This window comes from Mixophyes fleayi, chromosome 1 (assembly GCF_038048845.1).
Source record: "Mixophyes fleayi isolate aMixFle1 chromosome 1, aMixFle1.hap1, whole genome shotgun sequence".
NCBI lineage: Eukaryota > Metazoa > Chordata > Amphibia > Anura > Limnodynastidae > Mixophyes > Mixophyes fleayi.
The window spans coordinates 129,145,084-129,217,172 of record NC_134402.1 but is presented as its reverse complement, the minus strand read 5'-3'; the positions used below and the strand labels follow the sequence as shown (position 1 = coordinate 129,217,172).

The window sequence follows — 72,089 nt, the reverse complement described above, 5'->3', positions numbered from 1 at the left end:
TTGGTGTACTTCCTAATTTTAATAAAAAGCTCATAAATCAGTGAAAGATGTTAACAAACACAAACTATTTGTCAGGCGCCGTCCGCACGGCCGCCTGACTGCCTGACCGCGCGTCTGGTTGCTATGCAACCAGACGCATCACTTCCGGATCCCCCCTGCCATCCATCTCCTAGCAGTATGACGCGCCCCGTTGCTAGGCAACGGGACGCTATGTGATTCCCGGCGGCAGGCATGACAGCGCTGCAGCGCTGATGCTGATTGGATCCCCACACTATTTAAACCTCTTCCTGTCCTCTAATCAGTGCCAGAGTATCAGGTCTTCCTGTCTCCAGCGTTTGTGTGTACCAGTTGCTGTATTGTTCCTGACATTCCTCGTGCTGCTTGTGACCCTTTTAACCCGGACCGTTTGACCACCCCTATCTGGATTCTGCCTTTGTACTGCGCTCCCTGAAAGTTACCGACTCGGCTTGCCTCACCATTCTTCTGGATTTCCCTTTGCACCTCCTCTACCTGAATGTTGCTGAACCGGCCTGTCTGACACCCCCTTGTATCTCGCTGTGGACTCTAGGAAGGACCGCGACCTGCGTGTCCCTGCAGCGGAGTCCATACTTCCTTGCGGGGGTTCCTGGTGAATACCAGGGGCACGTTAGACTCCGCGCCTTCCTCTGAGTTGCGCCAACAACAGCAGGTACCCACTATCAGTCATACACCCACTATCAGTCGTGACAGTATACTCTGGCCATGACAACGGAGGGGTCTGGTGAACCGTCTGCTCATGACCTACTCCTGCATTTGGCTCAACGAGTGGAGCAACAAGAAGCAGCCCAAGCGCATCTTCTACAATGTGTCCAAGGGATTGCTACCCGCTTCGATACATTTCAGAATGCTGCACCCGCTACACCAGCCATAACCTCTGCGGCATCCACAGCATCCAGTGTGGTTACGGTCTCTACAGCGGCCTCCGGTGTACGCATCCCGACACCCGAAAAGTTTAAAGGTGATCCCAAGAAGTGCAGGGGCTTTCTGAACCAATGTGCCATCCAATTTGAGTGCAACCCAGGGGCCTTTTCTTCAGAACGCACCAAAGTAGCTTTTCTCATCTCCCTCCTCAGTGGTCAAGCCCTTGCCTGGGCCTCACCTTTATGGGAACAAGGGGGTCCACTTCTTAATAACTCCAACTCTTTCATTGAAGCTTTCAGGAAAGTCTTCGATGATCCCGGAAGAGTTGCTTCTGCAGCTACCAGCTTGTTAAACCTCCGCCAAGGTGACCTGTCCGTGGGGCAATACGCAGTTCAATTTCGAACCCTGGCTTCCGAGTTAAAATGGAATAACGAAGCACTGGTGGCAACCTTTTGGCAAGGTCTGGTGGACCGGATTAAGGATGAGTTAATTTCCAGAGAACTCCCGGCTGAGTTAGATTCTCTCATCTCCATGTGCATCAAGGTGGATTTGCGCTACCAAGAGCGCACGCAGGAACGCTCTCCTGGCAAACGGTTCATACCACGGCTAGCACCCCAGTTCCAAAATCCCATCCTGCCAGTGGACGAACCAATGCAAGTAGGACGCTCTAAATTATCCCTTGAAGAGAGGGAGAGACGCTTCAAACAACGCCTGTGTCTGTATTGTGGAGATCCGGGACACCTGCTAAGAGTTTGTCCCAAGAAACCGGGAAACTCTTCCTCCTAAACGGTGGCGGGGAGGCCGTTTTAGGAGAATCCACAGTTGCTCCCTATTCTAAAGAAAATTCCCCAGAATTTCAGATGGCTGTCATCCTGAGCACCCCCAAGGGTACCTTTTCCACCACGGCCTTTGTGGACTCCGGCTCCTCCGGGAACTTCATTTCGGCGGATCTAGCTTCGCAGCTCCAAATACCTCTAAACCCATTGCCCCAACCGTTATCTCTGACGGCAGTCGACGGAAGTCGTGTCACTCACGGCTCCATCTCCTCCATGACTTCTCCTGTTCGGTTGAGGGTAGGAGTACTTCATAGCGAAATGATCCAACTTTTGGTGTTGCCGAGGTCCATTAATCCCCTCATCTTGGGGCTACCGTGGCTGAGAAAACATTCTCCTCAGATGGATTGGGACCACGCTCAAGTTATGTCGTGGGGTTTAGGATGTCGCTTTGAATGTCTGTCTAGAGTCTTGCCTCCAAAATGTCAAGTAATGGCTCATTCCGAGCTAACCCACCTTCCTGAGGCCTATATGGAATTCCAAGATGTATTCAGTAAAGTGGAAGCGGAGATCTTGCCTCCTCATCGTCCCTGGGATTGCGCTATTGTTTTATCTCCTGACCAACCCATCCCCAAAGGGAGGACCTACCCTTTATCTCGTCCAGAGACGTCAGCCATGTCTCAATATATTTCAGAAAACCTGAAACGGGGATTTATCCGCAAATCTACTTCCCCAGCGGGTGCAGGGTTTTTTTTTGTTAAGAAGAAGGATGGGTCTCTTCGGCCTTGTATTGATTATCGTCCTCTCAACCGCATCACTGTCAAAAATCGATATCCACTACCTCTCATCTCCGACCTCTTTGACAAACTCAGTGGATCTCAAATCTTTTCCAAACTAGATCTCCGTGGGGCCTATAATTTGATTCGCATCAAAGAAGGAGACGAATGGAAAACGGCCTTTAACACCAGAGATGGACATTTCGAGTACCTGGTGATGCCCTTCGGCCTCTGCAACGCCCCAGCCATCTTCCAAACCTTTGTTAACGATATCTTTCATGACCTGTTATACACTTCTGTGGTAGTGTATTTAGACAATATATTAATATTTTCTAAAGATCTGAAGACTCATCGGGAACAAGTAAAGGAGGTCTTACGTAGACTCCGGAAACATCACCTCTACTGCAAGCTGGAAAAATGTGTGTTTGAGATTAGCCAGGTACCTTTTCTTGGTTTCATCGTGTCGGGTCAAGGTCTTTGTATGGATCCCACCAAGGTGTCAGCTATTCTGGACTGGCCTCAGCCACAAGGCCTTAAAGCTATTCAAAGGTTCATCGGCTTTGCAAACTATTATCGCCAATTTATTCAGGGATTCTCCACCATTATAGCCCCCATTACAGCTTTAACCAGGAAGACTGCCAACCCCAGGGTTTGGTCCTCGGAGGCCATGTCTGCCTTCATAACGTTAAAGAAAGCATTTTCTTCAGCCCCAGTTCTGTCCCAGCCAGATCAAGAACGACCTTTCTTCTTAGAGGTAGATGCATCCTCGGTAGGCATTGGGGCGGTGCTTTTTCAAGAGTCTCCGGCTGGCTCACACAACCCGTGTGGGTTTTTCTCCAGACGATTTCTTCCAAGTGAATGTAATTATGGAATAGGGGACAAGGAGTTACTGGCCATCAAGGCGGCTCTGGAGGAGTGGCGACATCTGTTGGAGGGGGCTATATTTCCTGTTACTGTGTTTACCGACCATCGGAACCTAGTGTTCATTCAAGAGGCTCGTTGCCTTAATCCTCGGCAAGCCCGCTGGGCATCCTTCTTTGCTCGATTTAACATGAAGCTCACATTCTGCCCGGGAGCCAAGAATGGACGTGCCGATGCATTATCTCGCTCATTTGACGATTCCGATCGTTTAAGACCGTTGGTTCCTCAGCATATTATTGATCCTTCTAATATCGTAGCCCTTACTAGGACCAAAACGTCCTCTCCTCCTCCAGGCCGGTCATTCGTGGAACCCCATCTCCGGTTCAAGACCCTGCAGTGGGCTCATTCATCCCGCATTGCCGGCCATGCTGGAATAAAGAAGACAACATCGCTGCTTTGCCGACGCTTCTGGTGGCCTAATGTACGTGCCGATGTTGAGAGATTTATTGCTTCCTGCACTACTTGTGCTCAACACAAAACTTGTAGAAGAGTTCCGGCAGGCCTTCTTCGTCCACTCCCTATCCCCGATGCTCCTTGGGAAAGTGTGGCCATGGATTTTATCACAGACCTACCCCTCAGTGCAGGGTTTACCACTATCTGGGTGGTTATTGATCGATTTTCGAAGATGGCACATTTTATTCCTCTAACTGGACTGCCCACGGCCAGTCGTCTGGCAGATATCTTTATCAAGGAGATATTCAGACTACATGGTTGCCCGAAGGAGATCATTTCGGACCGCGGAGTCCAATTCACATCCCAGTTTTAGAGAACCTTTTGTAAGAGATTGAACATAGAATTGAAATTCTCTTCGGGATACCATCCGCAAACCAACGGACAGACGGAGCGAATCAATCAGGATCTCGAGACATTCCTCCGCTGTTTTACCTCCGACAACCAGAATAAATGGTCTCAATTCCTTCCTTGGGCGGAGTTCTCCCATAATCAACACATTCATGAGTCTACTGGATTCTCCCCTTTCTTTATTGTATACGGAAGTCATCCTGTGTTTCCGGATCCTTTTCCAGTGTCCTCTTCACCGGTTCCAGCCGTAGATACTCTTTATCGGGAGTTTTCTCTCATTTGGGCTAAGACTAAGACGGCTTTACTCAAGGCTACTCAGCATCACAAAATCTTTGCAGATCGTCTTCGGAGGGCCACTCCTCTCTTAAAGGTGGGAGACCAAGTATGGCTATCCACCCGGGACCTAAGACTAAAGGTTCCTTCTATGAAGATGGCTCCTCGATTTATTGGCCCGTACACCATCATGCAAGTCATTAATCCTGTATGCTTTAAATTAAAACTTCCTCCTTCTCTGAGATGTCATAATACTTTTCATGTCTCATTACTACGACCAGTGGTACTCAATAAATTCTATCGACCTCCCGGTCGTCCCCCACCAATACAAACCTCTTCTGGAACTGAATTCGAAGTCAGTCGGATCTTGGCCTCTCGCATTCTTCGTGGCAAACAGCAATTTCTTGTCCATTGGAAAGGATTTGGCCCAGAGGAGAGATCATGGGTGGACAAGCAGGACCTTCACGCTCCTAGAATTCTCAAAAAGTTCCTTCAAACAGGAGGAAGAAGAGGAGGGTATACTGTCAGGCGCCGTCCGCACGGCCGCCTGACTGCCTGACCGCGCGTCTGGTTGCTATGCAGCCAGACGCATCACTTCCGGATCCCCCCTGCCATCCATCTCCTAGCAGTATGACGCGCCCCGTTGCTAGGCAACGGGACGCTATGTGATTCCCGGCGGCAGGCATGACAGCGCTGCAGCGCTGATGCTGATTGGATCCCCACACTATTTAAACCTCTTCCTGTCCTCTAATCAGTGCCAGAGTATCAGGTCTTCCTGTCTCCAGCGTTTGTGTGTACCAGTTGCTGTATTGTTCCTGACATTCCTCGTGCTGCTTGTGACCCTTTTGACCCGGACCGTTTGACCACCCCTATCTGGATTCTGCCTTTGTACTGCGCTCCCTGAAAGTTACCGACTCGGCTTGCCTCACCATTCTTCTGGATTTCCCTTTGTACCTCCTCTACCTGAACGTTGCTGAACCGGCCTGTCTGACACCCCCTTGTATCTCGCTGTGGACTCTAGGAAAGACCGCGACCTGCGTGTCCCTGCAGCGGAGTCCATACTTCCTTGCGGGGGTTCCTGGTGAATACCAGGGGCACGTTAGACTCCGCGCCTTCCTCTGAGTTGCGCCAACAACAGCAGGTACCCACTATCAGTCATACACCCACTATCAGTCGTGACACTATTATCTTGTTCTGGTCACAATAATCAATACATGACCTTGATGCTTGGATCCCCTAGAAAAGTTGTAATTTTACATAAAGCAGAGAGTGTTGTACCCTGTCCAATGGTATTTTAGACAGGAAGACTTTTATGACTAGTGAAGACACAGAATTTCAGTCAAATACAGAGATCAAGAGAGTTTCAAACAGACAAACCAAAACAACAATAAAAACACCCATCCAAAACAGGAAGCTACCGAGCAGGGTTCAGCATCTTATAAAAAAAAAAAACATAAACGTTACACAACATAGCAAATATAATAAGCAAACAGTTCTCATACACATGTAAGCACAATGCATGAAATGAGAAAAAGTTAATCAAAATAATCTGTTGATGCTAACTTTTTAGGGGAACAAGATAACAGAGTTATTTGTAGACTTTTTAAGGTCTATGCAGATCGGGCACCTACGGGAGCAACCGGCATCCTCGTCATCATCGAATATATGTGTGTGGCACATCAGTATCGGGACCAGCGGGACCATACTTTATTGAATTTCTGGAGGTGGTCCCTATTTCTATATGTAAAGCATTCATGCCAGTGTTGTTAATCATAGACACCCATTCCTGGAAATGTGATGGCTGGTCCACCATCCATAGCTACTTTAACCAAAGAGGTAAGATTAAACACATATTTAAATTTGCTGCTTTAAAACCACTCAAACATATTTTAGCATTTGGGAAGGGACCTCAACCTCAGATCCACAAATTAACTCCCAAACAGAGGTCCGGAGGCTAAGTATTGGAGAACACTTCCAGAGCATGTGAATAAAAGAGCCAGTGGGGTTACCACATCTAGGGCACTCTGCCAGGTTTTTTATAAACTTCTGAAACAGGTGGAGTGAAATACACACTCAACATAGTTGTGGATTTGTTGAAATCTGACACTAAAGGATTGCATTTGTTCTACCTAAAGCTGGGTACACACTACACTGTTTTCGTCCAATAATCGGCTCAAATAGCCGACATACGACCGCTCGTTCAAAAGTCGGGTCAGTGTGTGCAGTGACACGATCGTCGAAAGTCTGCCCAAATGGACGATTATCGCCTCATTTGGTTTGTCGTACCGTTTAATATTTTCATTCCAATCTCGTTTCCCCTGTGTAGTGTGTATAAACTTCTGACAGATCCACAACAGTGAGTACGAAATTACAGTCATTGCTCACGACAACATGGCTGTAAAAAGTCGCTAAAGGGACGTCCGCTCTTCCCTTTATCATCCTAAACAAGGCTAGTGTGTATGCAGTCCATGGACCGAGTGATCGGACCATCGATCGCATGTAAAATCTCTCGGCATAAAAAGTTGGTCGAAATTTCTGTAGTGTGTACCCAGCTTAAGCACTTGGTCCAACTCCTCATCTGATTAGACATCCAAATCTACCTCCCACCTACTCCTCAAGGAGGCCATCAGATAATACTAGTGGGAGAAGAAATGCATAGCTAATTGAGATCTATTTGCAAAATACAAGTGTCTGTATAAAAATCTTGAGTGAGGAGTTGCTAATCCTAGGTTTGCTTTTACGTAAAATTAGACCACAGCACATGGTGCATCGGCATATACCGAAAGAAAAGAGCATTGGGCAAAGAGAATTCAAGTTTTAATTGATCAAATAATTTTAGATAGCACTATAAATATTTCAATATAAATGTGTCCAAGGAAATACCTAGCCCATGCCATATGGTGCTACCTTTAAGTTTAGCAAACTGAGGAAATTTTTGTTAGAACAAAGTGTGTTGTCTGGATCAATGTTCAGCCAACCAAGGAGCTTGTGCACATTTTTACAAATCATAATTGCCTGTTGATGATTGTATGGGCTCTTCCTAGAATTTTATTCTGCAAGCAAAAATTGCAAGTGAGTGAACTCAGACCCTGTCTGCTCATCCAGAAAGCCCACCAAGATCCCATCAAGGGGGTTTACCAAACACTTTTCTAGGTAAGCCAGCTGAGAAGCACAGTAATAAAATTTAAAGAATGGGAGTACAAGACCCTCAGAGGATTTGGAGCGGCACAGAGTAGAGATCTTAACTTGTTCCCGCACACCTGAGAGGAGACAGGATGGTATATATACTGTGACCTGCTGGATGAGTATTTAAGTGAGGTAACTCTCCCCTTTACAGTATGCAACACTTTTTTTCAGGTTCAGGTTTTAATTTTAACATTATCTATTACCAGGTCTCTATTAACAGCAACATATTCAGAGCTGTTGGCAGTACTCCAAATCCCAAGATATTGGGATATTGCACTGAAATTTGTAGTCCATTGAAAGGAATGCCAGAAAGCCTCCTTCTCTGTAATTTCCCAATCAACAGAAATATATTGGATTTGCTCCAGTTAATCTTGCGTACATATCAAATTAATTTATGTTCCAAAGGAGATTATTATCTAGTGAAACCCATTGCCTGTGTAATGTTTGACATATTCTGTGTGTAGGATAACTGAAATGTTCTAATTCAAAAGTTCCTCTCTAGCATGGTGAGTCATGCAGTTACCACACATATCGGATTTGGTATATTGGGTATGCCCTTCAAAGAGCAGCCTGCGTCTAGCCTTGTCAAACAGATGGTCAACACAGTCCTTCTGGGAGTGTAGCCACTCAATGATGGGACCTTAGATAACTAACTTTCTAAGGGGGAAATGCAATTTGGCACGAAGTGTCTCTGGAACATCCATGGAGTCACCTAACATTGATGTTCTGGCTGGAATCTCCACTCATTTTTCCTCACACCCCATAGATGTATTCGAAAAATGAGCATAGATTCCTTCCATAATTGCCGGCAATGTGTGCAGCACGAAATCCGTACGCCACATCGCCTGCAATTGAATCACCCTCTAAATCACAATAATTTTTTTACAAAGTGGTCTCCTCCCTTCTGTAATTTTTTTCTTCCCAACCATTCTGGTAATAAAGGAACCCCTAAAAAAACACTTGAAAGTGTCCCAGAGAAAGCCAGGGCTATCTTTCCCAGCATTATCCCCAAGATAACCATCCCAAGAAGCAATCAAATCACTCCCTGTGCACATCAGGTTCAGCCAGAAGGGATTTAGCTACATAAAGCACAGTCCCTTATCAGGAGATCGGTCAAGAATTAGTGACACTGATGAGTGGTCAGAAATGCCCCTGTACAGATATTCCAGATCTGCCAGCCAGATTACGTGACTAAAGGATGAAAAAAATGTGTGAGAAGGTGTGGTGTGGGGCAGAATGGCATGAAAATTCTGCAGCTACCTTTGCCAATGTGGTGCCATCTGGTACCACTTAACTCAGTATCTTCCCTCCACCTGTCCAGAGTCACATACATAAAATTAATAAAATTATTAAAAACCCCTAAGCAAACCACAGGAGTGTCTTGGGACATGGCCATAAAGGTGGAACAATATCTCACTATTATCAAGGGGAGGAATGTAAATTCTGGGATCATGAGTGGCTGTGAATCCACGGTCGAAGTCGTATAATTGGATGAACGAAAGTATATTGGTTAACATTGTTTTGCCGTGCGATTGCGATTCGTACGCCACGTAACTCCGATCCGTACGCCACCTAACACAGCGCGTGGTGCGATCGCACGGTAAAATACGCACGTACACACTCGCATTACAACATTTACTTATTTATATAATTCATATTCATGCTAGTCCGTTACACTGTAATTTATGAGCAGATAGTATTTGGTTTATTATTAGTTTATATAAATATGATTATATGTACACTTCAGTGATATTTAAGGTTCAGCTTATAGGAAAGGTGTCATGTCTAATATCATATTAATCCCCTTTACATCAGCAGCTGTTCGGTGCATTCGGCGAAGAGATCGCACATTGCATACTCTAGTTATTGATGTTAGGGAATAAACCTTTAATATGATATTAACTGTCAAATGCTGATGGACTGATTGTGATTGGAGTTTGGCGGGAAGAACAGAGCAGTTTGGCGTGAAGAACAGAGCAGTTTGGCGGGAAGAACAGAGCTCATCCCCTGCAGAGACCCCCACCTTTGGATTCCTTAGATTGAATCAGCCTATGATGGGTAACCCCCTGGACCCTCCTGATGCCTGGACCAATAGAAGCAAGCTACACCACCTGCATTGTTTCACTGTATCTCTGTTTGCATATAAGCAGTAGCTCTCATGTAGTGTTCAGTCTACTCTGACCACAATTATCTGAACAGATATACTTTTCACTGGGACCCGTGGAAGTGCAGCAATTGCAGCAGTATGTATTTATCTTTTGGTATTGGCTGTACTGTACTGTATTATATTACAATCATGTATTGAATTGTTAACTTGTTACATCTGCTAAAATAAATCACTTTGTGCGTTAGAAGCACAATACAATCGCTTGGGCAATGCTTATTTGAAAACGATAAAATTACTTTAATATTACATTGCCCTTTATAAATATAAATCTATCATATGGGTCAGACTGCACCAGCACGAGGTTAAACATTTTATTTTTCTTAATTAGAATAGCTACAACTCTGGATCTCGGGGAGTGAGTAGAATGATGTGTCCAGCAGACCAATTATTTTTTTTAGTTCAAGGACCCATGATTAGATTAATAAAAATCTAAGGATTTGTAAGAACATTAATTGGAGATACCGTTTATGTCATGTATTTTTCTTGTAAGTATTTTTAACATCAAAGTACTTTGTCTGATGTTCACTATTAAATGTAAATTCCGGGACTCCGATTGGAGACATCCGGTTTAAATAGGTTTCCGTTCAGTGTGTTAATCTAATCTCCCTGAGAAAGACCGCAGCAGAGCGGTTGAACCGCGTTGGAGGCTCTAGATTAACTTATTAACGTTTTGGAATATACCGTGTTACATCTTTGAAACCTTATCCATGCACATGGAATGAGATCAGATACCTTTTCAGCTATTAGATCCATTACATGCACTTTTGGTTTGGATTTCTGGTAGGAGTATCCCCTCATACTTTATTGTGATTTTATTTGTGGACATATGTTTTTTTATATACATGCCCTATTTTTTATACATGCCCTATATTTTATGGGATACATTAAAAAATTTATTTTAACAATATCACGCTAGATCATTTTATTTTCTATTTCTATGACCATTAATGTCCTCATTGGCTAAGTGAAGGAAAATCAACAAAAAATAGAGATCTATCGGACTATCCATGACTGCACGTTGATTATCTTATCAGAAGGGAGAGGAAGGAGGAAAAGAATGCTTTAAAGGCTTATGATCTGAAAGTTTCTGGTAGGAACCCATTTCACACTTATATTCTGCAGTGATGGTGAGGTGTAAGTCACATATGAAGATTACACTCGTTCAATAATCACTCGATTTTCAACATCTAGGAGGACTGTATATTATCAATATTTTGGACTATTGAAATTTTGTGTCAATTTATCATTTTGACCATTTGAAATATGCTCTTGAGACCTTTGAGAATGATTTAGCGCTGAATATCTTGTATCTTGTTATTACATAAACTAAACAATGCTACTCTCTATCAGCATATTGTAAATAGGTTTTGGTTTCACTTTGGATTTCTGATAATGTCATTAGAGCACAAATGTGAATTGAATCAGTTCTAAACTAAACAGCCCAAATGTGTTGTTTTGACTCCAATTTTTGCTCCGTACATCATGCCCTACACATCTTAATTTAACTTACAGGGATTTAAGGATAGGCTAACAGAAGATAATTTACAATTTATTTATATACTGGAAATCCTAAGTAGAACTACATATGATTCACCTTTCATAAATGATTTAGGATGTTTCAGTGCACGTTAGAAATTCAAATTCTGTTTTTAAGAAGCAATTTTAAAAATTAACACAACAAAATGTTAGTACAGTCATTCAATTAAATGTAAAAGTGTGTTTTGATTTATTCTTATTGTTCACATAAGCTGAATTGTTCAGGTCATTCACATGCTGAATGTATATGAGGTGAAATTTAGGAAACAAGTCTAATAAAAGATCAAAATGTGCACAAAACTATGCATAAAGAAAATATTAAATATTTTTATTAAATAAGAGAAGGAAGGCAACAATTAATCATTTATAGGAAATAAATCTAGTTGTGATATGTTTGAACCAGTTTTAGATACTTTTTTTCCCATCTAAGGCAAAGCTTCATTTTCATGACATTCAGACATATGTCCCCATATTTGAGATAAGCCTCCTGCAGGCATTGCACTATTTAAGTAAAAATGATAAATTAAATTAAAAGTGCTAGGGGAACAATGTAATCTCTTTTCAAGGACATCACATGGAGCTCAACTTCAAAATAGGTCACATTAAAGTGAATTACACCTTTAATAGCAGTATGCATATTTTCCTATTCGGAATTCAGTTGAAATCCATAATTGTTAAGTCTCTTAGCTAGTTGAAAAGCATACTGACTCACTGATCTTTTGAAGTCAATAAAATCTGATGTAGAGAATACTACAAGTCATTCAGCATGCTGTTTTTGAGTTTTAAGCCTGTAAAAAATGCTCTAAAAAACCAAATTTCCCTGAGGGGTTTCATAGTCAGATTTTCTAGTCTACTTCACAGATAGAAATTTTTTCATAACATCAGATTTTTTTTAACAAAGTTAAATAAATATTAGTTTAAGAAGTTTTATTGCTTTTACAATAGCACAGGTATTGTGTTTTGTGAGATTACTTATTAATGTATGATTGTTAACCAGAGTTTGCCAAAAGAAAGTCATGAAAGACAATAGAAGTCACAAAAAATGACTAGACAGGCAACGTTCCTTATATAGATAATATGTGCCTCCTATGGAAGATTCTTCTTCCATAGGAGGCACATATTATCTATATAAGGAACGTTGGCTGTCTATTTATCGTTGGGATCAAGCCTTTTGATTTCTTCTGGACTATGCATGCATTTTAATATTATATCTGGATCCAGAGCTCATATGGTTGTGTGACACCCGTTTTTTATTTAGTTTTTTATTTTATGGGGTATTGTTTTGTTTATATTAATTTATATTTCCTTCAATGTTTTTATCTCTATGTGGTTTATTAAATTCTGTATATGGATTGAATTATCATAGTAATATATGTGGATGGTTGTTTCTCTCCAGCGCCATTATCCTTTTCTATTTCTGTATTGTCAGGGTACCAATAGATCCTTAATGGGCAGCAGGGGAGTCAACTTCTTAGATACCTACGAGATCATGAGAATTATTGTTTTATTTATTTCCTAATTTATTATTGTTACAACTAGTGAACCATCATTGAGATTTTAGTTTGGTATTTATATATATTTTTGCAACTCATACATTATCCACATTTTTTATATTTCTATATATAACAGTTTGGTTTATTTATTACTGAATCATTCATCATCCCTACTAGCGCCAAACTTAACTCCTTTGTGGGTTATTAGTAGGTATATGTATAGAAATAAACAGGTAAAGAAACTATTTAGTGTATTGGAGAGCTTTATAAATTCACTTCCACTGGATATCAAAGTTCTAGAAATGTTTTAATCTTGTGGATTGGTATAAAATATTTTTGAGTAATGATATACCTATAGAACTATAGATATGTGGGAAAATGGGGAACCACATCGGATCACTGACATATGTTAAAATAAATAAAATATGCAAGGAATCTCTACTGTTATATTTATTTGACTTATGTCTGACATTATGTATAAAATAATTTTTATTGTTTAGATGTCTTATTTATTGTTTTTTCGTTTTTGGTACATAAGGATATTATTCACTGTTTTTAAACTATTTGTATGTATTATATATTTTGAGTTCAATAAAATATGAAATGGAAAAAAAAGTAAAAAAAAAAAAAATGACGTTATATATTTAAAATATCTTTCTGAATAACTTATTTTCTTTGAATTAATAATTAAATATGGAAAGAATTCTACCATAAGTTATTAGCTTTGAAAGAGAATAATGGGAAATAAAATAACCAGTATGAGGTTCCTCTGAATAAAATAAATAAAATTACATTATTAAGTTTCGACACTATAAGCGGTATTTTTAACAAGACCATGTCCATATAAAAGTAATGTGTAGTTAGTTTCATACTCATTCATCCTGATTGTTAGAAATGAGAAACATCTCTCAGTGTCTATGTAGATTCCTACACAGTTCTGCCTATTTAACAGTTTTACTTGTGCACTCACATTGATAAGAATATACTTTATTCTTATACAGCCATAAAAAAATTCTGTTATAAATGCCTCTTATTTACTCAAGTACTGCATAGGTTACATATTAAAAAAATATACTTTATCCTTATACAGCCGAAACATTTTCTATCTTAAAAACACAATATTCTCACTCTAAAATCACAATTCATGTTTCACTACTGATGATAGAAATTTATGTGAAAAAAATGCCCACATCTTCAAGCAGTATATGTGCTGATGGGGAACAGGGCAACGACAATGATAATTTGACATGAACAAAATAATGAAGATTATTTGTCATTTTACCCAAATTGTTAAATGCCTCTTTTAGTCAAATAAATAAAGCAGTTTCTTTAGTTCCAAATGTTAAATGTTCAAAATATGATCAGAAGGATACTGAGATATTCCATTAAATTAAGTCCTCTACTCAGCTCCTCTCTGATCCTCAGTCAGGCTGATTATATTCTCCGGAGACATCTTTCTATCTATCTATCTAGGTCTGGACCGAGTGCCTGTCTTGTAGATTCCAGTCCTCTTAGGACAAACTACTTTTCTGTTTCCAACTGGTTTTGTCTCAACTATTCTGCTTCTTGAAGGGCACATACAAGCCTCAAAATGGGTCCTCTCTTGAGCTTCTTACTGAGCCATTTGTTCATCTCCTAGCGGAGTCTTCTGCTGCCTGAGCTCTGTACTGAGCTGCAGATTGGTGTGGAAACACACTTTATTAATAATGGTGAGGTGGATCCAAGATTCCAGGGCATGAACATATTGCAAACAAAGGTCACGTAGCCTACAAACATCACAATATAAATTTATCCATATAAATATTCCAGAAGAGGTTGAAGAATGAAACATGTAGGGTAGCTTCATATACAACAGTTTTTTTCTCTTTCCATCTAGGAGTGGAATAGCTGACAAGCTGGAGATTGCTGGACTGTTTCCTACTGACTTCCCAGGTATGCCGGCAAACTTTATTTTTATGTATAAGTTTTTAACCATTGCTTTATTAAAATTACATTTAATACTGCACTGAATATTTCATATTTCAAGGCTACTTCCTGGAAGCTCTAATTGGTTAACACTGAAGCTTAGTGACATACACTTTTGTGTCACTGTTTAACTTCCAGGCATATACTTTAATTTGTGTTGTCAATTGGTGACCCTCTTCCTCTTCTTTTTATTCCTCAATGCAGTCAGTTGCTTAATTTGAAAGTAGCATTGATTGAATTAGTTTGTTATTTTTGTGATAATTGATGCTTAGTTCTCTATTTTCATACATCAGTCATCACACAATCTCAAGAAGAAATTATGTAAAATAAAATGGCCAATCTGGAGGCTTTTCAAATCTTTGTGGAACTATAATTTTAATAATATTAGTATGGAAGTTAGTAAATTCTAGCTTAGGAAACTTATATGCTAAACAACACTAAGATGCATTCAAGCACATACTTTCAAAAGCTCATTCATTTTTTTAATAAATCAATCTACAGTCCTGGGGGTAAATGTATTAACTTCTGATTTTTTCATGTCACCGCTATTCGGCGAGTGTGCAGTGAAAATTTAAAGCAGCAATAGCTTTAAAGGCAAAATAATGCCTTTAAAGCCATTGCTGCTTTAAATTTTCACTGCAAACTCGCCGAATAGCGTTGCCTTCAGAAAATCAGGAGTTATTACATTTACCCCCAAATTTCTATAAGCAGTATATGGTACTATATTTACTCAATTTATCATAAACCAATTATTTCTCTTTATGGTAGGCAGGGGAGGGCTGGCAGATTCCAGCCCGGGGGGCAAGCACACAGCAGGGGCCCATCCTTAAAGGGTGATTTTTGGTACAATATATATTTATCTATATAAAAAGAGACTATTGTAGTGTTGCTTTATCCATATATATATTTTTTTATGCCCCCCAGAGCTGGATTAAGGCTCTGGGGGGCCTGGGCACTTTAGACAGGGTAACCCCCTATGATGTAACATGGTTATCATTTTAGACAAGTACACAGGCAATACTGTGTGCACTACTGTTAGGTGCACAAAGTTCTGCCTTCTCAAGCAGTACACGGTGTAGCAGGACATACCTCCCAACTGTCCTAAGCGAGACAGTCATCCAAATTTGGGACTGTCCCACCAGATTCAGGACAGTTGGCAGACTGTCCTGCTCTCTCCTACCTGTTCTTGTCACTGTAACCACTTGTGGCTGCTGGTGTCTATAGGTCATTTGCTGGTTGTCTGGATCCTGAAATATTGGAGGCCCTATTTGGAAAAAAAATGGGTACATTAAATTTAGAAAGCTCCAACCAGTCTCAGTGTTAAATCAATAGAACTCATGTTTTATAATTAGGCCTCCCTCCAGCCACAACATTAAAATAATGATATTTACATTTGCTAAATAGATCTCTTTCTTTCCAACCAACCTGACATTAGATAAGCAAACACATTTAATATATACACCTATTATCCCTCCCTCCAAACAGCCCCAGCAATAATTTAAATAGCATTTACATTTAACAAATATAACCATTTCCCACAACAATCACAGGCATTAAATAAAACATAATCACAAATCAATAAATAGATCTAAGTTTCCACAAACAGCCCACAATCAATAAATAGTTCCCAAAACACACCAGCATTAAATTAAAAGTCCAATTACTCCATCTTAAATTCATAGGACCCACTATTAAATTAAATAGCCCCACCATCACCCCACAAATAAAATTGCACCCAATAATTAGCCCCCCTTGCACTCCTCGATTAAATTAATAGCCTACCCCCACATTATATTAGGACCCCCTCCCTCTCACACACACATACATACATATACTGGCCCCCTCTCACACATACATACATACATACATACATACATATACTAGCCCCCTCTCATACACACATACATACATTCATATACTGGCCTCTTCTCACACATACATACATACATACATACATATATACATACATACATACATACATACATATACTGGCCCCTTCTCATACATACATACATACATACATACATACATACATATACTGGCCCCTTCTCACACATACATTAATAAATACATACATACATACATATACTGGCCCCTTCTCACACAGACATACAGACATACATATACTGGCCCCTTCTCACACAGACATAAAGACATACATATACTGGCCCCTTCTCACACAGACATACATACATAGATATACTGGCCCCTTCTCATACAGACATACCCCCAGGCCCTAATAGCAGTCTGACTGAGCTGCCCCCTGTCCCCCGGGCCAGCCCGCTCCTGCATATACTGGCCCCTTCTCATACAGACATACATATGCTGGCCCCTTCTCATACAGACATACATATTCTGGCCCCTTCTCATACAGACATACATATGCTGGCCCCTTCTCATACAGACATACATATGCTGGCCCCTTCTCATACAGACATACATATACTGGCCCCTTCTCCCTCCCCCTCCGCGGCGCTCACCTGGTTCATCAGCTCGATGTCTTCATCTCTTCGTCCCATGTGACACTTGAAGGGATGGAGACCCGCGCAGCTTGACTGGAGGAGGTGGCTGGCCGGGGGGAGTGGCCACAGTTGTTACTTAAGCACTATTCCTTTATCAAGGTAAGTGATTGCTTGCCCATGTTTTGGTTACTTTTATTAGTTGACATATTTTTATATTTTAATATACTGTTGGTTCCATATTGTGGTATTATAGTAATGGCAATGTTATTTTTTTTATTATGAAACGTGTTCAAATTAGTTTCTAGTGCTCATTCTTTTTAACATGTTGCTGTCTGTGAATAGATTTAGGTTCAATAATAACAGACACAAATCGTAACTTAGTTATACCTACATTATTGAAAAGAATCACAAATATATAAATAAATGTATTGCCAAGTTTAATTTCTTGTCCTAGCAAGTCCTCACCTGCTTGGTTTTGACCATAATATCCCTATCCCACCCAATGTGGGATGTCCTCTTTTTCTCATTGCAGAGCTGGATGAATGACCTTTTGCTCACCATAGGGCCACCATCCATGACTGACCACAGTACTTTCCACCTCCCTGAGTGGACACTCATCTACAGACAAGACAGCTCATCACTTAGGATAGGTCGGCAGTTTTTGCTCTGATCCACTGGCTAAGGTCAAAAGGACCCAATTGCCTGGTTCTTGTCTTTAAAGACCCTTCCACCCTCCTCCAAAAAATCAAGTAAAAAGCAGCGCTGAGCATGTAATATTAGAGAGGTTATATGTATTAAAACCTCATACAAACCATGACAGACTGCATACAGATCGGCCAGGATAAAATTAAAAATACATAATTTATTAACTCAATGATAGGCCATATATACAGATCATAAAATATGACATCCAATCTAAATCTAACGTTAGGCACAAGTTTGTAATGATGTGTTGATCCAAAGCAAGATTCCTTTGAAAAGGCTGTATATTAAACCATATAAGCGTGATGAGGAAAGTTCCACGTATGAGTAATCTTGAATCGCTTCGATAATAGGAATTATATGAAAAGATGAATCAACTCACTTGCTCCAATGTAGTCAGCAATAGTCACGGTTATGACCACATGTATATAACGCCATCTGAGTAACTACAGCACAAGTATGGTTTTATGTGGTTAGCGGTGTCTTGGTTGAGAGCTTCCTGTGTATGACTCCGTCCAGGGGCTAAGAGCAACACCGTCAGGGGATTGCACCTGGAAGCGCGAAAACACGTCACCGCAACTCCTGTGATTGGCCACAATGTTAAAAGTCCACAATAGGCTTGTACATATGCTGATAAATTAGGAGCAAATTCCAACAGTGGTGAAATATGATCTCGCCTGTGTTACCCACTGTAGGAAAGTCCAATATGTCGCCAGAGAGCCACTTCCAATAGTTATATAAAGGAAAAAAGTAGTGCCAAGTAAAAACGTCTTAAATGGCAATTTACCATATAAATGATGCCAAGCAGTTATTCCAGTAAAATAAATTTTTGACGTATTTCATCTGATATAACCAGACTTTATCACTTTATTTTAAGACAGGATAAAAATCTCTCTATTCAAGCATTACTTAAATAGAGCAGGGAGTTTCAGCAATTATCAATCAATCACGTTCAGTGAAAACCACTGATACAATATCAATGGGGTAGATTCGGAGGTACCGACACAGAGAGTAATAAGAATTAATTCAAAGCCAATAATATATGAGAAGAGAAAGATATATGCATATTTAAACAAAACTAACTAATAACCACATAAATAACATTAATACTAATACATTATAGTAATGACCTAGAAAAATAATAAATCAAATATATAGATAAAGAAGGAATGTAGCCTCTCTACCTCCCTAAAACTCAATATAAATATAAAAATAATTGTAAAGAAAAATTATTGTATCAAATTAATTAAAGAATAACAACAGTGTAATAACTGTACATACATTCAGAATAGCTAAAGATTCCAAATGCACCTCAGAATGAAAATATTCTCATACCTATACAATACCAAGCCCCCCCATACAGTCTTATTGACATAGATGTCAGTTTTCAAAGAAATCCAGAGCTTCATTTAATCCATCTTGGATAAGAGTTTGTAATTTGAAGATCCAAAATGTTTCTGTCTCACATAGTTTTCTATATCTGTCTCCACCCCTAGATGTTTTTTCAATACACTCAATCCCCATTAGTTGTAAACCCACCGGATCTTGGCTATGTATTAAAGAGAAATGTTTAGGTAGACTATGGATTTATAGACTTAAAATTATATTGCGTCTATAATCTCTAAAACGCATTTTTAGAGGCCTAGTTGTTTTGCCTATATATTGGTGTCCACAAAGGCACTGTAATGCATATACCACATAATTTGACTCGCAATTTATAAATTGTTATATTGGGAATCTATCTCCCAAAATTTTCAAAACAATTTCATTACCTTAAGTCACCATAAATGTACAGGTCATACAAACATTCTTATTACATCTATAGCAGCCAGGAGTGTTTTATTGGGAGCCAACTTTGAACATTTAATACCCCTGAGTCACCAGATTTAAAGTAACCGAGAGCTAAAAAAAACTCTTCAATTTTTTATTTCTCTGAAAAATTATTTTGGGTTTGTCATCAAATAAGGGTCCAACACTACATCTTGTTTCAATATTTCATAATTCTTAATGATCATTTTTTTGACACACAATGATTTGGTATTATATTTAGATATAAATAGAGGTGGATCCTCTTGATTACTCCCAACCAAGGGATATATAATTTTTGTAGCATGTTTTTTTATGTTTACTTAATTTGTAAATAACTATTTATTGATAGTTCATTTATGCTTAGGCCATATTAATTTTAGGCTACAATATGATCTTTGAACAAAATATTTGATTTGAAATATAATCTGGAATTTTTTGATCATATAGTAATAATAATAATAATAATAATAATAATAATAATAATAATAATAATGAGATAGATTGATTGACAAGCTTTAGATTCACCTGCCTTATTTAGGGAAGGATTGAATAGAGAGCGCAATACTGTCTTTAAAAAAGTCTGTCTGTTACAAATGAAACTCGTCAGTCACTTGTTCTTTAACTGTTATTGACACCATTATTATACACATCCTGGGTCTAGGATCCAATTGTAGAATACTGAGTCCCTATATGATCCTCTGTTTGCATCTATGGAATTATTCGAATCTGACAGCACCACTGTGATTGAGGGGGAATAAGTGTGCCATTTCATTCCTAAGAGCAAGTTCCAAGACGGCTGCTATTTCAGAGCACCTGGATGGAGACCTGCATGAGGTGATTTAGCTCTATACCATCATATCGAAAGGATCATGTTGCTCCGTGTGGAACCTTTTACCCCAGGGGGCTGCTGTACTTAAAGACTCTATTAGAGTTTTACATAGGACAATACAACCAGACTTCGCTAAGTATATTTAAACCTCTTAATTTGTTGCAATTGCTGTGACTTTTAGGAGGATCATTTGTCTATTTTCATTCTCTCAGACCGCTACACTATTACCAGGTCATTACAGGACACAATACTGGTCAACTCTTTCGGTCTCCATATGGACATTATCTAAGTTTTTATCATTTTGATTATATGTTTTTTATCTCTCATATTATTCTTTTGCCAACAGTGAATCATCCATTATATCATAGAAATAAATATTTTATATTAATTAATCTCTGGTGTGGACAATTATTACGCATCCTGCCATGGTGTGAACTAGTATTTTTAGAAAAATCCCCATAATTCTAACAATCAGCGCTGCTATTGTATTTCTTTTTGGTGTTTTTTCTTGTGGGGTATAGCAATTAATCCAATTATTGCAGCTGCAGTGGTTTGTATTTACTTTGTGGGTACCTCACCGCAGGATAATGTCTTTCTTTGCTTCCAGTGTACACAATGAACAGTGTGCAGACAGCAATAAGAGTGCAGCGATACAATAATAAGAGCTGTATAGAATAATCAAGATGACTACTAAAAGATTCAGAGAAGGACAAGTGTCAAACTTGCTTCATCCTACTTTTAAAAGGCTATGGTCACATTGATTGTGATTGGTCTTATTCTGCAATGGGCATTATTTATTTTAGGAATTTTGCACATATCAAAGTCAATTTGCAATACAGGATAAATAGAGACAACTTCTTATAAGTTTTATTCAATTTGGTATTCAAACTAAGTATATGGTGGCATTTATTGCCTAAGGAAACTTCAGAGAATCTTTTTTTTTTATTTTAAAAATTATTGGATCCCTACATAGATTTTATTTACAGCGATTAATTAATGACTACAATTATCTGGAACACATAGCGTTGGAGAGTGACTTGGACATATTTTGCTTGTTCCTTTTACCGTTTAAAACTGTAAAGATTTTTTTCAAAACATTCTTGTGTGCATGTTTACTTACCCAGTGGAATATTTGAAAACATATCTTATTCCATTGTCAGTTACAAAAAATAAAAAAAAACTATTTTATAAACAGATTTGCACCAGAAACATTTGTCATTTGCATATTATTAAGATGTCACTGCACTTTCAATATACTTCTAAACATTATCATTTTTATTGTCTTTTTTGTTTTAATTGGATGTAAAAAAAGTGATGACCAGAGATCATTTGTACCATAATGACTGGAACATTTTATGTATTTTTGCTGGCTGCAGTAGTAATGACTTTTTATTTTCAACTCTAGTCAAGCAAATGTGGTTGTATATTTCTCCTGAACAATTAATACTCTATAGTTACTAAAATGTGTTTAATTTTTCTGAGCATGGGAATGCCTGATATTTGTAGTCATGATAAAGGAACAATGTGGTACCTAAACTTTGATGTTTATAGAACCTGATTGAATATACATAGGCTATGAGTGCTGTGCTCATTCATATATATATATATATATATATATATATATATATATATATATATATATATATATACACACACAAGCTAACCCGTGCATGATACTCATGCATTCTAGTCAAATCAAGCTACTTAAGGTGTTAAAAAGGTTCTTGTCATGCATTTGGGGCTAGGCCAGGCCTCCTCAGGGGAAGAGCGTTACTTCCCGATGCAAGAGCCCTTTTTTAACGTGGTTTTGTCCACATGTCACCACCTCATCATTCTTCTCCATCACCTCATCCTTCATCTTCATCGCCACATCCTTAATCTCCATCGTCTTACTGTTCTAAAACCTCTCGATACACAACGTTTCTGCTAAACACCTTATCGCTGTGCTCAATCAGTCTTCCTTGAAGGACAGTATTCATAACCTGCACTTTCACATCACTGCTTCTCCGTACTCGTGAAAATGCGACATACAATTGTCCATGACCAAACACAGGCTCTGGTAAATAAATACCCACACGGTCAAGAGTTTGAGCCCTCAACTGGTAAATTTAGCCTTTACTACCCCTCCCACGGGGGGAAGGGGGGATAATGGAAGTTAATTGACTTCACTATTATCATTTTTTTGGCAAATAATGTCAGTATACCAAATTTCAGGTCAATTGGATGAGCCCTTTCTGAGAAAATAGTTTTTTCCACACACACACACACACACACACACACACACACACACACACACACTAACACACACCGCTAGGCTTATATATATTAGATATTTGGAATAGAACACGATATCAGATTGGTGCTTTACCCAATGTATGGATGATAAATACAATGATAATCAAAAAGCGATAATAAACAAAGATATAAATAAACATAAACAAAACACCTCCACAAATATGTGTGGCGGCCAAGTCTCCAATATCGGATGGTTAGACCGAAAAGAGGTATCAAAATGATAAGTTATGGAAGGGCGACGCCTTCAGCTGTAAAAACACATAATTGTGTATATATATATATAGACAGTAAGCTCAGAGAGTCCAGAGAACATAAAATCCCGAGAAAAATAGTAATGCAGGTGGATATCAGCATATAGCAGCATATATCAGCAAATCAGGTAATACACTGTGCAGATTAATAGTGTAGTAGTGTGCGTACCAGAAATAAGTAAAATAACAGCTTATCTGTTTATAGGCTCCTCAGTCATCCCAGGTGGTGATTTCCTTTGCTCGCAGAGAGAAGATGCAAACATAGTATGTTCTATTAATAACTGCTGCATCACCGCTCAATAGTAGGAAAGATATAAGAAAGCCATATGCTGTAGTATTTTTGCAAACAATGTATTCAGCAGATTAAAAATATAAAATGCAAACTCACAATGAAGATAATAAATATAAGCTTATCAGTATAATATACAGTTATACTTCATGTGCATCTAATTGATATGTACATGTATACACAATCTGTGTTTTAATTATACACTCATATGTATTAAGAGATTAGTATATCTATTCATTTATCTGTTCAATATGCATGAAGTCCATTCATTATGTTGTGTGTAGAAAACAAACATATTTTATCTATATCTGGAGTTAATTAATTTAGTAACACTTTGTTCTTATGATTTTATGCTCTCTGGACTCTTTGAGCTTACTGACTATATATATATACAATTATGTGTTTTTACACCTGAAGGCACCGTCCTTCCATAACTTATCATTTTGATATATATATATATATATATATATATATATATATATATATATATGAATTCTGTTTGGGATTTTCCACATATGACACATGGGCTGTTGGGTGCACACACCTCATATTGGGCTATATGGTACTTTGCAAAAATATTAAGACCTTTGACCAATTTTCTCTCTTTATTAAAAAGCAAATCATATACTACAATGGGTGTAGTACCTATTAACGGTACTGACTGCCCTTACAGAGAAAAACAATGACACGAGGACTCTGAATGCATACTAGAGTGACCTGCAAAAAAAAATACTTACCAGGATGCAGATGAGTTGATGGGACGACTCTGCAAAATGAAGTCATCAAAAACCGCAACTTGTGTTAAAGTGGCGATGGAAGGACCTGGCTGTGATTGATGTAATGTAAGTATTATTTTAGGGGTTAGGAGTTAAGGTTAGGGTTAACCCTAATCTTAACCCTAACCTCTAAAATAATACTTACATTACATCAATGATAGCCGGTAGTGCAAGTACGCTGCGGCTGGACAATGTTGGAGGATTACTAAAAAGTATCGTCCTGCCGGCGCACACTTCCACTGCCCCCTTAAGATCAGCATTAATTGGGTCGCGCTTACAATGTCGTTCTGTGCACTGGACTGTGTGTGGGTGTAAATACTTGGAAGTCAGCTTTTTCAACAGTCAGGAATGCCAAGATGTCATGAATAACAGTTTTGTGCTAAGGATTTCTTGGTAAGTAGTGTCGGTGTGATGGTAGTCATTGAAATGACTACCACCGGTCCCATCTGGCAACAAAATCTTTTACCAATTCACCACTGGATCATTCTTCATATCTGTTTTACCTGGACCATTTTGAGTAATGACTTAGTTTGTGCCAAATTCCCACAGTAGTGATTGTTGGCCTCTCTGTGACTCCTTTCTCTCTAATTTCCTTTGTTGTTTGCACAGAGAGTTTTAAAGGACAGCAACTTCTAGCCAGTGTCTAGGTGGTTTGATGCAGCTTCCACTTCCTGATAATTGAACTGACACTGGGACATTCATACACTTGGACATTTTTTTGTACCATTTTCCTAATATATGTTTTTCTATTGCTTTTGGACACACTTTAGTCTCTATTTTACAGCTGTTCTTAAGATACATGGATAATGACTGCATAACTGTGGGGTTTTATCCAGATAATGTAGTAGTTATTTTAATGATTAATTTCTTGGAGTACAACTGTTAACCTTTTGACAATTGTTTTTCACCAGTGTAAACATAGAGCTTCCTAAATAAAGGGATACATTACATTTCTCTTTTTATCCTTCATGTTTTTTTTTGTACATAAAACATGTCACATTAAAAAACTAATTTTGAGTTTCAGTATTTTGAAATAGAAATACTAGAGAGAACTGTATTTCACGATAGGATTTGTTAGTCATTAAAATTGTTGCCCCATTGTATAAGTTGACTTTTAACATTTGTATTCCTGGCACTTCCTTGACTCTTTTTTTCAAGGATGAGATGAGTGCATTGTAAAGATTATAGAGGCACAAAAGTCATACCATTTAGGATATTGAATGAATACCCTACTACATCAATTAAGGGCAATTATCTATCAAATTAAAATCAAAAAATGCACAATAGGTTCCAGCAGATGGCTCAATAGAGGAAACAATTTCCCATTTTCTTAGATTTACCAAATTAAAGTATGACAAATATTTAAAAAATGAGGGATTGTACTACCATTCTGAATAGCTGCTGGTCTCTCAACAAGTATGTTACCTTATGTTGATGAGATGACTTTGTATAAAGGGATGCTAGGAGTATAACTATAGATCTAATCATTTTATTTACATAAATATGTGTTTTTTTTGTGCTCCCTGTAGTTTAAAAAAGGTGAGGCAGAAATAGTTTTCTGTTTTGTGATCACAATTGATTACCAGACAAAATAAAAGGGGTTCATTGGTTTAAAATAGACTCCAGTCTTTCAAGCAAGAGACCACCTTTTTTAAGCAATGTGTGGGCATGAGAACATGACTCTGAAAGAGTCATTACTTCGGCTTAAATGCATGTTAAATAAAAAAATATTAACGCAAAAAAGAGCAGCCCCCTAATTTGAAAGTGAGGAGTTCACTGTTTGGCCAGCGATGGAGGAGATTTGAGCTCCCCTTCTCCTAACTACGTAAAAGTTACTGTATACTGATTGTGACGAACACACTCCCAGCTTCCGTGACTTTGGGTGTTTACTGTATGAGGTTACACACGATTCCATCCCGCAGTTTCTCTCTACCCATCACACAGGTTATATACCTACTGAATTGCCCCACAACAGCACTCTCACACCCCCACACACTTCAGGTTTGCCACCACCAATTAAATACGGGCAATAGGATTACAATATACTGTCCCACACTGGCACACAAAGCTTCTGGCTACACACAAGTTAGCACAGCCCACACCAGCAATCAAAGGGTTAATTCTTCACACCTTCAGACTGTTGCACAAATGTAAATGCAAGCACACACTAGGCTTGCTAGTCAAATGTATTACCAAATCACACACTGGCATTCAAAGGGTTAACTTGGTTGAACTATATTCTTCTTAACAAGCTAATGGATTTGTTAGAGTATCGAAGAAGCCACTTACTAAATTTATAGATTTAATATACAACGATACAGGGCATACAGATAGATATATATATATATATATATATATATATATATATATATATATATATATATATATATATAATTAATAAACAATTGACATAACATACATACGCCAAAGAGTTTCAAATAAAAGGATAGATAAAAGAGAAAAGGACGCTCTACAGTAATGATACGATCAGTTGTAATCCAAGTTATTATATAATTCTTTCAGATTTATACTAGCTGCTTCCAAAAGGACATCCTACTGAAACGTCTCCAAAAAGTATAATATAATATTGATTGGAGAGCTAGTATGTCAGACAATCTTTAATGACTAATGGAAACAACAGATAACATATCTCAATAAAATACACTCATATAGAGTACACAATGCATGTGAAAATAAAATAATAAAAAAATATTAAGACCGCAATGTTGCAAAGAAAAAAGCCAGAATATGGCTACCTGCTGGTGTTAGTATTTTGTTGTGTAGCTTAATATTCAAATATCCTTGTATTTCAGAGTGGAGGTAGATTTCTCCCAAGGAATGTGTATGGCAAATTCCAGTATACACGCTAATACTATAAGAGTCCTGAAAAGATTGTTTAAATAGGAAGAATATCTTTTTAATTATCCTGTAGACAAAATATAAGGTCCACTTTCAATCATAGTTCTATTTATCCTTTGGTGAGTGGATATAGTGAGGATAAGAAACTAGTGGCGATCCTATTAGATCCTGGAATCCTGTCCACCTTTAAGCAGCCATCTGTTATGTCAGTCAAGTGTATTACATATAATGTTTCTATTGGTATATGCATATACAACTGTTGATACACTTATCTTGAGCTGTAGATGCCATTACAGCATGAACGATCTCTGTCTAACTTGTCCATGTGAATTGTAATCTATATGCAGGTAGCGCTATTTCCGGGTATGTGATGTCCATTAACGCGTTTCTCCGCCCCTAGGTGGCGGTTTCATCAGAGGTAGTGTAGAACATGTAGATAGAGTGTCTTAAATAGCTAATGGTAGATATCATATTTGTTTATCTCTACCAATCATCTTCTACTGAAGAGGAACTTTCAGTCATCTTTTGTATATATTGTATGCGTCATAAAAGAGCAACCAATCCGAGTATTCGTGGGTTGCATAGTAACGTCTGCAACTTGTCGTGGCCAATCAGATAATAATCTTTAATAATGATGCCTATCCTCCAATCCCCACCAGCATTGAATTTAGTTGCTAGGTAGGTAAAACAGGACAGACGGCTGGTGGGTACTCCTAGGAGATACAGCGGCAGTTAAACATGACTATGGTCAGTCATTGTAAGTTCATCAAAAGTCCAGATTCCAATGGTGTATAGAAAATAATCCTCATACATCCATAAGAGCATCATGTGAATCAAAAGAATCATTAGAGTATTTTTTGCCAAGTATATAAACAGCAATCATTACACAAGAGAGACACTCAGTCCTAAATATAATACTGCAGTGTATAGCTAAACATTGCAGTCTTAATATTTTTTTAGTATTTTATTTCCAAATGCATTGATCAGATGATGATGATGAGGATGATGATGAAATGCATTGTGTACTCTATATGAGTGTATTTTATTGATATATGTTATGTGTTGTTTCTATTAGTCATTAAAGATTGTATTACATACTAGCGCTCCAATCAATATTATAAAATAAAAGGAAATACATTCAGAATATAACTTACATGAGTTGTATAATCTGTGCCATGGGAAATTGGCTTGGAAGATGGACAGTTTATCAATTTTGATTTTTCCAAAAGACTGATAAACAGTTGATAACTGGTCTCATGTTTTTAAAGACACTTCCACACCTGTCCCTGCTTCCAGGGGTTGTGGTCTGTGATATATTTTTCAATCACCATTTGCATGTTACTTGATTTACTACTCAAATCTGCTATGTGACCTAACTTTTCTTTGGAGAGCCACACAGACCCAATTTTATTATTAATAGATCCCCTATGAATTTACCCATCTATTGATACCAAACAAACCTAGGTAAATGGTATCAATTGAGCTTATACTTATTTCCTCAACTTCTCTATGTGGCAGAATTCTTAATTTGACATATGAGCTGCCCTTCATCATGCTATTGAGGAATATGTGGTTGATCACTACTTTTATTGATTTTAAGGGGCATATTTTAAAACTGACTTATTCTTGTATATATAAAATAAAGCCAAATCAGCACATGGTCTCTTTAAGCCAGACACCATGCTGAGTGGTTCCTAAGAGTCTGTACAGGTGTCAAAACTCCATCCCAGGCAAAGATATATCTCACCGCAGGGGCCTTTGAAGCTGCTACAGGTAAGACTGCTATCTTCTAACACTGGGATGTGCGGAGCCACCGAACAAACTCACAACACACTTTCTGACTTCACATTTTACACTTTAGTAGCTCAACTTATCAATGGATTCATTTGATATACCATATTTACACTGCAGTTATGATGTAGGCCTTATTCACCATAATTATGTGATAGGTGGCACGAGCCGTGGTGATCTGTGGCTCGCTTTCTCCTCCAGCGTCCTGGCTGCTATAGCAACAGGCGGGATGTAATTTCCGGTTTCCCTCACCCCGACCGTTGCCAAGGAGACGGTCGGGACGCTCTCTGATACAGCGCCGCGTTCCGGCAGCTCTGACAGACAGATGCACATGCATAGTAAAAGAAACAGCCTGCGGGCTAATTAATTGCTCTTGAATTAATTAGGCAGGTCCTGGGGATAGTTTCAGGATTAAGCCCTGATTGACTCCCTTCAATACTTAAGGCAGGGAGGGCTTAGCCTCCCTGCCGGCTATAGTGTTCTGTTACCAGTTTCCTGACCTGCTCCTGTTCTGTGTTTGGTGAAAACCTTTGGATTGACTTCTGTGTATGTCCACTGCCTGTTTCCTGGATGCTGGTACCTGCTAGTTGCCCTGATATTCTGCCTGTTACCTGGACTTTGAACCATCGCTTGTTGCCCTGACCTTCTGCCTGTTACCGGGATTTGAATTGTTGCCTGTGGCTCTGACCCTGCTTGAATTGACGTTGCCGCCTGTGCTCTGTTAGGCCAGTCAGACATTAACATCTCTGTCCCAGATCGCAGACCTCTGGCCTGTTCCTACACGGTGTATTACCTCCCACTCCTGAGTGCTGCTGTGTGACCATAAACTTGTACTACACTGAATATAAGACCTGGGGGCATCCGAGTAACTGTGAGCATAACCAGTCTCTACGGGAATGGCGGCTGCTATAGGTGAAGACCTCTTCCACTAGTTCTACAAGTTTATGATGCACTGGTGGCCATAGCAATATGTTAACCCTTATAAATAACTGGAAGTTCTCTATGTTCACTACACTAATCATAAACTATCATCAGGCAATACAAAAAATACAATATAACAGTTTTAAACAGGCGCTCTGAAGAAGGGAATGCAGCTAATGTTCCTCCTAACGTGTAATACCCAAAAACCACATCAAAAATAGATATGATATATAAAACATTAAAGGAGCACTCAAGCGCTTCCCTTACTTAATCATATATCTCAAAAGAATCTTAGAAGATATACAGAATACAATGAACTTATCTATCCTATGTGATGGAAGTCCTTTTCAGCATCTAAGTCTTGCAAATGACAATAGTAAAAGACTGTAGGTTCCTCTGTGTCTTGTATATGACATCACCATGTAATTCTCCCTCCTATTGTTTCATGTGTGTGGAGTCTCAAAAAGACCTTTTCAAAATATCTTCCGTTGTAAAGCCAAAAGAACTCCTATACACGTCCTCAGCAACGAGCATATATGGAAATGTGGGAGAAAACAAACATAGTGTAATTCTGTTTAACTCGACACGGAAAACTCGTGAGTAGCAGAATTTAAACTCACATTTAATATATGATAAAAGACACACAACTTAAAATCCTCACACAGTGAGAGAAAACTCGTACCAGATCTAAAAGAGTAATAGGTTCTGGTATAATTTTAAAACACTTATTGGAAAAACGTTTATTGCAGTTAACATCAATCCTAAGATCTTTATGTGGATTCATAACTCAAAATAGGTTTTAAGGTTCTTGCCACTTCAGGAAGACACTGAAAATTATTTCCTGAAAATGTTGGTGCCATAATTTGAATAAGGATGTGATAGATTTAGTCTCAGTTCATCCCATTTTATGCCCACAATAAGAATTTTTATCAATCTCTTAGTATTTCTTTTGTTCCTCCGTCTATAGAATAACTACTAATTCTCCACTCTCTGGTGATTCACAATCATATGGGATGTTTGCGGTTCTTCTGAGATACCTCAATACATTATTCAAAGTTCTACCATCTGCATCTCTTTTTGTCAAAGAGATCTTAAATCTCCAAAGTCTGTCTCATCACAGAGTATCTCATAAGGTGGGTACAATTTGAGAATTCAGGGCCTTATGCAAATTAAAATATCAATAAAAATAGTAATAATAATAATAATAATAATAATAATAATAATAATAATAATTGTAATAACAATTAGGTATAAAGCTTATTATTTATCTGCATTGCATCTGAGCCTACTTACTAGATGGAAAAAGTTAATTAGATCCTTGAACACTAGCTTTGTGTTTATTTCTCAGCTGACCAAGATGAGTAGACAGATGTGCTCACCTGTGCAAAGTTTACACATAATAATCATGTTAACAAATCTACTAACAAAACACCTTTTTTCATTGATATCCTAACCTTTTGTTAACAGTTTCCTCTACTCTTGTAGTCCCAACAGTGGATACTACTATCACTGTGAACTGTAATTTACTTATTCAACCCTTTTATTGATTTTAAAGGTACTTTTCCACTTTCTAAGCACTTTTCTCCTTACAGTGGACACCAGCACAAAAAAACTATCACCCAGATTACAATTTCTGATTTTAGCAGACCGATTAAATGCCCAGCTTTGTGCCTCTTGCATAATCTGTAGCTGTTCTTTTTCATTCTATATTATACTTGAAATTCTATTCTGCATTTGAGCTACATGTTCTAACACACCTTTATGTGGTGTATCCTTATTTCTCTATGCCTCCTTATTGTATGGCAAACACCTTTGCCATACACTAACTGAAGTGCAAAAATTCACTAGAATCTTGCGACACTTCACTGATATAGCATAGCATTTCAAGACTCTTACTTGAGGCACCAACTTTAGTTAAATAAATTTTAATTCAAGGCTGTCAGGATGAGAGCATAAATCTGATATGCTAAAATAGAATATTGGATGTCAGGACCCAAAATAAATCTTTGCATGAATACCTAAATTAACCTGATCTTCAATTCAGATAAATGTGTGACCAACTGAGCCCAGTAGGAGGTAATTGAATAAGGTAAACCCTTTGTGCAGAGAACAGCTTAAGATATGCAGATCACAGACATCCATTGTATTTGATCCTGTATTTCCCTAGCTAATGGACTTCCTTTCAATAGGGTTATAAACACAAACTAACCCCTAGGTGTAAATTGGAGAGCCAGACGCCTAGGTGAGGATCTTGGAGACTCTTGTATAAAACCTCTATGGTCTTTATGCCGGTATATAGAAATGTGCACTTGAAAGGAAATTAATTCATTTTTCATATTTTGGGAAATTCAGGGGTGTTATTTCTCTGAGATATACCTGTGAAGTATTACCAACAGGTCAAAACTTAGGAATAGTTTGACCAAACCTGAGGTAACACCCAGGGGACATTTCAGCCCCCACATTAGCATTCACACTGCCCCTGTGAATGCCGTCCCATTTGAGTTTGCTTAAAAATCTGTGTTCTGAGGGGAAAAACTGTTTGACTTTTGGGGATCAATCTAATTGAAGGACTGTCCATCTTTCCTGCCTGCCCCAGGCATACAGATTATTATTTGTAAGTAATGCTCTGTACTTTCATCCCATTTATTTTACAAGAAACAATTGCATTATATTTGTATGTCTGTTATTATCTTCTTATCTTAAGCATTGTGGATGTATTTTCCATATTAAATTACACTTAATAAGTTCAAGTCTCTGTGTTCTTACGAATTCACGCAACAGTTTGGTCCAGACGCTACCTAATTGAAACTGTGCAAACCTTGTGGTTTATGTGAACTCTGATTAAAGTAAATTGTGCTAGATTAATGCTAGGGAGTACCGAAGGCTTCCTAAATAAGAGTGTCAGCTCTTGTCCGAAAAACCTTGGTGGTGGTAATTAGTATCGCAAAGCTAGTGAGTGGCATAGATAGGAAAGGATTTAATAATTTTAGACAGACCAGGTGGTTGTTGTTTGGTTAGCCCTGTGTCACATAAGCATCACGCAGACTCAGGTGAGTGCTGTTCATGACAAATTGGTGGCAAGCTTGTGGGATATATTTTTAATTTTTTAAGAACTTAAGTGAATTAGGGTTGTGTGATCCCTGAGAGAGGAAATACAGACTAATTCACCAGAGACTGAACTCAATGCTTAAAACATTATAAAACATACAGCAATTGTTTCTTTCCCTCCCCTTCTCTTTTTTTTTCTTATCTTTTTTTTTATTTGGCATTAAACTGAGGAGATGGCTGCTGCATATAAACGTTTGACAAAGGAGGCGCTGATTTCAGATTGTGAGGATGCAGGAATTCCCACTAGTGGCAAAAGTAAGGAGCAATTCATTGAAGCTTTTGTACAGAGGGATCAGCATCAACTCACAGTTGTGTCCGAGGAAGAGCATAGCCAGGACTCAGAAGGTGACCTGACTGTGGATATTCCTCAAAACCAGGGACGGTTAATTTCGGATGATTCTAATGATTCATGTGTGGACACTGCTATGGACGTTTATATGCAAACCGCCCTGAAATATTTGGGCCCAACGGACATTACAACTAAAATGCAACTTATACAGCAGTTCCAGGAGAAGGAAGCTGCTGACCGTCAGGAGAGAGAGAAACACGCTGCTATGGAGGCAGCAGAGAGGCACGCTGCTATGTAGGCAGCGGAGCGCCAAGCAGAGCGACAGGCAGAAAGGGAAGCTGCCGAGCGAGAGGCAGAGAGGAGATATGAGCTCGAGCTTGCCAAGCTCAAACGCCAGCCAGAGGCCAAAGAGGCTGGTATTAGCAGACTCCGTCCTGAGAATTTCCCTGTATTGGAAAAAGATGGGGATTTGAATGCTTTTTTGCGAGGATTTGAAAAGACTTGCCAACAGTATGGACTGGCCAAAGATCAGTGGGCACAATTTTTAACCCCTGGTTTGCGAGGTAAAGCATTAGAAGCCTTTGCAGATCTTCCACCTGAGATGGACGGAAATTATGAGGCAATCAAAAGTGCCTTGTTGCAACGTTTTAACATCACCCCAGAGGCGCATAGGCAGAAATTCAGAGATTTAAAATGCAGTGCCTCTGACACATATTCAGGACTTGTGGCCCAGCTGTGTGCTTCCTTCAAACAGTGTGTTGGAGGGCTACAGATCACTACCTTTGATGCTCTGCAAGATTTGATGATCCAGGAGCAGTTTCTGACTTTGTGCCCGGCTGATGTGAAGGAATGGGTAGTGGATCGGGACCCTACATCATCTGCAGAAGCAGCTAGACTGGCTGACAAGTACACTGTCACCCGGGCACCTGCAGCTAAAAGAGGAACTTTTGTGCCAGGGCAGTTGGCCTGGAAAGGGGGCCGGACAGGAGGATCAACGCCACCCCCCTCAACACCATCACCCACTGTTTCTTCATCTTTTGGGAGGGTTGGGGCAAAGCCTGCTGTGGGAGATACCCGCAGGTGTTTTGTTTGCAACCAGGTGGGACACATTAGTACCGCCTGTCCAGAGAAGAAGACCAGTTCACCCTTCGCTGGGGGGGTACTTTCCCTGCAATCTTCACCAGCTGTCCTGTGTGTTGCGGGACCAGAAGGGGGCCGGAAGGACAACCTACAAACAGTCACTGTGGGTGACAAGGTAACTGTGGGGTTAAGAGACACTGGTGCGGATGTTACGTTAGTTCATTCAGAACTGGTAGGGTTAGAGGACTTCATTCCAGGAAAATGTATTTCTGTGAAAGTCGTGGGTGGAATTCACCTTACTGTACCTGTAGCCAAAGTTTACCTTGATTTGGGTGCTGGAAGAGGTATAAGGGATGTCGGGGTCTCAGATAATATGCCTATAGATGTGTTACTGGGGACAGATTTAGGAAGAATGTTGTCTCAGTATGTCTGTAATGACGATGTCAATGCCACCCCTGTTACTGTGGTGTCAGAATCAACTGAAAGTACCAAAGTTTGTTCCCAGGTAGCAGGAGGTGACAAGGAAAAGGTCTGTTCAATTGCACCTGAAATGTGTAAACCAGGAAGTGACAGGGACAGGGAATGTCTTATTATATCTGATGTAGGTAATGATGCTAATGTCACTGTGTTAGAATCAGCTGAGAATACCAACGTTTGTTCCCAGGCAGCAGGATGTGACAGGGAACAGAAATGACATATTATACCTGAAGTGTGTAATGATTTTAATGCCGCCCATGTTACAGTACCAGAACCTGCTGAGAGTAACCATGTTTTTTCCCAGGCACCAGGAGGTGACAAGGAAAGAGAATGTATTATTGTACCTAATGCGAATAATGAGGATAATACCAATAACAGTATTGTGTTAGAATCTAAACCTGTTTTTACACTGACATCTTGTCATGAGATAGGGACAGCGAATTCTGTGATTGCAGATATTGGCATTAATACTGGTATAGATAATGTGCTTTCTAGAAATGGGACAGATGACCATGTGATTAATTCTGTTGTGCTAGAGAAAGACAATGTTTCTACCTAGGTAATATGCTTAGAAGATGTTGTACAAGGTAACTGGCAGGGAGGGCAGAGTGAAGATGTATATTCTGTGTCTGAACCAGCTGCACACAGAGCGGGTGAGCATGTGGGGGAGACACATAGTCCTGACCAACGGGAAGTAGCGAGTGACAGCAATCCTTACATTGCTGCTGGGACCTGTAGTTTGAATGTTCCCCACTCAGATCTACATCTGAGTTCTGACCATTCATCTGAGTTTTCTATAGAGACAGGGGGGTCAGTGGCTAGCCCACACTTACCTAGTCAGCCGTCTAATGGCTTAGAGGGGGTAGATGAGGGGCCCAAACTTCCTGTTACTCTACACCCCCAGATAGATAAGTCTAAGGGGGAGCGGAGTGTCCTGTTCCGTAGCCCCCAAGATAAGAAGTGCATAGGGTGTCCCACTGACAAGGAAGGGGTTAACTGGGGAGCAGGGCAGAGTGAAAGTAGGTATTCTGCTGTGCCAGACTTAAGGGGTTCCAACTTAGAAGTGCAGTGTCAGGAATCCCAGGCCATTTTTCCCCTCAGGCTTTCACTTAGAGGACAGGAGGATTAGAGACAAAGTGCACACTGTAACCGAGTTGGTACAGGAGAACCTGACCAGAGACCCTAGTGAGAGCCAGCTAGCAGCTATTACAGTGGACCCAGGGGGAAATTAGATGAGATGATCTTGGGCACTGACCTGTCAGTCAATGCCCATGCCATTTCTTGAAGGGGGGAGATGTCAGGATGAGAGCATAAATCTGATATGCTGAAATAGAATATTGGATGTCAGGACCCAAAATAAATCTTTGCATGAATACCTAAATTAACCTGATCTTCAATTCAGATAAATGTGTGACCAACTGAGCCCAGGAGGAGGTAATTGAATTAGGTAAACCCTTTGTGCAGAGACCAGCTAAAGATATGCAGATCACAGATATCCATTGTATTTGATCCTGTATTTCCCTAGCTAATGGACTTCCTTTCATTAGGGTTATAAACACAAACTAACCCCTAGGTGTAAATTGGAGAGCCAGATGCCTAGGTGAGGATCTTGGAGACTCTTGTATAAAACCTCTATGGTCTTTATGCCGGTATATAGAAATGTGCACTTGAAAGGAAATTAATTCATTTTTCATATTTTGGGAAATTCGGATGCCACTCTGTACTGAGGGGCCAAAACCACACAAGGGTCTTGAAACATAGATACCCACTACACAGGGAACACCCATAGGCACATGTATTTCAGGATGAGATTGGATATTGTTGTAATTCCATTATGTTTGGTATTTAAATGTGCGGGAGAATATGACTGGTTTATTGAGGGGGTGTTATTTCTCTGAGATATATCTGTGAAGCATTACCAACAGGTCAAAACTTAGGAATAGTTTGACCAAACCTGAGGTAACACCCAGGGGACATTTTCGCCCCCACATTAGCATTCACACTGCCCCTGTGAATGCCGTCCCATTTGAGTTTGCTTAAAAATCTGTGTTCTGAGGGGAAAAACTGTTTGACTTTTGGGGATCAATCTAATTGAAGGACTGTCCATCTTTCCTGCCTGCCCCAGGCATACAGATTATTATTTGTAAATAATGCTCTGTACTTTCATCCCATTTATTTTACAAGAAACAATTGCATTATATTTGTATGTCTGTTATTAGCTTTTTATCTTAAGCATTGGGGATGTATTTTCCATATTAAATTACACTTAATAAGTTCAAGTCTCTGTGTTCTTACGAATTCATGCGACAGTTTGGTCCAGACGCTACCTAATTGAAAGTGTGCAAACCTTGTGGTTTGTGTGAACTCTGATTAAAGAAATTTGTGCTAGATTAATGCTAGGGAGAACCGAAGGCTTCCTAAATAAGAGTGTCAGCGCTTGTCCGAAAAACCTTGGTGGTGGTAATTAGTATCGCAAAGTGTAACGGACTTACCTGATCCCCGCCGCTTCGTCCGGATGCCACACTTCCGGGTTCGGCGCTCACATCACTGCAACCCAGAGGCGGGGATTTTGAATCCCCGTCAGCAAAAAAACCTCACTCTGACACTCGCTGAGTGTCAGAGCAACACTTACCTGTTCCTGGCTCATGTACTTCGTGGATTGCTCTGTCTTCCAGTCTCCAGTGTCTTCCTGTGTGCTGATCTCTGCCTGTTTGACTCCCCTGGCTCTCCTATCCCTGTGTACCGACCCGGCTTGCTGACCATTCTTCTGTTCTTGTGACCCGTGTACCGAACCTAGCTTGTTGACTCCGAGTTGCCTTCTGATTCTGCCTGACTCCATTCCTGTGTACCGAACCGGCTTGCCTGACTCCGCTACCTCCGCTCCACTCCGCTGTACTACATCTTGGGGCGAACCTGAGGACCGCGACCTGTGACTCCTGGCAGCGAAGCCCACCCCGCCTTGCGGCGGTTGTTGGTGAACACCGGGGAGATCGTTAGACTCTGCACCTCAGGTAAGCCAGCGCTAATCAAGATTAGTAGTAGAAGTATCCAGAATCTGTTACACAAAGCTAGTGCGTGGCATAGATAGGGAAGGATTTAATCATTTTAGACAGACCAGGTGGTTGTTGTTTGGTTAGCCCTGTGTCACATAAGCATCACGCCGACTCAGTTGAGTGCTGTTCGTGACAAAGGCAAAATGTGGAAACTGTTTATCTGTATCTTGTTCTTGGGACACCTCATTAAGGTCTCTTAATTGATCAGTTGCAAATTTTTTGTAGGTAGATTCTAGATCAGGCATAGGAGTAATTGCTCCTAAAGCATTAATTTCAACTAAATTTGAAATTTCATCTGTAGTTGGGACATTATTCTGAGATGTTATACTAATCACTATAGAAGTCTTTTCTAAATCCCATAAGTCTATGAACAAGGGAACATCTGGATCTATTATCATGCAGTACAAAGGATTTTAACAACACCAATGTCATAGCTTACAGTACTTCACAAAGTTTATATTGCCAATACAGCTATGAGGTAATCTTTTGTATTTCCTACAAAATACTACTATCCATTTTGTCTGCAATTCCAAGAAACTATTGACCTGTTGAGTCAGTGAAGAAATTGAAGTTGAAACAAGGCTGAATATTTCAGAATATCATAAATTCAAAACATACCTCAAAATCATCCATTAATTACTTACATGAATTAAAAACTATAGTTTTTGAATGGTCTTCAAAATCACCAGACTTAAACATTATTGAAAATTTATGGGAAGATCTCAAGCAAGAGCTATGCAAGGAAGAGCAGGGAAAAAGCTCTAAAGAAGAAGAGAAAAACATTGTGTGATTCCTATTCTCCTACCATAAATCTGACTATCTACCCTGCTACTGCTGGAGAAATTTAGTCCATCCCAAAAAACTCTCTCCCACAGTGACAAGCTTCACCTGGTTGTCCTGTCCCAGCATTTCTGTGACTCTCAAATCTGGCATGCTGTCATCCTGAATTACCCACTGGATACACAGTCTGGATGCAGGTGCTCCATCTTACACTTTCCAACAACTACCATCAATTATTAAGTTCCTGCAGCTACCATTGCAGATAGAGCCACGGATAACCAGAGGAATTCCTTCATTCTGTGGTACTGCATTCAGAGACCAGGGATAGGAAACTGATAATGTGTGCCTGTCATTCCTGTTGAGCTTACCAGACCACCCACAGTGTACAAGCTGTGCTACTATTCTCTTTGGGTACATGCTTTTGACCACCAAGTCAATCCTCCCTGAGCATCACAAAGTACCTAGTTGAGCTGTATTTATATACCAGTAAGACATTATACAGACATTTCTCACAGGTAGATGAAAAATGAGTACATAACTAACTAAATAATACTTTTATATGGGTTTGAACATGGTGATGGTGACTATTGTCTTATTATTGGCTCATTTCCATAAATGTTAATGTGATTGGTCTGATTCCAAAGTGGTAATAATAATAATAATAATAATAATAATAATTATAAATATTATTATTATTATTATTATTATTATTATTATTATCCTTTATTTGCACAAATCTAATATCTAAAGTATTAACACTTTAATATGTTGGGATCATGACACAAATAAATAACACAGAATGATATGAAACAGGAGTTGAAGCAAAAATAAAATAAAAATAGTCGTAAGTTGCAGATGGTCCAAAGCTGTAGATATGGCTGGAAATCTAATATACTTACAGAAGGAATGGCAAAAATGAGCTTGCAATCTTAGGCAAGGATGGGTGACCTGATACCCTTCTGGGGACACATAGTTTGCTCCCTAATCTGGGGCATAACTGAAAACTCTTAACCTAGCGTCATTCTTTGAGGTTCGATCATAAGGCGTTTTAAATGCCGTTTTTTATGTGATGTTTTACTTATCCTTTTGCGTAGATGTTTCAGACAAAATTTGTTCGACATATAATGTGTGTCGCACTTAGAGAAAATGGCCACTGTCTATGATTTTTGCCATGCTAAATATGTCTGGAATCAATGTTATCGCAATATATTGGTGTTATACTAAAACCAACGTAAATTCATCAAAACCTTGGGTCTTGCTCTCATAAATGAACACTTGAGCATCTTCAAAGATGTATTTCAATTACCAAGAGAAACGTTTAAAAAAATTAGAGATTTCAAAGGAGAATATTTAGAGGAGATACCAGCAAGAGTACCAGGAGTTCGAAAAACATGTTAAGTGTGTACCACTAAAAAAGATCATAAGGCCACTCATATAAGTCAAGCGTGTTACAAATTGATATGCCCGGAACACCTGATTTCATTTTGCAGCGATTGTAGTGATAAGCTGAGTGAAACTGATTATCAAACTTATGTCAGCTAAAATTTAATTTTAGATGAAAAGTGTATTTTTTGTTTTGATATTAGCAATAACACAAAAGTTGTCAATTTTGTTGATTTTTTCAAAATGCCAAAAAAGCCGGGGCGCAACGCACGTCAGTGCTATCTTGCAGAATGTGAATTTCACACTGCAGTAATGGGGGCTCTTGTGGGTAGATAATGAATAATATGATAATCATCTCCAAAATATGTTAAATAGACTGCTAAAAGAACAATGAAAAAAACACTAGAAATATTGCATTCTAAGCCATAAAAAGTAGGGAGAAGCATTGCAGTTGCGTACGTCTGTAAAGCCATTAAGACTCAGTGACACTGATAATAGGTAAGCCCATGCCGACGCTCGCATTATAAAAAGTCTCAGGTATGTTGACATCATATCAGCTTGAGCTGGATCCGCAATGTTAATGAATATGAGAATAACCTTAATTCATGTGGCATGTTAAAAATAGCTTGAATTAGACACAAAGTATCACATAATAGATCCGTGCTGGGAATGCTGTGGTAGAGCTGTTAAGGCAGTGAATATGAAACTAATTTCAATCTATGAGGCATGTAGATACAGCCTAACTTAGTTACATAGTGTCACTATATGATTCGCTTGTGAAGATTAAACTGTGAAGTCAACAGACATTATTCAGAGATTGGATACACTGTTCTCAGCTCACTAGGGGATGTTAACCCTGTATATTTATGTCCCTGAACTGGGAAAGATACTATTTAATGAGATCTCAAAATAAGGATTTATTACACCACCAATATATCTCATACCAGCAGGTCTTACAATATTATAGACTTCTAATAAATATTTAAACTGCATATTTCCACAAGTTTCACCATTATGTGTAAATTCTGTACACATTTTTAACGTCTGTATTTTCAAGTCTATTACTTCTCATTCTAGATTTTAACATTTCGCTCACATAATGATTATGTGTTTCTATCTATGTTGTTTTAATATGTATGTCACAATAAAGGATTTTGATTTTACTTTTATTAATGAGACGAAAATGATGGAGTGTACCTACTAGTAGAGAACCCTTTCTTCTTTAGTTTCCTTGGATTATACACTATTGAATTCTCTAAGGTAGCAGCACCCTCTGCTTCTAAGTAATATTATGTTATTTCATATGGAATATTTTCTGTGTGGAATATTTCTATCCCTTCCCCCATTTTCATATTGTAAATTGTCGTCACAAAGTCATGTAATTGCTTAATAACAGGTGGGTCTTAACGCTATCTGAGAGCAGGAGGTGGATTTGAGTATTTACTGATATTGTTCCAGGACATAAAAAAGCCAGACTGGCAGGAAAACAGCTGGGGAGCAACTTCTGGGAACATATTCTAGCTCCAACCCATTACCTCTCAGACCACAGCATCAACCAATAACAAGGGAACCAGAAGGGGGGAGGACCAGGGGATTCTCTGGGGAGGTTAAAGAGGGACACCTGAGAGTCAGAGAGGTTGATGATGGATTTTTGAAGAGGACTGGTACTTGGGCTGATGATGAGTAGTCATACTCATTAATGCCACAGGAGATTGCTGGACCAGGAAACCTCTAGGACAGAACGGGTTCTGAATTCTAGTCCTGATTTACCATCAAAGCAATGAGAGAGACTGATAGATTCTGGGGAATTGGTGCACCTAAAGGAGTAGGGAGACTGGCACCCAGAGTCACACCAATCTGGTGGAGAGTTGACCAAGTGGCCGAGATCAGGAAGAAACAAAGACCCACCAACCAGATTAGAACCTGCAGGATCATTTTTGTTTGGTTTTGTTCAACTGGGACCTTGTTTTCAGGAGTTTTGTGTCTGTTGGAACTCTGCTATTTGTGGCATCCTGCTGGGGACTTTGTTGGGAATTGTACTGACACTGGGTGTATACTGACATTGGTTATATAAAGATGGGGAAGGCTAAATTACTAAATATTTATAGCCAACACATCTTTATTAATTTCACATTTTTCAGGTCAGAATTCAGTTCACTTTTTGCATGGAATATAAGGTTGTACACCTAACTGAAAAGTACGAAATACTCAAGTAAATGTGACCTCTCCTCCTTTTCATGTTATTTTAATCATTTTGACCTGCAGACTGAAACCTATTTCCTGTAATTCAGTTGAAAAATAGGTTCACTTGTTTGCCTAATCTGCACTTTCTAAGGAGTGCCTTTATTCCCCCAACTGCTCCCATCAGGCAGTGCAAAATTTTGCACTCCCACAGATGCCACCATCTTAGTCCACTAACCCATTATCTTTCCTGGAAAGTAAGGCACACTTGTGTATAAGTAGTTGTTTCATAAATTAACTTGAGCATTGTTGCTCTAATTTAATTTTTTTTTATCATTTTTATAGTGCTAAAAATAAATGACAATGGGATGGCAAGAATGACAAGAAGTTTTAAACATATTCTAAAATGAATTATAAAGCTCACACTGTTTTGATTCAGTTGTTTGCAAATGAAAATATATTCACTTTAGCCCTGTGGAAAACACAGCAGGGTTATGAACATTTATCAGATTTATAGCTTCTTGCATGGTGTTCAATAGTAAATTAATTTGCATATCAGCTGAAATGATCATTAATATGCTGCAGGGTTTTTTCAGTTACATAATTTCAATGAACAATTTGATTACCGGAAGAATAAAATAGCAGCTCAAAGTTTTTAAATTATATCAAAATATATATTCAAAACAGGTCTATTCTGTCATTTCATTAAATCATAGTCATTGCCGTCAATATTTTCATTTTTGAGGATTTTGAAAAACATAAATCATGTTAACTACTTCCACTAAAGACCATACATGGCCTCTTTTTTTAGACAATAATTAAGGTTGGCTTTAAACTGACCAATTGAAGTGCAAGGAATACCACATGGTTAAAATGAACACTATGAATAAATGCTATTAGGCTTTTTAGTAGAGAGAGATAAAATACAGAGAGTGCATAATTACATAGAAGACTGAGAGGGAGCTTTACTAAAGCACACTTTGCAAATCCAGGGTAGATGAGAAATATGGTGTAGTGTTTTCAACACCAAGAGATTCTATAAATACGTATTTACTTGTTTCAATTATATAATAGTCTGTAGTTTGACCACTGGGGTCTTAGCTGAGGGTATCTCCAGGCCTCCAATTAGATACAGAAATTCTCATAACCAATTAGATACAGAAATTCCAAAAATTCCAGAAATTCTCATACCCAATTAGATACAGAAATTCCAAAAATCTTTAGAAAATAACACACATGATAGCACATGGTGTAGCAAAATAGCCTGTTTTCCAATTATAAATAAATGTGAAACTTGCACATGAAAGGCAGATAAAATTGGCTCTATGATGTTGTAGCTGACCCAAGCAATTGCTAGATTCCTCCATCTTTAAATTACTGACCATTCTTTCAGAGTGAGTGGAGGGTGATTCTGTAAGTTTGTCAGAATTAATGCAGTACAAATAACTTCATGGGTACTACATTTCAAAAATGAAACTCATTGTATCTGAACTGTTTTAAATAGCTGCTTTACGAATCTATCACTTAGATTCCAATCATATTATTTTTCCACAATCATGCAGCTCAAAAGAATCATGAAGAGAAACACCATTCAACATCCATTTCTTGTAATTTTGTCCTTATTTTCTTAACTTCTCTTGGCTTCCATCGTATATTAGAGATATCCATAGGAATGCATGCTAATGGTGGTAAATTGTTTGCTTGAAAATGCATGAACTGAAAAAGTGATTTGATAAACAAACTGCACAGTCACAAACACTGATAGTTGAAATGAGTGAAACTACAATCAAATTTCACACAAATCATGTTTCACGGTTGAACAGGTAATTTTGCAGGGATGCAATGTTTGGGTGATATGACCTTGAAGTTGCACTATTGCTAGACCATTACAGGGAATGCCAGTTCACGCTTTGCAAATTAACATTTCACAGAATTGATATACTATGAATAGATCTGAGATAATGAAGCTCAACTGTTGCTGTTTTGTTATATCGTTGATGTAGTACAGGGAACACTTAAGGTCAATTCAGCTGGTGAAGCATGAAGAGTTTCCTGGCCAAACACAGAATGAAGTGAATATTTTGAAGGAAAGTTTTGAAAATTTAGATCATCTCTAAGCAATAGTGCTCACAATATACATATCTAGAAAAAGCAATACACACATAGAGTCAGGTTCCAAACATTTATTCAAAAAAGTTCAAGGAAAATTTAATTATTACCATTATTACAAAAACAAGTTAAAAGAGTAAAAAAAATGATGATGTAAACCTCAGGAAAACATAAAGGAGTAAAACAACTAAGATACAATATACAAGTCATGGGTATTTTACTCTACCCAACTATGCAAAGGCCACAGTTTGGCAGTACTCACTCTCTCTGGTACTGCATTGCATCAACATCAGAGTGAAGCTGAGGTGCAATCAGCAATGTGTTACTTTTAAACACAGGCACTGAATACCATAGCCTAAACCTTGTCCAATCATTGTCTCTATTAGAAATGAACACTGAGCTGTTTGTTCTGTTTTTTTCTACATTGTATACATGAAGAGAGGATCCAATACAGCTTCTACAGGGGTAAGGTATCCCGAAAAATGGAGGTTCCTGACATAGGTGCCCCTCAGTTATAGTAGCTTAAGAGAGAGGCCGGTGACTAAAAATTAATTTATGACTTAACATATCCTTTAATTTAAATGGAAAAAAGGTAACCTAAAAAAATATATAAGAAAAGAAGTAGGTTTCCTCTCAGGCCAGTATTAATTTCCCCAAATCCCAACTGCTTCTAGACAGCTCTTGGCACTAGACTGTGGGTAACATTGATTACTACATTCCCTTCTATCTTCAGGTAGGAAAGATAGTTAGGCAGACAGACCATGACAGTAAAAAAAATCCACCCATAGCTAATACACCACTGCGCTAGCCTGGAGTTGATTAAATACCCTGCTATCATTGACAAGTAGTAAAAAAGCTGCCTATCACGCATGGAATGAGAGGATTATACAACTTGTATGTTAGTGTAAACTTTCTCCTGTATATTTTATTTTACACTTTTTACTGTGTGTTATGTCATATTTTGTTATTTTTTTTAATAATCTGGTAAGCATTGTACTTTTTGTATATTAAATCTAAAAATTTAAAAGTACTGTCCATATTGCTCTAAATGAATCAATTAGCCTTTTATGAAGAAGATTGATTGAGCATGTTAACCCTTTGAATGCTGTGTGTGAATTGTTAAAACATTTGACTACCAAGCCTAGTGTGTGCATGCATGTACATTTGTGTAACAGAGTCTTGAGGTGTAAATTGTTAATCTTTTTATTGTTGGAGTGTGCATTGCTAACCTGTGCGTAATAAAATGCAGGGTTTTACAGTATATTGGGGACCTATTGCCGTTATTCAATAGGTGGTGGCAGAGCCTAAGTGGGTGTGGGTGTGTGAGCGCTGTTTGGGGCGATTCGGCAAACTTATAACCTGTGTGATAGGTAAGAGAAAGATTGAGTGCTGGAATCGTGTATAACCTCCTACAGTAAACACTTCCAAGTGACAAGTGTACAGAGTGCAGTAAGTGACAGTTAAAGGAAGTCAGGAGCGGTTTCCTGACAAAATAGAGTTGATCTATTGTTTGACTGTTTGATTATTTGATAAGTTATTAACTCAGGGAGTAGGCAGAGGCGGCTATCCCTGATGCTTCTACTTTTGAGGGAATTTATAGGGAATGAGAGAAAATGTAACTTTAAAGTTTATCCTAGTACTACTTTAGGACTACCGCCTTCATTAATTTCACCTTTACAAATTGTCTGGTAAAATACTGCTCAATTTACTCTCATTCCGAGCATCATTAAGAGTAGGCCCATATATACACATAAATATATGACTTCAAAATTTTAACTAAAGTGATGCAGATATTTTGTACATTCACTTTTTTCTTCAAACATTTGTAAACTAAAACATCAGTCATCATCGTCATCTTCAAATTATTGATGATCATTGGTGAATTTTACTTAGGTGTATCAAGATATGCTTCAATCCACAATACTATTATACTAATATTACTTGCCTCTGATTCAACATGTGACCATTCATTTGATGGCTATACAATTCCATACGGTGGTAGTCACTTCTCTGATTACCCAAAACCTGGCATAAATGTTCCCGACATGATCACTCCGATAGTCATCTTACCTATAGTGTGGTGATCTCGACTGCTTGTAAAATAGACTTCAAACAAGTGCGGCGAAGCGACATGCCGTTCAGTGAAAATCACGTAATTTTACAGAGGGACACTATGTTGGTATTAAGGTGCTCATGTAAGAAACGTTGTGAGTATAATTTTTTTTTTTTACAAAGCATTCTCCATTATAGACACATGATTTCAATCTGCATGTTCTTCCTTGTTCACTTAAGCCCTAGTCCCTAACTGATTAAATAAAAGAATCAGAAGGATGTACCCTAGGATATAAAATCTGTTTTGAGCACACAGGAAATTGACTAGTTCTGATATAGACTTGAAGTATATGGGTCTAAAAGAGATAAAAATGTTTTTGATGTACCTAACATTAAAAGTTCCTTTTTTCCAAGGCTTAAAGTTTGTCCTTTGATCTTCTGTGAAGCACTGATGAGACGATTGATGTATATTTTGGACTGACCTTGTATCTGTTTACACCAGGCAATTAAATCTGATTGTAATTATCTATTTTCTAAAATAAAAAAGGCTTGATGAATATTTTATAAGATCTGAGCTTCCACATCATGGGTTGATTATTTGAAGTATCTCTAACTAACGTCTTCTTTATGTAAGCTGATAACCACATTTAACCATTTGTGAAATTTGAAAAACTATTTTGCATAACTTGCATACAATTGTATTAAATACTAAAAATAATATTGAAAAAAATACACTATGATAGAATTGACTAGAGATGCTCCGGCTCGGTTCCCCGAGAACCGAACCCTCCTGATCTTAACAGATCCGAGCTGGCTCTGTACTTTAGCGCCACTGGAATTGAAAACAAGTCAAAATGTCATTGTGACGTCGTCAGATCTCCCAAATTTTGGATTCTATAAGAACCGCCCTCCACGACGATCCAGCGCCATTCCCAGAGAGGCGCAGAATGGGTAGCACGGCTCCTGGCAGTCTCTAGTGCAGTTGGGCAGCGTCATAGCTGGAAAAGAAAGAGGAGGGGTAGCAGTGTTCTTCAAAGTCTCCAGTGACATTCTATTGAGTTATAGCTCACACAGAAACAGGAGAGCTCCATTGCTAATTTTCATTGCTGAAATAGAAATAATAGGGCTGGCAGTCTTGTTTTAAATCTGCAGTCACATTGTACTGTATTATATAGCTAACACACAAACAGGAGAGCTCCATTGCTAATTATCATTGCTGAAATAGAAATAATAGGGTTGGCAGTGTTCTTCAAAATCGGCAGTTACATTGTACCATGCCGTAGCTCACTCAGAAATAGGAGAGGTGGCAGTGCTTAGTGCTAAAACAGAAATTCAAATAATAGGGCTGGCAGAGTTATTAAAAGTCTCCAGTCACATTTTATTGTACCATAGCTCACTCATAAACAGGAGAGGTGGCAGGGTTCAGTGCTGAAACAAAAATTGTAATAATAGGGCTGTCAGTGTTCTTAAAAGTCTCCAGTGACATTCTACTGTGTCATAGCTCATACAGAAACAGGATGGGTGGCAGTGTCCTTGTCACTCTCCAGTCTTCAGTCACATTGTTCTTGTCACTCTCCAGTCTCAGTCATAATTATATTAATGCGCCACGCCAAGGCGCTTTTGCTAATAGGATGGTCCTACTCCAAACAATGAGAGTCCCATATATTTGGGCCATACATATGTGTTTTTAAATTGAGAGCCAACTTACCAAAGAGGTACCCCAGAAGCCTCCAAACCGCAATTCAGTGCCAGTACCCCCTCTCAGCTACTGACACCAACATGCCTCTCAGACAAATACAAAAGTGGAAGCTGCTCAAATCAATTTATAGGCCATAACAGGTGCTTGAAAGGGGGGGGGGTTATCCTGCAAGGAAACTACACACAACATTTTTTCCCCCAGCACACTGCAATAGCCAGCAACAGATCTGCCATTTCTACTGTAGATAAAAATGCAAAAGTCTTTGTTGCACACATTTGCAAATGTATGTTTAAGCCATTGAGCAGCTTCCACTTTTGTATTTGTCTGAGAGGCATGTTGGTGTCAGTAGCTGAGAGGGGGTACTGGCACTGAATTGCTGTTTGGAGGCTTCTGGGGTACCTCTTTGGTAAGTTGGCTCTCAATTTAAAAACACATATGTATGGCCCAAATATATGGGACTCTCATTGTTTAGAGTAGGACCATCCTATAAGCAAAAGCGCCTTGGCGTGGCGGATTAATATAATTATGACTGAGACTGGAGAGTGACAAGAACAATGTGACTGAAGACTGGAGAGTGACAAGGACACTGCCACCCATCCTGTTTCTGTATGAGCTATGACACAGTAGAATGTCACTGGAGACTTTTAAGAACACTGACAGCCCTATTATTACAATTTCTGTTTCAGCACTGAACCCTGCCACCTCTCCTGTTTATGAGTGAGCTGGGACTCTCATTGTTTAGAGTAGGACCATCCTATTAGCAAAAGCGCCTTGGCGTGGCGGATGGCTTAAACATACATTTGCAAATGTGTGCAACAAAGACTTTTGCATTTTTATCTACAGTAGAAATGGCAGATCTGTTGCTGGCTATTGCAGTGTGCTGGGGGAAAAAATGTTGTGTGTAGTTTCCTTGCAGGATAACCCCATCCTTTCAAGCACCTGTTATGGCCTATAAATTGATTTGAGCAGCTTCCACTTTTGTATAATTATATTAATCCCTGTACCTCATGTGCTAAAGCCTATGTTCAAGTCCATAGTGGTTTTAAGTCAGGGAAATAAACATGTAAATAAAAAGCTTGTACCTTTTTAAATAAAAAAAACACCTCTCTCATAAATCTGAAAGTTTACTGCAGAAAAACATAAAATTGCAAACATGCCTTCTACCCAAAATATTACCAAACATACCAGCATCAGCTAGCTCCCTTCTCTCAGCTAGATCTCAGCACCTGCAATGTACACTGTCATCATATTCACCCTCATCAGTGTGTACATCATCTTCAAACAATACTAATTCATCCCCGCTGGAATCCACCATCACAGAAGTCTGTGTACTTTGATGTAATTGCCGGTAATGGCTTTCCTCATGGAATTTGCAGTTCATTTTACGGCAGAGCTGTCACAATGTTTGGGCAATTCTTTGACAGCAGACCAAATGTCAAAATGTTGTGCAGACTTATCTGAATCACCACTGAGTGTCTCGGGAAAGCTACGTTTTTCTGTTCTGTACCACCAAGTTGATTGTGTAAGCAAAACTGGGAATGTGATGGAATTTTCCCCGCTGTAAAGGTCTAACAATATTGGTGGCGTTATCAGAAATCACATATCCTCAGGAGAGTCCAACCAGGATAAGCCATGTTGCAATGACATCCCTTAGTTTTTCAAACAGGTTGTCAGCGGTATTACCTCTGACCTGCACGTTGTCTCATCTTTAATAACCACCTCTCACTCCCGCCTACAAGACTTCTCCCGTGCTACTCCCCACTTATTGAATTCCCTACCATGCTCAATTAGACATTCCCACAGCATTCAAATCTTAAGATTCTCTTTGAACACCCATCAATTTTTTAGAGGTGACCTTGTCCTCAATAACACTATTCACACTAAAGCATCCTCACAACTATCCCAATCTCCACTCTGAGCCACACTCATTCCTCTTGTTTCAGCGGTGCCCTCTTCTCTTTAGAATGTAAGCTATCTAATGAGCAGGGTCCTCCATACCCTTTGTTTTCATGCCTCCATTCATTTTGTATGCCTTGTCTGTTCTTGTTGTATGTATGTCCTGTTTTATGTATGTCCTTGTCTTCCCTACTGTACGGCACTGTGGTGCCTTACAAATCTACTATAATAATAATAATATGCCTCTCAGTGTAGCAGATGATACACAGACTAGCCTGCCTCTGAAAGATCTGGTGTTGTTTTATAGATACTGCTGCTGTTCCTGCTGCTGAAGGCGATTTACCAACCCAGTGGGCTGTCACAGTCATATAATGTTCAATTTTCCCAGTTCCGCTTGTTCCGCTCCATATCTGTGGGTAAGTGTACATTGGGTAGAATGGAATTTTGTAGCCCAATAATTTTCTTTTTGGAACCTTTTGGTTCAGGTGAGGATTTGCTTGTCTAGTAAAATGGTGTTGAGAAAGAATTTGCAACAGGGATAAGGGACTTCAATTACCTGTCTTATTCCTGCTACATTAATGGTGGATATTGGACGCAGATCTAATATTAGTATAGTCGCCATGGCACCTGTGATTCGCTGTGAGACTGGTTGGCAGTTGCATACTTGCTTCCTCTTGCAAAGGATTGCTTAACAGTCAATTGTTGTAAACTACTAGTAGTCTTCTTCTTGATCTGCTTCTGGACTGAAGATCCACCCCCAGCAGCAGGAGCAGCAGCAGTGGGCCTAAAGCTCAAGAATTCTTCCCAGGAGTCCTGCATAGGAGAGGTGTCATCTTGCCTTAGCAACTGGGATGTCAGGATTTGGGTAAAAGTAATTCTATACATAAGAGGTGGAATTTTTATCACTGGCAAGAACTGCTTCCACTGGTGCATGACTTTCCACAGTAGAGTTCATTAACAGCACTGTTTGCTTAGGTGCCCTAAGCCAATTGTTTTGTGGGGGCCCTAACAAACCAAGCTCTTCAGCCATAAAAGTTGCACTCCTTGTCGCTGGAACACTTGCTTTGTTAAACTGTACATGTCCTTTTTAATATTTTACATAAGGGTTGGTGGAAGGACCCAAGGACAATTCCATCTTGCACCACTTTTCTTTTCTGCCACTGCTGTGTGGAAACATTTCCTAGATGTGCTATGAACTGCCGTGTGATTGTGTCGTTGTGCTTTCGCTTACCATCCAGCCAGCTCCCTGCAGTCTTTGTCCGAGAGTGTATGAAAATAATATTGTGACCTGTGAGGTGTTCAAAAATGATTGGAACTGACTGGAATTTAGTCTTATTGAGGTTAATAATAATGTAGGATCAAAAAAGAGCTAAATTATGTGGTTTAACATATTTTAGCTATTTTTTCTAAAAATTACAAAACCAAAACACGCAAGGGCGGTTTTGCCAAAGCCAAAGCCAAAACATGAAGTTAATTCAGATCCAAAACCAAAACCAAAACAAGGGGGTCAGTAAACATCTCTAGAATTGACCCAGAATTCACAAACATGTATCTAAAAGTTTCTATACCATGTCAATACGATGTTTGACATTTTATTTAATATTGTTATCTATTTTAATCAAGGTACATTATGAGCCATTTTACTTTTCTTGCAGTGTCCTTCAACAATGTTACTGACACAATATTTGTTATGTATACAAGAAACAACAAACATTATTGTCACCATTTCTTTAACAGCATGTCACTAATATTTATTCATTTGCAAAATATATTTTTGGAGTGAGCTGCTCTGACTTTTCGGACTGAATAAATGCTGTTTTATTTTCTAATTGTATGGAATTAAAATGAAAAGAACAGCCAAGATGATCACAGTAATTAAATCTGAAGATACAAAAACTAGATTCAACTCATTTTATTTGTTTTTTCCTGACCTATTTATAATCCAAAACATCATTAAAGGTATCCAAAAAAACGTAGTCTACAAGTAAAAACTACTCCAATCTGATCTGTTCCTATTTTAATTTCAGATGTTTAAGATGCAGAAAAGGAACAGATGTCACGCCTTCCTGTCACCTAGGATGAAATAAAGTTCACTGCATTAATCTTGTTACACTGTTCTGCACTAAAAGTCATAAAATCTGATCACAGCTTGGTGCAAGTGAGCGGAATAATAGAGAAACCACTATCGCAAATGTATAGATGATTAATTCAATCTTTTTCAATAAGGCAAACAGCTTGAAAGTGTTTGTAGTGGTGCCTGAAGCTGTTTTAATTAGCAAATTTTAGTTCTTTGAGTTTTGTATTAAAGTCACAATCACACAAATAACAAACTGCACCCAACACAATGGTATGTATGGGAAAGCATTGAAAGTATTTGTGTAAAATGAAATTATGTATAGTTTGTGATCTTAATGTGTGAAATGACAAATGCAGTAAAAAAAAAGGATCAATGAGCATTATATGTTATATAAAATTAGAGATGAGCGCACTCGGATTTATGAAATCCGAGCCCACCCGAACGTTGCCGATCCGAGTCGGATCCGAGACAGATCCGGGTATTGGCGCCAAATTCAAATCTGAAACTGAGGCTCTGACTCATAATCCCGTTGTCGGATCTCGCCATACTCGGATCCTATAAATTCCCCGCTAATCGCCGCCATCTTCACTCGGGCATTGATCAGGGTAGAGGGAGGGTGTGTTAGGTGGTCCTCTGTCCTGCTATATCTCGTGCTGTTCAGTTCAGTGCTGTGCTGTGCTGTGCTGTCCTCTGCTCAGTCCAGTGGTGCTGTGTCCTGTGCTCTGTCCTGCTGAGGTCAGTGGTGCTGCTGGGTCCTGTGCTGTGTCCTGTTCAGTCCAGTGGTGCTGTGTCCTGTGCTCTGTGCTTCTAAGGGCATAGTTATTTCCCCAATATTCCCCTGTGTTTAAAAAAATAAAAAAAAGTTATTTAAAAAAATACCAAAAACTAATTTAATTTTTTTTTAATTACCACAAGATTTGCACAACCAATCCTGCAGTATAAGCCCATTGGTACTGCAATATTACCAAGTTCACACATTCAGCAGTAAAAGTCCAGTGGTACTGCAATATTACAAAGTTCACACATTCTGCAGTATCAGTCCAGTCAGTGGTGCTGTGTCCTGTGCTCTGTCCTGCTGAGTTCCGTAGTGCTGCTGGGTCCTGTGCTGTGTCCTGTTCAGTTCAGTGGTGCTGTGTCCTGTGCTCTGTGCTTCTAAGGGCATAGTTATTTCCCCATTATTCCCAAGTTTTTAAAAAATAAAAAAAAAGTTATAAAAAAAATTAAAATAAAAAAGTATATATAACCAAATTTGCAAAACCAATCCAGCAGTATAAGTCCATTGGTACTGCAATATTACCAAGTTCACACATTCTGCAGTATCTTGTGCTACATATAATGGAGACCAAAAATTTGGAGGATAAAGTAGGGAAAGATCAAGACCCACTTCCTCCTAATGCTGAAGCTGCTGCCACTAGTCATGACATAGACGATGAAATGCCATCAACGTCGTCTTCCAAGCCCGATGCCCAATCTCGTAGTACTGGGCATGTAAAATCTAAAAAGCCCAAGTTAAGAAAAAGTAGCAAAAAGAGAAACTTAAAATCATCTGAGGAGAAACATAAAGTTGCCAATATGCCATTTACGACACGGAGTGGCAAGGAACGGCTTAGGCCCTGGCCCGTGTTCATGACTAGTGGTTCAGCTTCACCCACGGATCTTATCCCTCCTCCTCCTCCCCCCCCTCCAAAAAATTGAAGAGAGTTATGCTGTCAGCAACAAAACAGCAAACAACTCTGCCTTCTAAAGAGAAATTATCACAAATCCTCAAGGCGAGTCCAAGGGTGTTGGTGGTTGTCAAGCCTGACCTTCCCATCACTGTACGGGAAGAGGTGGTATGGGAGGAGCCTATTGATGATGTAGCTGGCGCTGTGGAGGAACTTGATGATGAGGATGGTGATGTGGTTATTGTAAATGAGGTACCAGGGGGGGAAACAGCTGATGTCCATGGGATGAAAAAGCCCATCGTCATGCCTGGTCAGAAGACCAAAAAATGCACCTCTTCGGTCTGGAGTTATTTTTATCCAAATCCAGACAACCAATGTATGGCCATATGTAGCTTATGTAAAGCTCAAATAAGCAGGGGTAAGGATCTTGCCCACCTAGGAACATCCTCCCTTATACGTCACCTGAATAACCTTCATAGTTCAGTGGTTAGTTCAGGAACTGAGGCTAGGACCCTCATCGGTACAGGGACACCTAAATCCCGTGGTCCAGTTGGATACACACCAGCAACACCCTCCTCGTCAACTTCCTCCACAATCTCCATCAGATTCAGTCCTGCAGCCCAAGTCAGCAGCCATACTGAGTCCTCCTCAATACGGGATTCATCCGAGGAATCCTGCAGCGGTACGCCTACTACTGCCACTGCTGCTGTTGCTGCTGTTAGTCGTTCATCTTCCCAGAGGGGAAGTCGTAAGACCGCTAAGTCTTTCACAAAACAATTGACCGTCCAACAGTCGTTTGCCATGACCACAAAATACGATAGTAGTCACCCTATTGCAAAGCGTATAACTGCGGCTGTAACTGCAATGTTGGTGTTAGACGTGCGCCCGGTGTCCGCCATCAGTGGAGTGGGATTTAGAGGGTTGATGGAGGTATTGTGTCCCCGGTACCAAATCCCGTCGAGATTCCACTTCACTAGGCAGGCGATACCAAAAATGTACAGAGAAGTACGATCAAGTGTCCTCAGTGCTCTAAAAAATGCGGTTGTACCCACTGTCCACTTAACCACGGACATGTGGACAAGTGGTTCTGGGCAAACGAAGGACTATATGACTGTGACAGCCCACTGGGTAGATGCATCCCCTTCCGCAGCAACAGCAACAGCTGCATCAGTAGCAGCATCTACAAAATGGCTGCTCGTGCAAAGGCAGGCAACATTGTGTATTACAGGCTTTAATAAGAGGCACAACGCTGACAACATATTAGAGAAACTGAGGGAAATTATCTCCCAGTGGCTTACCCCACTTAGACTCTCATGGGGATTTGTGGTGTCAGACAATGCCAGTAACATTGTGAGGGCATTAAATATGGGCAATTTCCAGCACGTCCCATGTTTTGCCCACACCATTAATTTGGTGGTGCAGCATTACCTCAAGAGTGATAGGGGTGTGCAGGAGATGCTTGCGGTGGCGCGCAAAATTGCTGGACACTTTCGGCATTCAGCCAGTGCCTACCGCAGACTAGAGGCACATCAAAAAAGCATGAACCTGCCCTGCCATCACCTCAAACAAGAGGTAGTGACGCGCTGGAACTCCACCCTCTATATGCTGCAGAGGATGGAGGAGCAGCAAAGGGCCATTCAGGCCTACACAGCCACCTACGACATAGGCAAAGGAGTGGGGATGCGCCTCAGTCAAGTGCAGTGGAGACTGATTTCCGTGTTGTGCAAGGTTCTGCAGCCATTTGAACTTGCCACACGAGAAGTCAGTTCCGACACTGCCAGCTTGAGTCAGGTCATTCCCCTGATCAGGCTGTTGCAGAAGCAGCTGGAGAAAGTGAGGGAGGAGCTGTTAAGCCATTGCGATTACACCAAGCATGTAGCTCTTGTGGATGTAGCCCTTCGTACGGTTTGCCAGGATCAGAGGGTGGTCACTCTTTTAAAGTCAGAGGAATACATTCTGGCCACCGTGCTCGATCCTCGGTTTAAAGCGTATGTTGTGTCTCTGTTTCCGGCGGACACAAGTCTACAGCGGTGCAAAGACCTGCTGGTCAGGAGATTGTCCTCTGAAGAGGACCGTGACATGCCAACAGCTCCACCCTCATTTTCTTCCACATCTATGGCTGCGAGGAAAAAGCTCAGTTTTCCCAAAAGAGGCGCTGGCGGGGATGCTGATAACATCTGGTCCGGACTGAAGGACCTGCCAACCATTGCAGACATGTCTACTCTCGCTGCATTGGATGCTGTCACAATAGAAAAAATTGTGAATGATTACTTTGCTGATACCATCCAAGTAGACATGTCAGACAGTCCATATTGTTACTGGCAGGAAAAAAAGGCAGTTTGGAAGCCCCTGTACAAACTGGCTCTATTTTACCTGAGTTGTCCCCCCTCCAGTGTGTACTCGGAAAGAGTTTTTAGTGCAGCAGGGAACCTGGTCAGTGAGCGGCGAAGGAGGTTGCTTCCTCATAACGTTGAAAAAATGATGTTTATAAAAATGAATAATCAATTCCTCAAAGAAGTACAGCACTGGTCTCCAGATAGTACAGAGGGACCTGTGGTTGTGGAGTCCAGCGGGGACGAATTGATAATGTGTGATGAGGAGGAAGTACACACTGTAGGGGGAGAGGAATCAGAGGTTGAGGATGAGGACGACATCTTGCCTCAGTAGAGCCTGTTTAGTCTGTACAGGGAGAGATGAATAGCTTTTTTGGTGTGGGGGCCCAAACAAACCAATAATTTCAGCCAAAGTTGTTTGGTAGGCCCTGTCGCTGAAATGATTGGTTTGTTAAAGTGTGCATGTCCTATTTCAACAACATAAGGGTGGGTGTGAGGGCCCAAGGACAATTCCATCTTGGAACTTTTTTTTTGCATTATATGACCAATCAACAGTCGTTTGCCATGTTCAAAAAGTAAAACCAAATTTAAACAAATTCAAGAAATTAAACCAAAAGTAAAATGCCCTGTCATAATTTAAAACGAGGTATTGACGTGCTCTAAAACTACTGTATTGTTGTTTATATTTTATAAACACTACACTTGAAAGCTTGAGTCTTACAATGAAAAAGTAACTGTCCATTACACGAATATTTGCAACAGGGACAATTTTAGGGTTAAGAAAGTCAACTAATAACACTTCGACGCTGTCTGTCTTTATAAACACTACACTTGGAAGTTGGAGGAGGTATTGTGGCCCCGGCACCAAATTTACTACCGGGGCCACTCCACTGTGCAGTCCATATTTAGGTGTATCAGATATTAAACAACGGTGACAGTTGATGCCCAATTTTTTAATTATATTGTTGGCGCTGTAAAAAATTGTGTTCCGGGCACACCACACTACGCAGTCCATACCCTTTTTTGGTGGAATTCTGACCCGTGGAGGGTTTTTTAATTATATTGTGGCCTCGGTACCAAATTGTGTATCGGGGCCACCACACTACTCAGTCAAGAAAGATAGATGCGTATCATAGATAAAGTACATTCAGTGGTGTGGGGCAAATTGAAAAATATTCAAAATGCACTCACATTATCAAAAACAAGAGGTTTTCACACGCTGAAACTCCAACATGTATATGATGGAGAGGATGGAGGAGCAGCGGTATGTGCAGTGTAATGCAGACCTGTTGAAGGTTTTTTTATATATTTTATTGTGGTGCCCAGTGCCCACTACTCTATGCAGTCCAGATACTATTTTTGGGTGTAATTCTGACCTGTTGAAGGTTTTCTATATATTATATTGTGGTTGCCAGTGGCCAGTCCTTTATGCAGTCCAGATACTATTTTTGGGTTTAATTCAGACCTATTGAAGGTTTTCTATATATTTTTTATTGTGGTGCCCAGTGCCCACTACTCTACGCAGTCCAGATACTATTTTTGGGTGTAATTCTGACCTGTTGAAGGTTTTCTATATATTATATTGTGGTGGCCAGTGGCCAGTCCTCTATGCAGTCCAGATACTTGTTTGGTGGAATTCAGACCAGTTGAGGGTGTATTTATTTTATTGTGGCCCCGGTATCAAATTGGGTACCGGGGCCACCCCACTACGCAGTCCAGATACTTGTTTGGTGGAATTCAGACCAGTTGAGGGTTTTATTATTATATTGTGGGGACCACTCTATACCACACTACCACTCTATACCACTCTATTTAATACTTTAATTCTATTTAATATTTTAATTATATTACTAATTCCCATAAAGAGGAACTGCCGCTTCTATTTAATACTTTAATTCTATTTAATACTTTAATTCTATTACTAATTCCCATAAAGAGGAACTGCCGCTTCTATTTAATACTTTAATTCTATTATTAGTTACCATAAAGAGGAACAAAATAAACCAATTTTACCAAAAGTATAATATGACTTACAAACACTACACTTGAAAGATGGTGCCTTTAAATGAAAAAGTCAGTCTTCATTGCACGACTATGTGCAACAGGGACAGTTTTTTGGTTTACAAAGTCAACCAATAACATTTCGACCCTGTCTGTCTTTAACATACTTGATGGGATCTCAATGACGAATGGTCTGTACCATGTTTGGAGGAGGCATTGTGGCCCCGGTACCAAATTGGGTACCGGGGCTACTCCACTATGCAGTCTAGATAGAGGTGTATCAGATATTAAACAACGTTGACTGTTGCTGCAAAAATTTTAAATAATATTCTGGGGAACACTACACTACGCAGTCCATAAACTTTTTGGGTGGAATTCAGACCTGTGTAGGGTTTTTTAATAATATTGTGGTGACCCACTCCTCTACGCAGTCCAGGTACATTATTGGTGCGAATCATACAAGTTCAGGGTTTTTAATTTATATTGTGGTGACCCACTCCTCTACGCAGTCCAGGTACATTATTGGTGCGAATCATACAAGTTGATGGTTTTCTTATTATATATATTGTGGTGACCCACTCCTCTACGCAGTCCAGGTACATTATTGGTGCGAATCATACAAGTTCAGGGTTTTTAATTTATATTGTGGTGACCCACTCCTCTACGCAGTCCAGGTACATTATTGGTGCGAATCATACAAGTTCAGGGTTTTTAATTTATATTGTGGTGACCCATTCCTCTACGCAGTCCAGGTACATTATTGGTGCGAATCATACAAGTTCAGGGTTTTTAATTTATATTGTGGTGACCCACTCCTCTACGCAGTCCAGGTACATTATTGGTGCGAATCATACAAGTTCAGGGTTTTTAATTTATATTGTGGTGACCCACTCCTCTACGCAGTCCAGGTACATTATTGGTGCGAATCATACAAGTTCAGGGTTTTTAATTTATATTGTGGTGACCCACTCCTCTACGCAGTCCAGGTACATTATTGGAGCGAATCATACAAGTTCAGGGTTTTTCATTTATATTGTGGTGACCCACTCCTCTACGCAGTCCAGGTACATTATTGGAGCGAATCATACAAGTTCAGGGTTTTTCATTTATATTGTGGTGACCCACTCCTCTACGCAGTCCAGGTACATTATTCGGTGCGATTCATACCAGTTGATGGTTTTCTTATTATATATATTGTGGTGACCCACTCCTCTACGCAGTCCAGGTACATTATTGGTGCGAATCATACAAGTTCAGGGTTTTTAATTTATATTGTGGTGACCCACTCCTCTACGCAGTCCAGGTACATTATTGGTGCGAATCATACAAGTTCAGGGTTTTTAATTTATATCGTGGTGACCCACTCCTCTACGCAGTCCAGGTACATGTTTTGGTGCGATTAAGACCAGTTGATGGTTTTCTTATTATATTGTGGGGACCACTCCACTACGCAGTCCAGAAAGATAGCTCGTTGCAACGTTTTGGACTAAGAACTATATTGTGAGGTGTTCAGAATACACGGTAAATTAGTGGAAATGCTTGTTATTGAATGTTATTGAGGTCAATAATAGCGTAGGAGTGAAAATAAGCCCAAAAAATTGATTTTTTAACTTTTTATGCTTTTTTCAAAAAAAATCTGAATCCAAAACCTTAAATCCGAACCAAAACCTTTCGGCAGGTGTTTTGCGAAACAAATCCGAACCCAAAACATCGAGAAAATCCGGATCCAAAACACAAAACCTCAAAAGTCGCCCGTGCACATCCCTATATAAAATGGATTATAACATGAGAATGATTTATGGAAGAAGCATACGATGGACCTTATTTAAAAATAATGGGCAAACTGTGCTGTACCTATTGCAAAGAAACTGTGTTTGAAGTTGTCAGTATTAGCAGTCTGTTGGGGGAAAACACCTTCAGTGTATTCCTGTCATGGTGTCCGTTGTCGGGGTTCCAATCTTTGTTAAAAGGTGCCCAACCCGGCAGAAATTGGCAACTCTAGTCTGAATTACCTTGAGAAAGTCGATAGACGAAACGTGTTGGACTCCGCCTTCACTACAATTTATTGGCCAATAGACAAACCGGAAGTGACATCACGACTGAAAGTATGCATGCGCTCCACGAGTGGAACGCATAATCAGCATCCCAGCAATAGCGGCATGGTCATCCGCTATCTCCATCTCTGACCTGGTCTTCCATACAGCTGTGCTATCGAACAAACATCACAAGAAAATTATTCATGAACCGGGCATGTTTTGGAACTTCCTAAGTCACCATCAACCGCAAGTACCATTCTATACTTAGAGGAGGTATTTTTAATACAGCTCCTAGACTCCATTGGATTTATGACCACGTATTTGGTATCAGTCTTTGATCCAACACGCATGGAACCACCCTCAATTGGACATCACATACTCCTGGTTCATTCTGCTTGCCATATACAAGTATCTCATTATTGACAGTTTTGATATTGGTATCATTTTATATGATCCACACACCGATTTCATTTATCAGCTATACGTTATAACATCAGGAATGGTTGGTTTAAGATTACCATAATCTGTTATTCTGCCCAATGAACTTTATGCCCTATGTTTTTGTCTACATTTGTCTATGTTTTTATATGATTACAGTTTTTAGTAAGCCAATATACTGTATCCTTGAGGCCTCTCAGTTATGTTCATATGTTCTTATGTCCATATGTTTTTACAGAATTAATAAATCTGTTTATTTTTATATTCAGCTATACATGGTACAGTCATCTATGGGGAACTGTTTTTTCCTTGCATTTATTGTCTAGATACTGAATGACTAGTAAGAATTACATGGTTTAATATCCATCATCATCACAAGCCAGTGAGCACAGAGATTTTCTATCCGTTCAGTTTGTTTATCTAAGGAGGGATCCTTAGTTCTGTTACAGCTCCTGCATTCCAGCGGAAGTTGAGCACACACTCTCCTTTTCACATCTGGACTGGCGGCAGAAATATGCACCTTTGGACTGGCAGCAGAAACTGGCATCTCTGGACTGGTGGCAGAAACTGGCATCTCGAAACAGGTGACTGGAACTGGCATCTCGAAACAAGTGGCCGGAACTGGCGCCACTGGACTGGTGGCAGAGACTGGAGCCACAAGACAGGAAGCTGGCACCTCTGGACTGGAGGCAGAGACTGTCGCCTCGTGACAGGCAGCTAGAACTGGTGCCTCAAGACTGGTGGCTGGAACTGGCAGGCTAGGCCTCATCCCAAGGAGCAGAACAGGCTGTAATGTTCAAACAGGAAGTGAAGTGCAAACAAATCCAGAATGAGGAGGGGAATAAACAAAAGACAGTAATGTAGGCTGTCGTGGTTTGTGGAGAAGACATTCTTGTAAAACTTATATATTACTGGCAGAGTAGAGACATAATTTATTAGTTCTTTTGCGCCACCGCTCCTCTTTAGTCATATGGGGGCATGGACCAACTGTGAACCTGGAGTTTGTTACACCGTAGTTCTTGGTAAACAGTAAATTTGTAGTAGCACTATTAAGATTCACACTGATTCAGCAGCAGGGAAGGTGGGGAGACAAATCAACAGCATCAGACTGGGATAGACAAAATCTGACAGTCTCCATAGTGGGTCAATAAGTAAGGCAGAAAATTGAGCTACCTGAGAGCATAGTAAAATTATGTCTGCTTGTAAAGTCTGTGGCAGGTGCCCCTGTGGGGCAGACATGTTGCAAGAGGAAAGAAAATGAAAAACAATTGCAGAAAGAGTCCCAGGAAAAAAATCTAAAGCAGGATCTTTCACAAGGCTCCAAAGTAGTCTTTTTGGCTGGTCATACTGTCACGTTTCAAAGTAAATCACAGCAATGGAGCCCGGGTTGTGAAGAAGCATATAGGTGTTTATTGCTCAGCAAATACAGGTAAATGGTACAAACCCAATGTAGTCAAAACTGCAAATGCAGGTACAATGGAAGGTAGAGAGATATCCAAAGCAGTTGTATAACTGCAAGATGTGGAGTCCAAGCGCACAGAAGCAGCAGGGAACAAACCATCAAGAAGCAAAGAAACAACAATGACCAGCACAGGAGAGAGGCAGGTATAAACAGGAAACACCCATGTGTACGAGATAATTGGTTCAACAGGTTAACCCCTAGTGAAGAAAAGAAAAAGGCACAATAGCAGCACCTCTGGTGAATAGTCAAGGTCCAGAAGGCAGGAGCTGCCAATGCAAAGAAGCATGTAATGCAGAGGGCTGCAGGCAGATCCTGCCACCACCAAACCCTATGTTGCCACATCATTTCAGGCAGAAGCACTCTGTTCTGTGTATCTAAGAAATGGGCACCAAAAAGTTCCTATACCAGGGCATGAAATTCCTAAAATAAGTGAAATGAATCTCTGATTTCTCCAGCATTAATCCTTAAATAGCAAAAATCAGTAAAAGAACATGTTGCTGGCCATTACGCCAGCATTTTTGCTATTCACATCTTATTAAATAGACCCCTAAATGTCTCATTATATTAACCAACAACATTACCGAATGAAAATGTAAAAATTTTGGCAAAAATGTAGATTTAAGGCTTGTGATAAGGTCTTTATTCACTTCATTCAACCAGATCAATTGGAATACTCTGTATAAGTCAGCTGCAAGCAATATTAAATACCACTACATTAATCTTCAAAAGGCACACACTATCCCCAAGGCAAGAGCACTAGTGTCATTAAACACAACCAATACTTTTTATTCATTCGAGTGACATTTTTTTGCAGAAAGTCTTTACTGTGTGAAATAAAAATTTTGTAATACCATAGTGAGTTGCAAGTTTTAATCAATTTACACTGATATATCATTAAATTAAAAGTGTTTATGACGGGAAAATCAGAAACATCATATATTTACATCAATAAGGAAGGTTCATTAAAATACTTTTCTACAATCATGAGACAAATGTCATGTTCCTAAGTCTGATTTTACAATTGTTTTCAAGGTAAGTATGTTCTAATGGCAAAAGCAAATGTCACTGCCTTTAAATATGAATTATTTTGTATTAGGTCCAATATTAATTAAATTAATGGCCAAGCCAAGCTTCCAACAGTTTAATAACCTTTGGATTTAGACAAGGGATTAAATTCAGACAGTCATTGAAGAGTTATCATGTGCTTGTGGTTAGTTTATTGGACTATTGGGAGAATGTAGTGAAAATATTCTACATTTCAAAATATTACCTTGAGCTTACAAGTATAGTATAGTTTTAAATTAGATGTCTCTACCTGTCTCTCAACATTACTTATATGGAGAAAACAGTTTAGTCAGAAATCTTGACATGAAAAAGTGATGAGGCAATAGTAGTGTACAAACATGTAGCAAATGGTTTGAGAACTTTGCATCCTAATTTATTTGTTAAAAATGAATGAATCAGTATAATTAGATTTATGACTAATTCACCAGATCCAACCCTATAGCAATCCTTGTTTTTTTCTGTTGCAAACAATGTCATGTCTGGGAATCATCATCATAATTTATTCAAATAGCACCAGCTAATTTTGGAGTACTTTTACAATTTGAAACACACACAGTAGTATATCAATACTGGGTAATACAGACAGACAGAGAGGTAAAAGGGTCCTGCTCACAAGCTTACAATTTATAGGACAATGGGAGTCTGATACATGAGATCACATATTGCATATTGGTCAAGCCAAAATGCAGAGTTAAAGAATGTCTAGTAGGCCATATGATCCAGTCACACAGCAATGTTGGTCAGGGATTCAGAGAGTTGTACTTTTGTGTGAACTGTGCAAAGAGTGGTAATAAGGTAACCTAGGAAGGTTAAGAGGGTGGTTGAGGAATATTATAAGCTTGCCTGAAAAGGTGGGTTTTCAGAGAACGCTTGAAGGTTTGAAGACTAGAGGAACGTCTTATTGTGCAAGTGAGGGAATTCCACAAAGTGTGTGCAGCACGAAAAAAGTTCTGTAATCGAGCATGGGAGCAGGTAATGGGAATTTATAAACTAGGCATGTAGCTAATAAGGATAATTTGTGAAAAGCAAAATAAGTTTAAGTTTAAACAACAAATGATGAAAAAAACACATGTAAACAGAATCTGTAATTCCAAATTCACATCAGTCATACAACTGCACCATGACAGATTTTAGATGGTTCTGGGGAGGGTTGTGTGAAGCTTCTGAAATTCTGTTTGATCCTATTGATTTAAATTTAATGTCATGACTAAATAATAAAAATGCAAACTTAACTCCCCAACAACCTCAGTACTGATGCTGATTTTACAGGGTTGGGGTGTGTTTACACTAAAAAATATTGAAAAGACCTATTCTTTTAATGGAGGCCCATTTGGCAGAAAATCACTTTTTCAGGTGTACAAGCTATAATAAAACAGTCTCCATGTACAGTTCACTGTGTAAAAAAAGTAACTAAATAATTTAGAAATGCATGCACCCTCCCCAGCCTGGTGTCCACTATAATAGAGGCCAAGAGCATGGAATATCCCTGATATAAGCAATACCAGCACCAGGCTGGTAAATGCCGGGCAAGAGGTTACAAAAAATAACACACTTATTTTCCCAGAGCTTCTTAGTTCCGGGCGGAAAATCTCTGAAGCTCTTTCTGAATTCACTGGGTTATTTAGTCTGAGGTTATTTAACAAGATAGGGACCACTCTAGTGGCCAGTAACTACACATCAGAACTCCAAGGCTAGTCTTGCAATTTATTTCCGGACAAACACATGAATAGTGGATAAAAGCTAAAATCAGGGCTGGCAGCTCAGGTACAAAGAGCAAAATTAAGCTTGGTTGGAAAAGCTATAATAGAGTTAGATCAACAAGAACTGCATGCACCTTAAACTCAAGGCACTATACTGACCACAATAATTGTTTTTTATATGAGAACATCTAAATTGGTATTGTTATATATTGAAAATGATGAATACAATTTATTAAGGAATGTCTGTTTGTTTATATCTACTGGATATTCTTTTGTCTCTATAGCTTTCCAATCATTTTTGGGGTAATTGAATCATGCATTTGCCTTTGGAATTTTCATATAGAATCCGAAATACTAAGTGATGTTGATAGAGACTTTATCATTTACTCTCTAGCACACTCACCAAGAACATTGTTAATTCCAGCATAGTCACAATCAACATTATCATCACAGGGGAAACAGAGGGTGCTTGATAGAGAATAACTATTTTCTATTTTCTTTCTACTGGCAGCTGGTTTGCTATCTCTTGAATTTGGTGAGGGTATTTTTCTCTTAAATGGGATCATGATGTATATTTATATATTGATTTAGAGTTGACTTCTTAAGGTTTGTTCCCTGAAGATTAAGGCTGACCATTTTTGCACACACTGTGCAATTGGCCATTGAGATATTATTAATGTTACTTTTTCTTTTAAAAATCCAAGCTAATAATTTACTATTTACAATGGTAGAATAGCTTTTGTGTGATGTCTGACATTGTATTAGATGCATTCCTGTTTTGGCTAATTTTTTTGAATGGTTGCGGGTGAAAAAGATTCTCCTCATATTCAAACTTATCAAACTGAGTAAGTTGCTCTCCTAATTACAATTTTCTGGCTTGCTTTCAAGGTAAATAAAGAAGTGGAAGTTGCTCAATCAATTTATAGGCTATAGCAGGTGCTTGAAATGGTGGGGTTATCCTGAAAGGATCAAACACACAGAGAGATCCCCCCATCACACTGCTATAGCCAGCAACAGATCTGCCATTTCTACTGTAGATAAAAATGCAAAAGTCTTAGTTACACACATTTGCAAATGTATGTTAAAGCCACCCGTCACTCCACGGCACTTTTGCTAATAGAGCAGTCCTAACTCTAAACAATGAAAGTACCCATATATTTGGGTCATACATATGTGTTTTTAAATTGAGAGCTAACTTACCAAAGAGGTACCCCAGAAGCCTCCAAATAGCAATCCAATGTCAGCACTCCCCCACAGCTACTGACACCAACATGCCTCTCAGACAAATAAAGAAGTGGAAGTTGCTCAATCAATTTATAGGCTATAGCAGGTGCTTATAGAGTGGGGTTATCCTGAAAGAAACAAACACACAGAGAGATCCCCCAGCACACTGCTATAGCCAGCAACAGATCTGCCATAGCCTATAAATTGATTGTCATGCTAAGTTTAAATGTTTTACTTTTCTAACTTCTACGCTCAATGACATGCTTATGGGAAGAGATTAGGTGCACTTTAAAGTGTACTGGTGGACCATCATTTCACAATGGTGCAAATCGAGACATTTCATGGTTCACCTAGGTGTACTGTATAAATAACCTCATCTGAGTTTAAAATTAAAAATGCATGATTAACATGCTCAATATATTCAAACCAGTTTGTAAATATATTCGATTCAAACTTGTTTACAATGTAATCGTGATTTTAGAAAATGTTTGATTGAGGTTCAACTGCTCTAATTAGAAGTTTGAGTTCACAACTTACAGATGAAGCTTAAATTGCTTCACTTTATAGTATATTTAACATTTCTGTGTTTGAGTTACTATTTGTAGGAAGAATCATTAAAAATTATAAACAATGTAACAATTTTTGTTCAAACAAGCTTGATAATTGTGAAACTGACTGTGGTGAAGGGATGTTGGAGTCCCTTTAAAATGATGTTATTTCAAATATGCGAGGATTGGGGAAATTGAGACTCTTTTAGAGCCTCTCCCAATCCAGGGCTCTTTTTTATGTTCTGTAGTGTGGTGGGGTTGGGTCTGACACTGTAATTTCATTGCCTATATTGCCACTATGACATCACTACTCTGCCAAAACTCACCGAGCTGGTGCTTAGTGACCAGTAAGAATTTCCTTCTTTTTTTTTTTTATAACTTTTTATTAGAAACATCTTTTCCCATAGAAAATGCATTACAGATTAAACAGAAATAGATAACACATGTTTACATACAACAGGTTCTCTCGCACTTGGGAGATAAATGTATATTTATCTATCTAATACTGCAAAGATGTTATTTTAACTTTTCAAGTTTGAAGGGTATAAAAGGGGGTGGGGTATACAGGGACCAAAGGGAGGGATGGGGGGGGGGGGGTAAATGATTCACTCATCCAGTAAAAGAACAAGTATGCTTGCTTAGGAATATCTTTCCATGTCTAGATTCCACTAGAACTGGAGTGGAGATTGATTGTGATGTATGGCCCAAGGGGTCCATATTTTGTAGAAGGAGACGGAGGAGCCCCTCAGCACACTAGTAATGTGTTCCATCTGGTAAGTGTGCCAGATCCGACTGCAGACCATCTGGAGTGTTGGTGGTGTGGAGCTTTTCCAAGAGGCCGCTATTTGACATGTGGCAGCACTGATGATGTGCCTAAAGAGTTTGTGAGCAGATTTAGTGAGGTCTGGAATGGGTAGTGGCAGTAAGATGTGCTTAGGGTCAGGTGGTATGTAAGCACTTAGGATTGTTGAGGCTAGAGCAAGAACTGCTGCCCAGTATGGGCGGATCCCGGGACAGTCCCACCATATATGCATGAATGTTCCCGTCTGACCACAGTTTCTCCAACAATCAGCGCTGGTCTGTGGATATATTTTTTGTAATCTCGAGGGGACATAATACCATCTGTGCAACAATTTGTTAGCATTTTCTTTAATGCGTACATTTATAGAAGAGTGAGCCGTACCATCAAATACATCTGACCATTCTTCCTCATCCAGTACAGTCCCCAGGTCATCCTCCCACTGCATCTGAAAGCGATCCTTAACAGGCGGATTGGTAGGAAGTAAAGTATTATATAGAATAGAAATGAGTCCTTTGGAGGTTGGGCCCAAAAGACAGATTCTCAAATGTGGTGGATGGTCTGGAAAAGAGTTGAGCTTTGACTGTTTGGTGGTAGTGCCTAATCTGAAGATACAGATGGAACTGCCTCGGAACAAAGCCACACTGTTCCACCAACTCCGAGAATTGTGGAAATATTTCTGTTCTGGTTATATGGTTGAGTAACAGCAGTTTGCCTCTACCCGCCCACTTCGAATACATAGAGCGAGACAGACCGGGCGTAAAGGCTGTATTAGACCATAAGGGTACTAGAATCGAAGGAGTAGGAGAGAGGGAAGCAAAGTGATTGCATCTAGACCAAATTGATAGAGATAGGGCCAGGACTGGATGGGCTCGGACAGAGGCCTGGCGCTGTGTGCTTGATAGCCATAGTACAGAGCAGATCGGTGAGCCACCCAGTATGTCCGACTCTATGTCCACCCATATCCTAGTTCCAGGAGGAGAATGCCATTGTACACACTGGGCCAGCCTCGCAGCGTAATAGTAATTGCTAGGGATGCCAAGACCACCCGCCGCGGGAGAGCGCTGTAGAATGCGAGCAGATATCCTGGGTCTCTTGTTCGACCATATAAATTGCATTATTAAAGTTTGTAACATATTCAGAATAGAGGGGGGGACCCTGATAGGCAAAGTGTGGAAAAGGTACAATAACCTTGGGAGCAAATTCATTTTCACAGACGTTATCCTTCCCACCCAGGATATCATGAGTTTGTCCCATGTTTTTAGATCTTTTTTAATACAGGCTATGAGGGGGGTAATTATCTTGGTAGATATTTTCCACCCTTCTGGTAAGGGCTATGCCCAAGTATCTTATGTATTCGGAATTCCAGTGAAAGGGGAAGTTTAATTCTAGAAGTTGCTTTAACTTAGGGGGAATATGGAGGTTATCCCTGAGGAAGCCCACTGGCCAATGCCCCGGGCGAAACGCGTTGGAGTTAACAACATATTGAGCACAAATACATGAGCCCGAGACTCTACCATTTCCCTGCTTATCGAGTCTCAGGGCGTTTTTGCGCATGCGCATGGAATTTGACATTCATCCATAGACGCAGAGATACATCTGCCAATAGAGAGGAGGAATGGTCGGCTGGTAACTCCCCCTTTGTTTCAACACAGGACCTGGGACTACTGTTTTCCATACACGTGGAGCACTGACCGCCCGATCAGGATTTCCCCGGCCTCAACCCTCAAACGAGAAGGAGAGAGGCTCTCTCGAAAGTAGGAGGATTTATTCTTAAGGAGTGCTCACCAGCACTTGTTGGATGCCGCTTATCATCGGAGATAATTGTTCAACTAATTAACACTACCATCATAGATTGCGGGACTGCCACTAAATGCCTGTCTGCAGCACAGATATCCGGACGTTCCTTTACTATGTGAGTTATTATTATTGTCACTCAGACCTTTCACTTTGCCTGCATTGACTTTTATCAGTATCACTTTCCTTTCACATTGGACAATACACTCTATTTTACTCTATTTTTACTTTGCTGTATATCTCTGATGCTGCTGGTATATTCATCGTTGTACCATACACCATACACCTTTATGGCTCCATAGTGAGCGATAGATTTATGTGCAAACCCCTGGAGTTTGATACATCATCTGTTCTATCTGTTAGTGCCTGCATCTATATGTATATACTGTATTGTATACCACATCAGTTATTGTTGTTGTTCCGGCTGGAACACATTGTTTATAAAGTACTACTATCGTTCAACTGCTTCATACTTTCATACAAGCGCCTTGAACCAGTTAAATCCTATATCTATACATCTTTGTTGGGGAGTTTAGGGATCCCCCATTTAATTTCAGGTTCTTTCTGGCTGCTTCATATACTTGGAGGAAGCGCAACCTATCCCCCCGTTGGTACAATATCAATATGGAGGTTTTGGCTGTGTTTATCTTAAAGTTTGATATTGTGGAAAAGATTTCAAGCTCTTGAAATAGGTTGGGGAGAGAGGTTAGAGGGTTAGTTAGGGTGAGGAGAATATCATCCGCATAGAGGGCTATCTTATGGGTACTGGAAGGTAGTTGTATCCCCGTTATATTAGGATTTATACGAATTCTCGTAGCTAGGGGTTCTATCACCAAAGCAAATAAAAGGGGAGACAGGGGACACCCTTGTCGGGTTCCGTTTTGGATAATAAAAGATGGAGAGGAGCCTCCGTTCACCTGGACTGAGGTCGATGGGTTATGGTACAGGGCTGACACCCCTTTAAGGAAGTGGTCTTGGAAGCCATACGCAGCTAAAGCCTGCATCATGAAGGGCCAGCCAACGCGGTCAAATGCCTTCTCCGCGTCAAGTGACATGAGAAAAGAGGGTTGTTTGTTATCATTAATATTTTGGATAAGATCTATGATCCGCCTAGTATTGTCCGCTGCCTGTCGACCCGGGACAAACCCGACTTGATCTGGATGTATTAGCCTGGGGAGCACGAAATTAACCCTATTCGCGAGAATTTTAGCATATATCTTGAGATCAACGTTTAGAAGTGATATGGGGCAATAGCTGCTACAATGGGAGGGGTCCTTACCCTCTTTTGGTATTACTGATATCCTGGATCGGGTCGTCGCCGGGTCAAAGGAAGCTCCATCAAGAATGGTGTTAAACCATGTGGTGAGTTTAGGGCTAAGGACACCTGCAATTTTTTTTATAGTATTTGGCTGGAAAGCCATCTGGGCCTGGAGCAGAGGACACTTTCATGCCACTTAAGGCAGCAATGGTTTCCTCCTCCGTTATGTCTAAGTTAAGAAATTCAATCTCTGCTTCAGAGAGCCGCGGAAGTTGACAAGAGCATAGGTAAGCATTTATTCTATCTTCTAAATCAGGGGGGGTGGAGATGAGGCATCTAAATTATATAGCGACGAATAATACATTTGGAATTCCTTCATTATCTGACTCGGGTTGTATGTCACTACACCCTTTGGGTTTTTAATTGATGTAATCGCATTACGCGTACGTCTCTGCCGCAGCCTCCTAGCCAGAAGAGAATCCGCCTTATCACTCTTTTCGTAGAAGAGCTGCTGGGTCCATTTAAGACTATGGGCTGTTTTTTTGGAAAGGACCGCGCCGAGCTGGCCCCTCACTGCCGTCAGTTCTCACAGGTGCGATGGGTCTAGTGAGCCCTGAAGTTGAGCGAGGAGGGAGATAAGTCTAGTCTCTAGTGTAGCTATCAGCTCTTTCTCTTCTCTGTGTCGAGCAGAGGCGATGCTGATGAGCCTTCCACGGATTGTGGCTTTATGCGCCTCCCAGACTATGGATGGTGATAAGTCAGGGGACTCATTCATAGCAAAGTAATCGTTAAGTGCCTCCGCTAGCTCCAAGCATGTCTTAGGGTTAAGTAAAAGGGTGGGTGTCATCTAGCCTCCATGTTAAGCTTCGTTTGGGGAGATTTGCTATTTGTAACTCAAGTGATACCCCCATATGATCTGTCCAGGTAAACGGATGAACCTCAGCTTTACAGAGCTTGGTTGCTAGTTGTGAATTTACGAAAAAATAATCTATACGGGTATATACATTATGAGGGTGAGAGTAGAATGTGTACCCTCTGTCTGTACCATTGATGACCCTCCATGCATCCAACATAGAATGTTCTTTAAGTAATAGAGCAAATTGATTAGAAAGTCGCGTGGGGTGTATTGATGTTTGTGCAGATGTTGTGACAGATGGGGATTTATCCAAATTGGGATCCAGTATCGCATTGAAATCGCCTCCCATCAGCAGCTGGCCCTCCGCTTGCTTGTTAATGAGGCTAAATAGCTTTTGTAGGAATGGGATCTGACCTTGGTTTGGATCGTAGCAACAAACCAGTGTGACCGGAAGCTGGCCCAGTGTGCCCACTAACAGGAGGAAACGACCCTCGGGATCTGCTATTGAGCGTCATACCTGAAGAGGAACTGATGGTCTTACAAGAATTGCTACCCCTCGGTGTTTAGATGCAGCTGAAGCGAAAAAGGTTTTAGAGAAAAGTTTCCCCTGAAATGTTGCATGTGGTTGAGTTAAGTGGGTTTCCTGCAGGAAAACCACCTTTGCTCGTGTCTTTTTAAGTGCAGCCATTAGTGTGGAACGCTTTTGGGGCGTATTCAATCCCTTAACATTTATTGTCAATAGATGTAGTGACATGTTGTGGTGAGAGTGTAAAGCTCAACATTGAGGGGCTCCTCCGAGCCCATGGCTCCAGCGAGCTGACATGAAATCAGGGATGCTTGGAATGGGCTATGCTTACATAGTAGAGGGTGAAGGATGTATGACTCAGTAGGGGAGGAAAAGTGTGGGGTTCAGCTGTCTGCAACCTGTCAAGGGGGGGGGAAATGCAGG

At 39.6% G+C, this 72,089-nt stretch overlaps 1 protein-coding gene across 1 annotated transcript; it reads left to right on the top strand.

Annotated features, from left to right (window-relative positions):
- The first annotated feature begins 33,056 nt into the window (after positions 1 to 33,056).
- On the top strand, positions 33,057 to 70,891 carry LOC142138735 (uncharacterized). The gene is made up of 4 exons (XM_075195661.1): positions 33,057 to 33,164; positions 33,372 to 33,411; positions 33,487 to 34,745; positions 70,745 to 70,891. Exons 1-4 carry the CDS (start codon positions 33,057 to 33,059, stop codon positions 70,889 to 70,891), a joined length of 1,554 nt encoding a protein of 517 aa, XP_075051762.1.
- Positions 70,892 to 72,089: the final 1,198 nt, after the last annotated feature.

Excerpts from the sequence above, each read along its gene's own strand:
- LOC142138735 (XM_075195661.1), top strand. The coding sequence starts at position 33,057 with ATGGCTGCTGCATATAAACGTTTGACAAAGGAGGCGCTGATTTCAGAT. Across the intron at positions 33,165-33,371 it reads AGCAATTCATTGAAGCTTTT|CAACTTATACAGCAGTTCCA; the intron begins GTACAGAGGGAT and ends ACAACTAAAATG. Across the intron at positions 33,412-33,486 it reads GGAGAAGGAAGCTGCTGACC|CAGAGCGACAGGCAGAAAGG; the intron begins GTCAGGAGAGAG and ends CGGAGCGCCAAG.